The sequence below is a fragment of the Medicago truncatula genome, chromosome 4 (assembly GCF_003473485.1).
Source record: "Medicago truncatula cultivar Jemalong A17 chromosome 4, MtrunA17r5.0-ANR, whole genome shotgun sequence".
Classification (NCBI taxonomy): domain Eukaryota; kingdom Viridiplantae; phylum Streptophyta; class Magnoliopsida; order Fabales; family Fabaceae; genus Medicago; species Medicago truncatula.
In genome coordinates, this window is record NC_053045.1 from 52,852,392 (window position 1) to 52,915,699 (window position 63,308).

Genomic DNA, 63,308 nt, shown 5'->3' on the forward strand with positions numbered 1-63,308 from the left:
AAAGAGGTCTTAATTATCATGCTTGTTGAGTGGATAGTAGTGCTTTTTATTGCTTATTACATCGATCAAGTATTGTCGACAGGAAGTGGAAAAAGTCCTCTTTTCTTCTTGAAAAGATTTCAGAAAAAACCTCCATCATTCGAGAAGCTCAGTATTCAAAGGCAGGGGTCAAAAGTTTTGGTACAGTTGGAGAAAGAAGATGTCATCCAAGAGGTGAGCTTTATGTGTATTGAATAAATGTGTTACCTGAGTGAGGAGTGTTAGTTGTATGATTTACAAAGCATCAATAACTTGGGACAGCTAGGTATGGATTCTAATTGAGAACCAAATAACTTTCCTTTTTTGGAGAATCAGTTTTGTAATAAATTGTCACTAGTTCTTAACATATTCAGCATTGGAGATGAACAAATTGGTTTGTCATATGTGACTTACTTAGATGCATAATGTATTAAATGATTTCTTTTTCTTGTCTTAAGAGGGAGAAGGTGGAGCAGTTGCTTCTTGAACCAACCATTAATCATGCAATTGTTTGCAACGACCTAAAAAAGTTCTATCCAGGAAGGGATGGAAATCCAGGGAAATTTGCAGTGGGAGAGTTGTTCCTTGCTGTGCCTCGAGGGGAATGCTTTGGTATGCTTGGTCCTAATGGTGCTGGAAAGACTTCTTTCATTAGTATGGTCAGTTAAATGTTGATTTTAACCAATATATTCATATTTTTTTTGGAAAATTACATGTATTCTAAAAGATGCTTGGTCCATACACATAAGGATATATGGACCTCTGATACGCTCACTTTAGTGTTACGGAATTCTACGGGGATTCAATAAATCGTGTTTCATCCTTTGAATGGTTTTCCTCCTTAATTTATAAATCTAATCAGCTTATGTGTGTTCATAGATGATTGGTCTGACAAAGCCAACATCTGGTGCGGCATATGTTGAAGGCTTGGACATAAGAACTCATATGGATGGAATATATACTAGCATGGGAGTCTGCCCACAGCACGAGTAAGCTGAAATTTCCTCCAATGTTTATGTTTTTCCTGAAATCAAATTTGTATAATTCGAAAGAAGTTTCTAATTTTTTTTTCTCGTGATACTATATAGCTTGCTGTGGGAAAGCTTGACAGGTAGAGAGCACCTACTTTTTTATGGCAGACTGAAAAATCTTAAAGGTTCAATCTTGACTCAAGTAAGTTCATTCCACACAAGTTCTCACTGTTTGAAATATTAAGATTATTATCATTGTGTTGGGAGTCTGATTATGTTAGGAGTGCTAAGTTATACAAATTGTAACCCACTTGGGTTGGCCTGATGGTGTTGGCTTGAGTCCTTGATGTGTGCTCCTCCTCAAGGTCTTAGGTTCGATTCTCCCCTGTGCCAATTTCGGTGGACTAGTTTAGTTTTTTATATTTTTTAAAAAAGTTATACATATTGTACTTTTCAAAGTTTAATTATGTGTTTTAGGTTAGTTAGAGCAATGAAATTAGAAATTGGTATTTCATAACTCTTGTGTGATATTTTAACACAACAGTATGTATTTCATGCCAATTTTCTACTTACTAACTATTAAATTGTTCAGGTTTGTTCAAGGACCCTGTAATTTTATAATAAACCAATAAAGGAACGGGTTTTTTATGATTACCTATGAATCATCTCAGCGTGATTCAGAATAAAGTATTTAAAAAAATGTGGAGAAGACAAAACACATTTTAGGTCCTTTAGTAACATGTTTCTCCTGCAATTTTTATTGCTTATTATTCTGTGAAGAGTACGGATCTGTAAAAGATAATTGCAGTTAAGATGTATTTTGAACAACTTCCTCTTTAGCTGCCATTTGTTTGAAAGGTAAAATCGTAACTATTTAGCTTGCATTCTACTGTTACAGGCAGTAGAAGAATCTTTGAAGAATTTAAACCTTTTCCATGGAGGGGTTGCTGATAAAAAAGCTGGAAAATACAGTGGAGGGATGAAGAGGAGGCTTAGTGTTGCAATTTCATTGATTGGGGACCCCAAAGTTTGTTTTTGTTTCAACCCTATTTGATCTTTTTCATTTCTTTTAATAAAAAAAGGAGATTCATGTTTTCGTATTTTGTAAATGACAATTCAAATTTAGGTTGTTTATATGGATGAACCAAGTACTGGATTAGACCCTGCTTCAAGGAAATGCCTATGGAATGTTATCAAGCTTGCGAAACAGGATCGTGCAATCATTCTGACCAGTAATCTCACACACTCTTTCATGGATTTTGTCGCACTATATTTTGTTTCTAGTTTATACTTTAGATATTTTAGCTTGTTTTATTATTTGTTACATAACAACTTGAATGTGTTCTTTCTTTTTCTCTCTACATATGTATTAATAAATATGTGTTTTATGTTTTCAGCACATTCTATGGAAGAGGCAGAAGCCTTATGTGATCGATTAGGAATTTTTGTCGACGGTAGCTTGCAGTGCGTAGGAAATCCAAAGGAGGTACATTGTTAAACTGATATGCTTTCTCAAAATGTATTTCAAAATGAAACTGTTAAATGGGTTCACATACAAACTGTTAATTTACTGATTCGGATTCCCCGTAGTCAGGGATAACACACATTGATTAGCTCAACAATGTCAGATCTTGTTTGGATGGCTCAAATTTTGAGTTTAAAAATCAGGTTTAGAAATAATTTAAATACTCAATCAAAATTTGAGCCAATCAATCCAAATCAAACTGTGCCATGCTGACTGTGTGAGTGTAGGAATCATTAACTGCAGGGGGTCTGTAATATTAGTATGGATTTAAAAATATAGATTGCAAAAGACATTATCTGTTTAATGTATGCAATTTTGAATGCAACTAAAAAATCCAAGCTGATCAGATACACTTCCACTGTTTTTTCAATTTACTGTCAAATAGAAAGTGCAAATTTAAACCATGTATTTTTTTCTTAACATAAATTTAAAATTTGTATTGTTTGACTTTTTTTTTCTCTCTACTTCTGTTGTTTTGTCATAGCTGAAAGGAAGATATGGAGGAACTTATGTGTTCACAATGACAACATCTTCTGATCACGAGAAGGATGTCGAGAACATGATACGGCGTCTCACCCCAAATGCCAACAGGATATACCGTCTCTCTGGCACTCAGAAGTTCGAGCTGCCAAAAAAGGAAGTTAAAATAGCGAATGTATTCCAAGCTGTTGAAGTTGCAAAAAGAAACTTCACTGTTTTTGCATGGGGTTTAGCCGACACCACATTAGAAGATGTCTTTATTAAGGTAGCACACGAGGCTGAGGCATTTGATACCTTGTCATAATTTTACTCACTATGCTTGGTTAAGTAATATATCTGTATTTTATCGCGAAAAGAAAAATATTAAATGTGGATTTGCAAATCCGATTAACAAACATTGGGTTGATTTTCCTCCAGATAATTTGCTTTGATGATGACGTAAACAACAAGTATAACAACCATTCAAGTCTGCTTTTTCTATTAGCTATATTTCATTTAGTGTAACAAACTAGCTACTTTCACAAAGAAGAGTAGAACACCTTTCACTGTTTTCTGGTGAACATGAAGACCATGTGAAAGTCAGCTTTCTGATGCTTCCACTTGGAATTTTAAGTGTTTTGTGAATATTTTTGGGAACAATAAACTCCAAAGTTGACTATTTTCTGCTAAATGAAGAAATTCTCATTTAACTGCACGTCCTAAATAAGAATGTTAAATATTGTGTCAACTGAAGCGTTACACATACACCCCTAAACAAAATAATAAAAATAAAATAAAATTTACAGTAAAGTATAAAAAAAAAAAAGCCTTACTTTTAGTGGTCTTTCTCACATAAAATATTACTCTTTATCAGATTATAACTAAGAGGTGATTGGTTCACAATCCAAAATAACTTTGCATATTTTAAATTTAATTTTCAAATATTTTAAAAATAAAATATGATGTGGAATTTTTTTTACACGTGGCCTATTAAAAAAATAAAAAATTTGTCAAATCATCGTCACGTAAGCGAATTTGCTGTGTTGGATGGGGAGGGGGTATTATGGGGAAAAAAAATTACGAGGGTGCAAATCAAACCGAAAATTTTATAGGGGTGAAAACAAAAAATGACATATATTACAGGGGCGAAAAGCGCTATTAACCCATTTCAAAATATGTATCGTTTAAGGTTTTTACACACATATTAAGAAATATATTAATTAAAAAAAAAGAATTGTTATTTTACCAAATTGTCCTAATCAACTATTGATTTGTTTTCCATTAAAGATAAAATAATATTTTGGAAGTAATGTATATATTATTAATTGAATGGTACAATTGAAAAGAAAAAGTTATATTGAAAATTGAAAGTGACATTCATTTTAAAAACAATTTTATTTTAGTTAAAATGACGAGAAAAAGTATATTGTTATATTTTTCCGGACCGTTATGATTGAAGTCGTCAAAAAAGTTAATGAATACAAACATAAACTTGTCTGTTTTATTACTATTTTTGAGCTGTAATGCAACAACGCTGAACTCCTCCAAAATCTCCAATATACAATATTATAACGTAAGAGTGTTTACGACGTTGGCTGAGAAAAGCAAGACAAAAAGAATGGCATGCACGCGTCTCAGGAAGCTGGTAAATTCTTCCAGCTTCTGGACTCAAACCAACGGTCTTCTCAGGAAGAATTTAACCTTCCAGGTACAATCCATTATTCATCATTATTATCGTTTAATTATCATTTACAATTCAATTATTCACCTCACGGAATGTATTCCACGTTTTTTTGTTGTTGTACAGAAACGGAACAAGAAGGCCAACATTCGGTTGATTCTATTCCCCGTGATCCTTTGTGTTTTGCTTACTGTTGCACAATATTTGTTCGACGAAGTTCTTCCAAAAACGGACTTTATGTGTCCCGACAACAAAAAAACATGTAACCAAAAAAACAAGATTTGCGACATGGCACAATGTGCTGTTCGTAGGCCACAAGAATTGCCTCCTCTCTTGCAACTTCCTGCCGGGTTGTGCAAGAAAAATGGCGCATGTCCTTTTAACATAATCTTCACAGCTGACAATCAATCCTTTGCACAGAGTATGATGTTTTTTGTTATTATTGTTTTTCAAATTTCAATGGCTTCCTCTGTCTTTAATTTCAAATTGATTTCAAAAATATTAATTTGAATTCAATCTCAACTTCAAGCTAAAATTCATTATGGAGGAAAAAGTAATTTAGATGATACATGATTTTAAATTGCGGTTGTGGTTAGGTTGAGAAACTTTTAATTGCGGTAAAATATAGGAAAATGTGGCGTGCCGTCAAAATTGTGGCCGTGATATGCCTTTCCTGAGATCTCAAAACCCTTTATGTCTGCAAACTGCAATTTAAAACCATGTATGAACATATAAAATCAATTTCATTTAAAAATTATTTTAGTCCCAATGGTTTTATTGTTTTTCAAGTCTTTTTTGAAGTCATAAATGTGTGGTTCAATAAAATCTGACCACGTGGCCCAATAAGTTGACATCAGGGACTACGAGTAAAGGTTTTTGAATTTGTAGAGACCAAATCTAAACAAGAAAACTTATAGGGACTAACACCAAAAACCGCTATAATCGCATGGCTAAAATTATATTTGAACAAAACAAATTTATGCTTATAGAATTTCTTTTGCTTCAGGTTTACTTTTTTTTTTTTTGCGCAGCTGTGTCTGACAAAATGTTCCCAAGTGCCTTAATTATGAATGACTCTGAAATTGTGCTGGTGAGTTTCTTTTTGCAACAGATAAGAGTATTTATTTGTCTGTCTAGAATTTAAATGTTATTTGTTAGTCTAATTATTTATGTGGATTTTGTTGTTGGTGGTGGAACTTTGAAAATAATGTAGGGATTTCAACCACCACCTAAGGACAACAATGTTACTGATTCTCCTCTCAAAAAAAATAAAAAAATAAATTTTGATCCTGCTCTTTTGTCGATGCCGGGTCCCAGTCTTCCCAATTTTTATCTACAAACTCAGTGCCCTCAAAACAATTCTGGATTCTCATTTCCTAACCTGATAGGTACGGAACATTGTAATGTCTATGTATGATAACGGATATGAAATTGAATCAACAGGTGTTTCTGTACAAACTATTTTATAATGGAAACTGACAATCCGATGTGCCATTCTTTATGTTTCCATGAGCCGTGTAGACACAGGACTGGATGTGTTTATATGGAAGTATGTCCTTATGGCTGCAAAATGCTTGACAATTTCTGCTATCTGTGAGGAGGGGGGACATTTGATATTTTATTCTTGTGGTTGTTGACTTGAACCAAGTCTTCAGTTCTGTTTTGAACAGCTTGGAAATCAGAAAAAAAGAGCATATAAAATTAATGTTCAAAATTTGTAAGCGCACACACCTGTTCAGTGATAATAACTTATGGACAGTTGTGGCCAATAAAAGCTCACACCTAAAAGATTGCTTCTATATATTTACAAATGATGGAGAGTAAAATGCTATATAAAATTTGGAGTTTTGTAATCGTTAATGATTTTGAATTTATTTCCATTTGATATAGGAATCAGTTGTGGTCAGGTTATTAATCTTTGGCGTAACAGTTCTTCTGATATCAACAATGAGTTGTATAAAAGGCAGGTCAATGGGGTGGTTTCAGGTACTTTTATCATTATGTTTCAACATACATAAAAAAATTTTACAAAATGTTTCAATATGCATAATGTGCGGAAGTTAATACTCCTTTTTATATATTGTTATTTGACAGCTTTTGATTTTCTAAATTCAAATGAGGATGGTTTCAATATCGCTTTATGGTACAACTCAACCGTAATGGGTCGTGTTACAAAGTCGGAGATTAAACCCCGTTTTGTAAATCTGGTATAAATCTAAAACCTGTTTTAATTGTTGCATATTCCTTGCCATTGTTATCCTAAATACCTAAAAACGAAAAACTCAATTGCAGCTTAAAAAGAACATGCAACTTGGCAGCCTTTATCGGACCGGACCAAAAAGCCCGGTTGAAAAACGGGCTTGAAATATACTACCATACTACCCGAGCCCGGCCCTACACGGGCCGGCCCATAATAAAAATTATGTATTTTTTTTTTAAAAGTACTATAAAATACTCCTATAAATTTTTTTTATATATATATATATATATATAACATTTTTAATATGTTTAAATAATGCCTAGAACAAAAATAAATTGTAAACATTTTCGTAGAAACGTCGTAAACTAAAACGGCGAGGAAAGCAATTTTAAATAAATTAGATACGTTATGGTTATAGATATTTATATATTCGATTTTTAAAATTATAAATAACGAAAAGAGTAGATATAATTTTATATTACATGTATATTTATGTTAATTCATTGAATTTTCACTTTTATTTATTAGTTTGATAATCAAATAAGTAAAGAATTATTTGAAAAATATATATAATTTATAGGATTTTTTTTGTTATGCGGGCTAGCGGGCTACCCTCGGCCCGTTCGGGCTAGCCCTAACGGGTAGCAGGCTTTTTAGGGCCGGGCTAAAAAGCCCTATTAAAATTCGAGCTCAATATTTAAGACCCAAACCCTATAATTAATCGGGCTAAACGGGCCGATCCATTTTGACAGCTCTATTTGCTACAGATTTTTCAATTTTTTTATTTTCTATAAACACTTAAGTCAAAACATGTACTTGATTCATTAGCATAGGAATAGATTTTGACTGGCAAAAAAACTTGCTCACTTATTACAATACAACTTTCAAAATGCATAATTTGAATGGAAAAAGTTAGTGGAACTATGATCATGGTATGATGTACATACAACATTGACTTACTATATTACAAATTTTAATACTAATTGTTAAACTCAGAGAAACTTTGAGAAATGAGGGTCAAAACTATATCCCACTTCATTGTGGTTTCTCATATAAATACAATGTAATGTCAAGTTGACTTTCAACCCACGAAATTAGCTAAATTGTTGTATGTACATTTACAGCTAATTAAGAGAATGATTATTATTTGACTCTTACAAATAAATGTACAATCTCATACACCCCCCCCCCCCCCCCCCCAACAAGCATCAATTTGCCAAGTAGAAAATTGTACCGCGGACGTGTCAAACTTTTAGTAAAAATGTCAACTATTTGAACATATGTTGAGACATGTGGTAGATTGATGATTCCTCGATCATAGACTTCTCGAATAGAGTGACAATCAACCTCGATGTGTTTCGTGCGTTATGGTAAACTGGATTTGCTGCAATCTGAATGACACTGGTGTTGTCAGCATGCGGTGGAGTCGGTTGTTCTTGAGAGAATCCAAGCTCTATAAGAAGACCACACAACCATATTATTTCAAAACAAGCGGCAGACATTGCGCAATATTCTGCTTCAGTGTATGACTTTGAGACTGAATCTTGCTTCTTACATTTCCATGAAATAGAAGCATTTCCTAAGAACATACACCATCCAAATAGTATATTTTCTTGTGAATGTACAGCCAGCCCAATCGGCATCACTATATGCTTGGAGTTTGATTGATAAACCACACTTTAGGGTGCCAAGGAGGTATCTAATGATTCGTTGTACTGCTGAAAGATGGAAATGTCGTGGAGCTTGCATGAACTTACTAACTGTGTGTACAAGAAAAGAAATATATGGGTGAGTGATAGTTACATAAATGAGACTTCCCACCAGTTTGAGATATTGAGTGGGATCATCAAGAAGGTCACCTTCATCTCTTCTATATTTAACATTAACTTCAATGTGAGTGTCAATAGGGGTTGCATTTGTGAGTCCAGCTAGCTGGACCAAGTCTTAAATATACTTTTGTTGCTTTAGAAAAACACCTTCATGGTGATAATGCACCTCTAAGCCCAAGAAATAAGTGAGATGGTCTAACTCTTTCATATGAAAAGTTGAATGCAACAAGTTTTTTATCCTAGAAATATCATCTTGATCAGAACTAGTCACGACAATGTCATCCACATAAACAAGAATAACAAGAATAGTGTCCATGGTTGTCATCTTGGCAACCAGAGCAAACATCTCATCATGGTCTATTCCATATTATTGCTTATTTCCAAGCACAACTAAACAAGTCTTGTAACGATCTATGGATCCATCTGAACGCAGCTTTAAAGAGAACACAAACTTGATATCTAAAGGTTTAAAATATGAGGAATATGGAACTATATCCCATGTTTTATTTTCTTCTAAGGCAAGAAGTTCAGTTTCAATAGCTTTTTGCCAACAATCATTCTTCGTGGCCTGTTTATAAGAGGAATGAATAGGAATAGAAGATAATGATGCTATCACGCATTTGATATAACTTTATGGGGGATTACTTTCACGTGAGTTGCATCGTAGAGGAGCTGGTTATGGTTCTTCTACTATACTAGCAACCAAGGAATTATCTTGAGGTCCCCCATGAGTGGCAGTACTACGTCTTTTGTAGGTCAAGAGAGGTTTATATGATTGTTGACCTGAATGAGAGTTAGAAAACAATGGCAAAACAGAAACTGGAGAATAGACAAGGTCATGATGTGATGCAAATAAAAAATTATTTTCTTGAAATATGACATTTCTAGATACCTGAATCCTACGAAGGTTAGGATCATAACATAGAAAGCCCTTTTGATGAGGAGAATATCCGAGAAAAGCACATTCAACAGATTATGGAGGAAGATGAACATAACACACACAACAGAAGATACAAACAGTGCAGTAATTGGTGGGTGACCATATAACCAAGTGAAAGGGGATTCATCGCCTATTGATGAAGATGGAATTCTGTTTATAAGATGGATTGCGGTGGAAAGGGCTTCACACCAAAATCGTGAAGGCACATGAGACTTCAACAAAAGAGTGTGAACAACATCAAGCAAATGGCGGTTTTTTTCTTTCCGCTGCCCCATTTTGTTGTGGAGCTGAGGGGCATGATCTTTGAGATATAATACCATTGTATTGCAAAAATGCTTGAAATGAGTGTGACATGTATTCCCCCCATTGTCAGAGCGAAGTATTTTTATTTTTGATGAAAATTGGGTCTAGACATAAGCATGAAAAAATTTGAAAGTGGAAAAGACTTCGCCTTTTGATCGCAGAAAATAGACCCACATGAAACAACTATAATCGGAAATAAAATTTACAAAATATTTGTAATTAGCATGAGATAAAATTGGTGCCACACCCCAAACATCACTGTGAATGATATTGAAAGGTTGTGTTACATTAGACTGATGTGTTGGAAATGGCAGAGTTTTACTTTTACCAAGCTTACAAGGATTACAATCAAAATGAATAAAATTAAGAGATGAATTGTGTTTATTTTCAAGAAAATTAGATTTTAGCAAGTCATGAAGTACATTTGTGTTTGGATGTCCAAGGCGCTTATGCCACACTTGATAATCAACAATAGCATAATTACAGAAAATTAAAGGCAAATAAAGACTTAGAGGCAATGAGAACTCGATTGGGAAAAGACGTCCAACCTTAGGCCCCTTCGCGATTATCTTCCCTGGTTGTTGATCTTGCAAAAGACAACCAAATTGTGAGAATTGTACTTGACAATCATTCTCAACTAATTGACCAACTGAAATGAGATTACTAGTGAGACCAGGAGCGACAAAAAAGTTTGTTAGAGGTGAAGAAATATCATCAGTGGTTGTGATTGGCAGTTGATTTCCATCAGCAGTATGCATCTTGAGATTTCTAAAATATTTTTTTTATATTAGTAAGAAATTGGGCATTGCCGTTCATGTGGTTGGAAGCCCCTGAATCAAAGTACCAAGAGGAAGAAGATTTACTTGAGAATCCTAGAGCAGAGAATGCAAAAATGATCATTTGTTGAGCCATTATAGGAATCATTGTTGAAGTAGTAGTAGGAGCATTTTGTTGAACCGATGTTGGATTCGCTGAAATGCTAGGAATAGATGAACCAACCAAGGCTGTAAAAGTTGTGACATTTCTCTTTGGTGGCCTCATTGGGCATTCCTTAAGAATATATCCATTTTTTTTTTTTTTTTTTTTGCAGTAGTTGCAGACTTTATTTGGGCAGTTTGAAGCATAATGTCCCAATAACATAAACATTGAACAACACGTATGTCATGACTTCTTGACTTTCATCGTGCCACTGGAACAGTAGATGATTTTTTTATCTTCAATGATGGATTGTGTCAGCATACGTTGTTCTTCACATAATAGGTTATTGAAACATGCATCCAAAGATGGTACAAGGTTTCTATGCATGAGATTGGACCGAATACCTTCAAATTTAGATCTCAATTTCATAAGAAATTGATCTCGCTTAGTAGTTTCATGAACATATTGTACATAACTTAGACCTTCATAAGTCAAGTCTGCATAAACTATATCATTCAGCCCAAAGATTCATTAATTGAGAGTAAAATTCAAAGATGGAGGGACTATCCTGTTTAAATAAATCTATGTCGTGTTCAACCTAGAATCTTCTAGCGGCGTTGTTTTTGATTGTAGACTTTCTTCAAGTAATTCTACATTGTGGCTGCTGTTTTGTAAGGGTGAAGATTCAGGACAATGTTGGGAACAACATAACCAAGGACCCATGACATGACTTGACCATCTTTGACTACCCATTTGGCATGTGCAAACCTTATCTTGAAATGGAGTGTTGCCATTGACATGACCTCACAAATCTTATCCTGTAACAAATATGTTGAAATTGAATGCCCAAGTTGAATAATTTTTGCCATTAAGGCGAACCACCAAGATTTCAAGCTTTTCGGTAGACATGTGACTATTGAACAAGAATGAGAGATTAATCTGGACTGGGAAACAAATAATCGAGACACATGAGAGAAAGAAAAAAAAAACAAGAACGTGAGTAGAAGTGAAGAAGGAAAAAAAAAAAACATACTAGGTTCTTGGATTTTTTTTTTTTCTTTGGTCAAGTAGGTTCTTGGATTCTAACCTAGATTGATATCATTGTTAAACTCATAGAAACTTGAAGAAATGAGGGTCAAAATTGTGTCCCTCTTCATTCTAATTTCTCATACAAATACGGCTTAAATATGATAATTGTTCTTGTAATTTGGGTCAGTTTTGCTTTTCGTTCCTGTAAAAAAAACTTTGAAATACATCCCTGTAAAAAAAAAATTGTTTGAAAAAGGTCTCTGGCCCCACTTCATGTCTGACTTGACATGTTATTCGCCACGTGGCAGTTCACGTAATTAAAAAAATTTAAAAATTCTGAAAATACTTTTCGGAAAAAAAACTTTGAAAAATAGATTTGAAAAATTAAATATTTTGACATAAAAATTATTAAAATTAAAAAATTTGAAAAAAAAATGTGTAAATTAAATTTCCGAAAAATAGATTTTTTTAATTTGAAAATTATATATTAATCGAAAATAATGACAATTATATTTTCAAAAGTTATAATTTAAAAAAAAAAAAATCTAATTTCTTGTTCTTCTACGAAAATTTTAATTTTAAAAAAAAAAATATTTTTTTTAGAAATTTCTGAATATATATTATTTTGCAAAAAAAAAGATTTTATTTTGAAAATTATACAAAAAAATAAATTAGAAAATTATTTTAAAATTTATTTTCAGATTTTTTAAATTGTTTTTTAATTTTTTTAAATTTATTTTATTATTTTTTAATTTTTAAAACAATTTTCAGAATTAATTTTTTTTTAAAAAATTAATATTATGTGGCACGCCACGTGGCAAAAGTTGCACAGTCAGCAACTGCCACGTGGTCAAAACCATGTCAAATCAGCTGAATAGTGGAGCCAGATATCTTTTTCAAACAATTTTTTTTTTATATGTATGTATTTCACAAAAAAAAAATTCCAGAAACAAAAATTGGATCAAATTACAAGACGATTATCATATTTAAGCCTATAAATACTGTCTAATTACAAATCGTCAAGTAACATTCAACCCACTAAATTAGCGGTGCAGATCCTCGGCAGCAAACATCACTGCAGGCATGTCTGACGCAACACGTTAACCATTGGGATAGATAATATGTATTAGACGAGATGAGATATCAATATATAAAGCCACACAATCTACTTTTCTTAGGATCCAATATTTATGGACTTATGTGTATGCCTCTGCATACTTACTCTAGTTTTTCTTTTATATCGATTTTTTCGACAAATTGTTATTGATTCCGTAAAAATAAAAGCAACACTAATTAGTTTTGTCAAAAAAAAAAAAACAGTAATTACTTAAAAAGATGGTGGTTATTTTTTTGACGAGCAAAAGAAAATGATGGTGATGTAGTATTTTAAAATAATGGTATATTCATTTTTTTTTATGATGATGTGGTATTTATTTATATTATACAACAGATACTGTAGATATTTTAAAAAAATTAAGGGAAAAATTAATTTAATTGATTAAAAAGGAATACAATATTTGTGCCCGACACGTCTTAAATAAAATTATCTGAGAACCTTAAAATAAAGATAATAAATAAATAAATTTACTTCGAGTTTTTCTCTAATTATATTTAGTTCAAAAATATGATGGAGGGATTAAAAATAAATATGATGGAGGACTAAAACTGTTACATTTTTAAATAGGGGTCCAAATCTATAAAATGGTAAAAATAGGAGAGCAAAATTGCAATTAAATCAAGTTTTAACTTTTTTTTTACGGATCAAGTTTTAACTAATGTACTATAAAATATATAATATTTCTTTTATCTTAGTTCTTCTCTGACACACTCCTTATGCTTGAGAAACTAAGATTTGGTTATTATATTTCATTTTAGCTTCTTCTTAAAAAAAAAATATATATATATTTATACATAACATGGACAAAAATCTTATACTATACGTCTAATCCGAATGGAAATTACATTTGTTTAATTTTAAAAAACAAAATACTAATAATGTTAGAATTCCGTCAGAAAAATAATAAATTCTTTTTAAGGAAAAGAATTAATAATGTTACAGTGGTGTATTTTTTTGTTTTTAATCATTCGTGGCTTTTTACTTATGTTAGTCTCACCCCATACAATTTTAGTTACATTCAAATTTATTTAAAAATTTACAATAATACTAAAATTGTCCTCTTCATGTAAATTTCTAGAAACTCATCTTTTATGATCGTTCTGAACCTTCACCCCCTTTCATCCATAAATCACCATAGATGTGCAACTAAGATCTGAATCAACATCTTTGTCATTGATTTGTACTATATTCATAAATGTTAGTGAATTTTATGAATTTCATTTTCGATGAGTTTCTATTTGTTTATTGTTTGTTTTTGTATGAGATATGCATCTGTTAACCGTAATTTCATTTTAAGTAGTGAGACGTTAGTGTAAATTCAGTTTACTTATGTACATGAGATGTTAGTGTAAATTAAGCTTAAGTATGTATATGAGAGGTTAGTGTAGGTTAATGTAAATTCAGTTTAAATATGTTCAATTTAGGTTAATGTAAATTCAGTTTACGTATGTATATAAAAGATTAGTGTAAGTTTAGTTTACGTATGTATATGGTGTAGGTTAATGTAAATTTAGTTTACGTATGTTCAATTTAAGTTAATGTAAATTAAGTTTACGTATGTATATAAGAGGTTAGCGTGAATTCAGTTTACATATGTTCAATTTAGGTTAATGTAAATTCAATTTACTTATGCTCAATTTAAGTTAATGTAAATTAAGTTTACGTATGTATATAAGAGGTTATTGTGAATTCAGTTTACGTACGTTCATCAAAGTTAATGTAAATTAAGTTTACGTATGTTCAATTTAGGTTAGTGTAAATTAAGTTTACGGATTTACAACTTATGTGATTTCAAAGAGACTTTGTGCACGCAAGTTTGAGAAAGAGCGGTACGTGAATTAGGTTTGGAAGTTTCAAAAACACGGTGTGAGTGTTTGGAAAGAGGAATATGTGAATTAGGTTTACGTTTTTAGGTTTTAGTGATTAAGCGATGGATTAAAGGATTTTAAATTAATTTAAAATTTTTATTTTAGTTAAAGGGTATATTAGTCATTATGGAATGTAACTTGTGTTTTTTGGGGTGTGAGTAGTATCTGTCAAATTTTAATTACCTAGTCCCTCTTTTGTAACCAAAAAAAATAATTAATTACCTAACCTAACCTAACGTAATGATAATAATTCCCCTTAGTATATATTTTCCAATTTTTTATTATAAAAATATATTGGTCTTTCTTTATCTTAAGCTCGGAAGATAATAGTGACTGATATCTAGCATCATTCTGCATACAGATATCAAATGCCTACCTGCAGTTTCTGCGTGGACCCGGTACCAAAATCTTATTTGAGTTTGTAAAGGAACTGCCAAAACATGATACCGTATTTACGGTTGGAGGGTATGACTTAGCTTCTATCATGGGTGTTCTGTTCTTTACATGGGTCGTCCTGCAACTTTTTCCTGTAAGTGCAGAAAGAAATATCTGAACAGATATATGATCAAGAAATAAGTAGCTAATGGTCAATTTTGATTTTTCAAATAGCTGTGATATTTTTTATGTCCCTAAATGATGAAAGTAAACTTTTTATTTGGATTTTCTGCTCATGGAACAATATATGACACGTATTCAAAGTCAATAATTGTATCTGACATCCAATAATGCAAACACAACAGAATATATGTTCAAGTGTATTTATCTGTTCAACATAATTAAGCTCTATGTGCATTTTATGTAGGTTATTCTGACATCACTGGTTTATGAGAAGCAACAAAAATTAAGAATCATGATGAAAATGCATGGTCTTGGTGACGGGCCATATTGGTTGATTACATATGGTTATTTTCTTGCATTATCAGCGATCTATATGTTGTGTTTTGTGATGTTCGGCTCATCCTTAGGTAAGAATTTAACCATTTCACTCTCTGTTCTTTGCATTTTCTCACCCTGTCTGATGCTGCTCACTTCATTTTCAGGATTAAAATTCTTCAGCTCGAATGACTACACCATCCAATTCCTATTTTATTTCATCTATTTAAACTTACAAATTTCAATGGCATTTCTGTTGTCTTCCTTTTTGTCAGATGTTAAGACCGCTGCAGGTTTGTTTCTACTTCCAGTTGTTCATAATAATTGGTGCATTAGTATTTTCTTTTCTCAGATCTCCTCATTACTGAATTGTGTTTTTTATATTTGCAGTAATCGCATATTTAGGCGTCTTTGCAACTGGGCTATTAGGCAGCTATCTTTTCGAAAAATTTCTTGAATCATCAGTTTCAAGTAAGTTATAATACTGAATGCACCTTTCATATACTGTTAATTAAGCCAAGCACTAGCAATTTTTAATTAGTTCAAATCCATGATCCCAACTAATAAACCATTATATTACCTAATACTTTCCATTGAGCTTAATCTTGTTACATGTAAGCCTTTAAATTTAAAACAAAGAACACCAGCCTGTCAAAACATAGAACTTCGACAACTAGTACTCCCCCTTGGTTTTCTTGGTACGATCCCAAAACATGGTATGGAGTCCTCAATAAATTAAATGGGGTTCCTTTTCTAGTGTCCTAACTCTTCAATTCACAAAAATTAATAGAAAAGAAGCAAGTCTAGATAGGACAATGATCTTTACATAAACCATATAAAATCACTTCCAAAATTTCAAACACAACCTTGTAGATAGACTGTCAACTGGAACATCATTTCCAGTTTGCCATTGCCAAATGTTACAAAACACTACGAACTCTAATGGTTGTTTGAGGTCCATGTTATTCCACCCACGTCCATCCGCGTTTTAGGTATGCAGTCCACATCAATTAGAGATATGATATAGATATTATTTTTAAGGTTTAAGTAGTCATCGCCTTACAAGCTGGTTTAATGGGGTTAAGTTAGATCTTAATCCCAAATTCGAAGAATGACGATCCCATATCAGCAAGTAAATAGAAACAACGGATGCGAAGAACCTGTAAATCCAGAAACACCAAAAGATTTTGAATCTTATGTGCTTTTGAATTTTTGAGGCAAAGAATAAAGAAAACAAAGGCAATGAGCTAAGAAAGTTTCAGAAATGCGTTAAAATACCATTAAAAAGATATAGGGTGCATTATATACATATGATTTTATTTTTTTTATAGAGTTTTTGAGGAAAGTTGAAGTTAATTTCCATTTGTTTACTACGATAATTTTTTTTTTTTTAAGATTAGAAACTCTTACACTTTAGTTCTTTGTTTTTCGAAAAGAAAAAAAAAAAGATTTTGGAAAAGCTACTATGAATAAAATAAAATAAAATAAAAGGATGTTTTAAAAATTTGTAACAAACACTATTAAAAAAAAAGGTGATTTTTTGGTTTAAAAAATAGATTTTGTTTTCAAAAAAATCCAAAACAAACGGGACCTTATTTTATCAGTGTTTGTCCATCCACCTGTGTCCTAGTATAGCATATTCTACTACTAGACAAGAAGGTTCTTTCTGAATTTATTTGTGATTCTTTGAGCCTCTGTACATTTAAACCAGGAAACAGTAGTATAATATAAGCATCCTAATGAACGAAAAGAGTTAGACATTTTTTTACTAGCAATGCTATGTTTCTCTGGATTGATACAAAGTTGGAATTAAGGTTGTGTAGTGTATTTCTGAATAATTCAGAAATAATTTGATTATCTATGAATTAAAAGAAAAAAAAATGTGGAATGCTCTGATTACAATGATTAGGAGTTTTATTTACACAGATCTCATATCAGTCATTTTTAGATGTATCGCATGCCCTCTATTTCCAACTTCTAACCTTCTAGTGTGTTTATTTCCTATGCTATTTCTGCAGGAGGATGGATCATTTGTATGGAGTTGTATCCTGGGTTTGCTTTATATCGTGGGTTGTATGAGTTTGGACAGTCTTCCAGCTTTGGCGGTAGTATGCAGTGGCAGAATTTGAGCGATAGCGACAGTGGCATGAAAGAGGTCTTAATTATCATGTCTGTTGAGTGGGTCATATTGATTTTTGTTGCTTATTACATCGATCAAGTAAACTCGACAGGAAATGGAAAAAGTCCTTGTTTCTTCTTGAAAGGATTTAGAAAACAACCTGCATCACTAACCTAAGTATTCAAAGGCAAGGGTCAAAAGCTTCGGCGCAAATGGAGAAAGCGGACGTCATCCAAGAGGTGAGCTTTATGTGTATTGAATAAATGTGCCACCTCAGTGAGGAGTAGTGGTATCATTTATAAAACACCAATAACTTGGGATAGCTATGGGTTCTACTTGAGAACCAAGTAACTTTCCTTTTGGTAACAATCTTTTCCTTTTTCGGAACATCAGGCCAATAGGCCAATAGCAACCCTCCATGTGTGTCTGTGTTTATTTGACTGTGTTGCGCACTAGACCAATAGCAAAATAATTTTAAAAAAAAAATTGGTTTGCTAGGTGTGGCGTACTTTCATGCATAATGTATTAAATGCTTTCTTCTTTTTGTCTTAAGAGGGAGAAGGTGCAGCAGTTGCTTCTTGAACCAACCATTAATCATGCAATTGTTTGCGACGACCTAAAAAAATTCTATCCAGGACGGGATGGAAATCCAGGAAAATTTGCTGTGAAAGAAATGTTCCTTGCTGTGCCTTGAGGGGAGTGCTTTGGTATGCTTGGTCCTAATGGGGCTGGGAAGAGTTCTTTTATTAGTATGGTCAGTTAAAAGTTGATTTTATTCAATTTATTCATATTTTTGGAAATTTAAATATTTACAAAAAGATGATTGTATATCACGAAAGTCTACTATTTTCAATGAATCATGTTTCATCCTTTCAATTTTTTTTCTCCTTAATTTATAAATCTAATCAGCTTATGTGTGCTTATAGATGATTGGTCTCACAGAACCATCATCTGGTGCGGCATATGTTCAAGGTCAGGACATAAGAACTCATATGAAAGCAATATATACTAACATGGGAGTGTGCCCACAGCATGAGTAAGCTGAAATTTCCTACAATTTTTATGTTTATCTTGAAATCATATTTATATCAATTGAAAGAAGTTTTTAATTTTTTTTCTCATGATTCTATAGCTTGCTGTGGGAAAGCTTGACAGGCAGAGAGCACCTACTTTTCTATGGCAGACTTAAAAATCTTCAAGGTTCAGCCTTGACTAAAGTAAGTTCATTCCACACAAGTTCTCACTGTTTGAAATATTAAGATACTTGTTAGGAGTCTAACTATGTTAGGATTACAAAAATTGTACTTCCACAGCATAAATATGTGTTTTAGGTTATTAAGAGCAGTGAAATTAGAACTTTGGTTTTTCGTAATTGTTGTGCATTTGAAGACAACAATATCTAGAACATCACTCCATATCGTCATATTAGTTTTGTCTACAAACTATTACATTGTTAAATTTTAAGATTACCAAAGGAACAACTCAGTTTTATTCAGAAAAGTGTTTTTAAAAATGTGGAAAAAAAATCAAAGATAACCAACCTACTTGGAGAAAGACATTACATGAAAAATCACATGATATTGATGACCTAGATTATCCTTTTTCTTTTCAATTGATAAATAATCAAACCCTACTTTTTAATGAAAGTTTAGGTCCTTAATTAGTTATAACTAATCGCATTAAAGGTGGGATTGATAGTTAATTATTACATTAAATTTAGGTGCTTTAGTAACATTTTTTTGTTTGCTTGAAGGAATCAATTTTAAGGTGATTTAGTAACATCTTTCTCCTGCAATTGTTATTTATTTTTCTGTTTAGAGTATGGATTTATAAAACATTATTGCATATAAGATGCAATTTGAAAATTGTAAATGTTTAGCTTCTAATTTATTGTTGCAGGCAGTAGAAGAATCTTTGAAGGTTTTAAACCTTTTCTATGGAGGGGTTGCTGATAAACAAGCTGGAAAATACAGTGGAGGGATGAAGAGGAGGCTTAGTGTTGCCATTTCATTGATTGGGGACCCCAAAGTTTGTTTCTGTTTTCAACTCAATTTGATCATTTTCCTTTTTCATTCTTTTTTTAATAAATATGAAGATTCAAGTTTTTGTATTTTGTAAATGACAATTCAAATTTAGGTTGTTTATATGGATGAGCCAAGTACCGGATTAGACCCTGCTTCTAGGAATTGCCTATGGAATGCTATCAGGCTTGCGAAACAGGATCGTGCAATCATTCTGACCAGTAATCACACTCACTCTTTCATGGATTTTGTAGCACTAAATTTTGCTTCTAGTTTATACTTTAGATATTTCAGCTTGTTTTATAGATTGATAAGTCTGTGTTTTATGCTTTCAGCACATTCAATGGAAGAGGCAGAGGCCTTGTGTGATCGATTAGGAATTTTCGTAGACGGAAGATTGCAGTGTGTAGGAAATCCAAAGGAGGTACATTGCTCAAGTGATATGCTTTATCAAAATATATTTCAAAATGAAACTATTAAATAGGTGGAACTGGACTATTAAAAAGGCAAACATTAAATGAGGGATAAAAAGTCTTTTAAACAATAACTACACCTTAAAAAAGTTGTGACATTTTCTTATATATAGGACCAAAAACTTTTTTGAATTTTATTTTATATTAAGGACTGGAAGGAGTATTAGTATGGACTTAAAAATATAGATTGCAAAAGATATTTTTTTTGTCATTATATGTTTAATGTATGCAATTTTGAATGCAACTTAAAAAATCCAAGATGATTAGATACAGTTCCACAGTTTTTTCAATTTACTGCCAAATAGAAAGTGTAAATTTAAACCATGTATTCTTTTTTAACAAAAATTTAACTTGAATTGTTTTGCTACTTCTGTTGTTTTATCATAGCTGAAAGGCAGATATGGAGGAACTTATGTGTTCACAATGACAACATCTTCCGATCACGAGAAGGATGTCGAGAACATGGTACAACGTCTCACCCCAAATGCCAACAAGATATACCATCTCTCTGGTACTCAGAAATTTGAGCTGCCAAAAGAGGATGTTAAAATAGCGAACATATTCCAAGCTGTTGAAGTTGCAAAAAGAAACTTCACTGTTTTCGCATGGGGTTTATCTGACACCACATTGGAAGATGTCTTCATTAAGGTAGCACGCGAGGCTCGTGCATTTGATACCTTGTCATAATTTGTACTCACCATGCAAGTTATTTGCCTCCAGAGAATTTGACCAGTTAATATGAAGTAATATATGGTTAAATGGTTCTGAGTTCTGAGTTCTAACTGTTTTATTCACTATATATGCTAAAAACAAGACAAATGATATTCAATAACTTATTCATGCTCATTTGGTTTCACACAATTTTGTGCATATGCATCATGTTACATCAGTACCGGAGGGAAACCGGAGGAATGATATGGGGCAACAACAAAAATTAGTGCAGGAATACTCTTACTACAATTCATATTTTCAAACTTTAACATGGAATTTGTTAGAACTTAGGAAGGGAAGGCTTTGAGAGTAAAAGGAGGCGCAAAGGGAAGGGAAGGTAGGAAATAGAAATAGAGAATAATTCTCAAAATAAGTGTTTTTGGAAGAGAGAAGAGGAAAAAATTTAGCTAATACTTTCTTTTTGTTTAAGAGTATTACAGAAGGAGGAAAATAGTTTGGAAATTTTCAAAGGCCTCTTAAATCCTTCAAAGCCTTTTGAGTTATTTCATATTCGAGAGTTATATACAATCATAGATCAGTTGACAGAGACAATACATTGTTATATATAGAGGTTGAGTTTGGACTTTAAATACCTCATTTATTCACGTTAAAAAATGAATTCAAATATTTTCTTTCTTGTCTCACTCAGAAACAAATTAGAAAATCTTCGAGTAATTTACATTACAATCAATAAAATCACACGGTCAGATAATTTAATCCAAAAATTTAGTAAATGATAGAATATTAGTAACTTAAAATTGAAGGTCAAAGTATATTGTGCGACTTGGTCTTAGTTTTCGTACTAAAAAGCATCTCTTTTAGGGGTGTCTCACCTTCAAGAAAAGAAAGGTGTAAAATTTGCAATAATGATTATTTTTGCACTTATCTGAATCTGAGTGGTTTGTATTCTTAAATCTTTAGTAGATGAGCTTATTGTGAAAAAACAAAGGCTTGTGATTCGCGTTTGTTACGGCTTAAAATAAAAGTAATTTTAACATAAAATAATTTAGAAATTATATGAAAAATCAGAATTTATTTTGCGTTTGTTTACCGTGATAAAAATTACTTTTTTAAACAAATAATTTAGTTTTTTTGGATACAACTATATAAAAGGGATTTTTTTGTTACAAAATTAGTTCAATCTTTTAAATCATATTTTCTCTCTCCTCTACAAAAATTCTATTTTTTGAGAAGCTGCTTTTAACAGCTTCTCATTTGAAGTTGTTTTTAGATTTTTTTTAGATTCTGATTTTTTTAAAAGCTGTAACAAACGGATGCAACATTTTCAAAAATGATTTTTTTTTTCTTAAAAAAGTTATAACAAACGAGCTCCTAAGCGTGGAAAAAATTTCGATCTGTGAAATCCAAGCGGAGAAAAATCATATACTTAAAATCAATCGCACGCATTAAAAAGTACTGATATTTATTGTAGATTATTCTTTCTCACTAATCTTGATGATTTCTTGATGGAGAAGCACTATTTGTCCTATGTATTTGGGGTATATTGGTAGTGTTATGCTATTAATTTGAGAGAAAATGGAACATTTTCGTAAAAAATATTTTTTTAAGAGGATTAAATATATTTTTTGTCCCTTTAAATATTTAAAATTTTATTTTTAGTTCCAATAAAATAAAATTACATATTCTGGTCCCCATAATTTTTTTATCAGTATTTATAGTTCTTATAAAAAATTTCATCAGCATTTTAAATACCTGTTAAAAATTTCATCACCATTTTCAATTCCTGGAAATACTAAAGGAAAATGTTCATGGAGTAAAAGGTGTGATTAATTTCATTTGTAAGGATTAAACAAAATTTTAAAAATTTACAGGGACCAAAAATATATTTAGAGGCTACTCGGTAATGCGATAGCAATTACTCAAGTTTGTTGAACACCTGTAAAAAAAATAATTGCAATCAACTAGATAAATATTTGCATTTATGGATCTGGATTCCGACAATTGCCCGTAAATTTAAATTGATACGGATGCAGGGATGGATATTGTAGATCCCAAAATTATTTGGAATTTTAAATAGATCTATGAACTAAAAACATTTATAATCAAATCTCTAAACTATTATATTTTTCGTTATTAGGTCCTTTTATTTCATGATGATTAACGACTTTGATTACAAATATTTTTAGTTTAGGGATCTATTTTAAAATATCCAAACAGTTTAGGAAAGGAGCATTTTATTTATTTATATTTAAATGGAGTATTATATTTAAAATAAACTTTCATAAACTATTTTTTTTTTTAAGGAGAAGACTTTCATAAACTATTGTTTTCTGTATAAATAAATATACATAATATTAGAGACTATATGGAAGCATTTTATATAGTTCAAACTTTAAAGACTATCTTTTTTTATAGACGAAGATTAATAATGTTAATCGTCAATTTGTTAATATTCGTAGAAGATTAGGATTAGGCATGGCAATGGGGCGGGGTGGGGATGGATTTTACCTTCCCTGTCCTCATACCCGATTCTCATATACTTACCTGTTACCCTATCCATATCCAATGGGGATGAGAAATTGAATCTCATCCCCGTCCCCGACGGGTTCGTCAAATTGGGTTTGGTTCGGGCGGATAACCGTGGGTATGAGTTTTGTTGTCATGCTTAATTAGGATTGAGCTAGAGACCTCCTTATCACTCCACTCATTAAACACTCGCATTTAAGCACAAAGTCAACTGTATCACTTAATTACTACTATGTAACATTTACTTAGGTTTGTTTGGTAAAAAAGTAGATGATCGATAAGTTAGCTTATAACAGATAGTTTATGATTAGTGTTTGATAGTTGATGATTGATAACTAGATTGTTTGGTAAAAACAGTAGATGACCGATAAGTTAGCTTATAACTAATAGTTGATGATTAATAACTAGAAATTGAAAGTTGATGACTGATAGTAGATAAGCTAATTAAAATGGTTGATAAAATTAGTCGTTCAACTAACTGATAAATGTTGTTGAGGCAAAATCCCTAATTAATTTTAAAGATAATAAACTTTAATGATTAAGGATTAAATGGACTTTGATTAATTCCTTGGTATTTAACTTGTGCTCTTGAGTGTTTTACTAAGACAGGAACAAGGTTTGAATAATACCAAGATACATGAAATCAAAGGACATTGAATCCATGAACTAATTCTGAAGTTCAGAAAGTTGATAAGTGAAGTTGATCAGAACGTTTTGATGATAATTCAGAAGGTTGTTCATAAGAAAACCCAGAATCATCAAGAACATGAAGAACATGCAAACTACAACGTGACATAAATATATGTCCAGGAAAGTACAATTGCATGGATGTATCAGCAATAAAGGCTTGGACAAGCAAAAGTGTCAAAAAGGTCTTCAAGGTTCATTCAAGACTATAAACACTTGAAGTTCTAGGAATATTCCATAAAGGATATTATCCTAGAGGTTACTTTACTGCACTTCAGTTATGTCTCTACTATTAGGATTGATTACATCAAAAGTCGTCTTACAAATCATCATAAAGTAAGAGCAAATGAAACATTCTGATGGTCAGAATGTTCACTTCTGCACATGCTTCCAGCTATGAACAGTGTAGTTGGTAGAAAGAAGAAAAAGGTAGCAAAAGGAGATCTTGCATCAGAGATAACGTGTACTTTGAACAAAATCAAGCAAATCTCCTAGAAGCATGAGCCTGAAGATTGCAGATCCACTATCTCTCTCCTGCACCAAGTCCAAGACAAATTTGGTAACTTTATCCATCAACTTTTGATGCATATGGAGAAGTTACTTTTTGATGGATAAAGTCCAACAAATCTCATGTCACGTATTGGATAAACCCAGAAACTCATCAGACATTCATCATTGATGAACCCAGATGAAGAACATCATGAATATCAACATTCTGATGAAGAACACAGCAACATTCTGATGTTCATCATGGGAACACAACAACATTCTGATGGTCAGAATGTTCACCCAGATTTTCAAGTAAAAGCTTGTGGGACTCAGGACACGTGGCATAACATCATTGGGAACCTTACAACAACTATATGAGTCCAAAGACTCTATAAATATAGATCAAGGCCTTAGCAAAACTTACACCATTGCAAAGCATACAAGAAAACAACAAAGATTGTTTGAAGCTCTTGCAAATTGAAATTGATCAATCTCTAAGGCTCTTGTTTCCTTAGTGCACATCAATACTATTTGTTATCTCTTTTAAAGATAACTTCTTCTTCCTCCTCTGTTTGTTTATCAAACATTCAAACTCCACACAAATTGCAAAGAATACGAGAAAACAACAAGATTGTTTGAAGCTCTTGCAATTGAAATTGATCAATCTCTAAGGCTCTTGTTTCCTTAGTGCACATCAATACTCCTTGTTATCTCTCTCTCTCTCTTGAAGATAACTCCTTTCTTCTTCTTCCTCTTCTGTTTGATTCACAAACAGTCAACCTCCATACAAATTGTAACAAAGTCTCATCTAACTTTAGGGGTACTAAAGTGTTAGTTTGAGCAAAGGTTGTAAAAGTCTAAGTGGGTAACTTAGCAAGAAGAAAAACAAATCTCATTTAGCTTTAGGGGTACTAAAGTGTTAGTTTGAGCTGAGTTTGTAAAAGTCTAAGTGGTTAACTTAGCAACAAGGTGCAAGCCTGCTGAGGCTTAGAGAATACAGAGTTGTAAGTGTTCAGTTGAACACATATTGTAAGGTGCAGGATTTGAGAGGTTATCTCAAGCATCATAGTGGAAACTCTCACAAGATTGTGAGGAGTGGACTAACACCCATTGGGGGAACTACTATAAATTCTCTGTGTGTTGATTCTCTCTTCCCTATACTCTTTACTTAGTGCATACACAACACACACAAACACATTTATTTTATTAAACTGTTTTTGCACTTAGACATCAGAACGTTCTGAAGTCTGCTTTTAACTTAACCATTCCAAGTTTCAACTTGAGAATCAATTTTAAGTTACATGTTTAATTTTTAAAGGGTCACAATTTAAACCCCCATTCTTTATGACTATTTTATCTACTTCAAATATAAAATGACATAAAAGAATATTTTTCATTCATAATAAAATTTAAATTAATTAATATTTAAGATACTTAGTAATTTTTTGTTTAACTTAATTGACAAAAATATTGAAATTGTTAGACCGAACATTATCACTAAACTTCGAACTCCGACTCTTCCATTTATATGTGTGGGTTTCTAATGGTTTCGTCACTACCGTTGAGGGATACAACTTGAAGATGGGATCTAACTGATATGACAAAGTTGTGAAGCTTAAAAAAATTGTGTTCCTAATTAGCTTAAAAAATATGTGTTTTGACTATATAGTTTGTGCTAGTTAAATATTCAGTTTATTTGACATGCAGATCTGATTAAAAAAGATATAAAAAGTATTACTGAGTTTTAATTAAAATGCTTAATTACAATTTTGGTCCTTGTGTTTTGACCTATTCACGAAAATGGTCATGCCCTTTTAAAACAGAACAAAAATATCCTTTAATTATATTTTTTGTTGCATTTTTCATCATACCCCCCATTTTATCCTCAAAAAACGCTGATATGGCAAAGAAATACCTATGTGGCAGTGCCAACCGGGAAAATGACATTAACATGTCATTAAAACATCAGTTTTTAATTTAAAAAAACCAACTTAAACATTTCAAAAATAAAAATAAAAAAATTGAAAAAAAAAAGGAAATAAAATTGAAAGAAAGATAAAATTCAAGTGCTTCTTCAAGGTTTTCCATCTTCTTCTATTACATGGTGCTTCTTCATCTTCTACATACTCCTCCATGTTTTTCTTCTTCCATTCAAACCCAAACTCATGAATCTTCATCATCTTCAACTCAAACTCATAAAAACCCCAAAAAACTAGAAAAACAAATTCAACAATACATATTCTCAAATCTTCATCTCTTTATTCTAAATCAAACAAATCTCAACCCACAATTAATTCCTCTATATCTATAAAAAAAACTATATATAAACTTCAAAACAAAACCATAACCAATAATCTGATGTTGTTTCAACCATTTTTCTCTCCCTTATTTTCATCGATGTTGTTTCAAACTTTCTCATTCCCACACAAATCTTCATATCCAAAACAAAACCCATAACCCAAAATAACTAATTTTAAACAAAAAATGGAAAAGAGTGAGTTCAAGGATTATAGGTTTTTCAGATCTGAAATTGGGAGAGAAAAAAATCGAATTCCAACAAGTATTCATTTTCAAATCTGCAGTTAACCTGAAACAGAAATGAAATTGAATTGATTTCGAATTTGAATGGAAGAAAATTTTTTTTAAGAAGATTAGAAGAAGAAGAAGAAGAAGAAGAAGAAGATGAAGCTAGAGACGAGTATAAGCCAAAGAAGAGGAAGATGATAATGTTGGTGGAGGAAAGCAGGAGAGAAGAGACAAGGAGTTTTGAATTGTGATTGTTGAATGGGGGAGATATGAGTTTGAAGTGGAGAAGACATGGACACTGATGAAGAAATGATAAACATTAGTTTTTTTTTTTCTTTCTCTCAAACCCAGATCAATGTAAAACAAATTCTGGAAATTATTGCAATTTTTAATTTGTTGTTATTTTTGAAAATGTTAAAATGTTTTTCATAATTGAGAAATGCTAGGGACACACTCCCTAACACACTCTTTTAACACACTCCAATTAAAATTTGCCACATCACCCACTCTTTATATTTCTTTAACCTGGAACCGGTTGTCCAGGTGAACTCACTGTGTTATTTTGTTTTAATTTTTTTCACCGTCTTTCTCACAATGAAATTGGAGATCGCAACATTGCCAACAAAAAGATGAGCCAAATCAAACACAGAAAACAAATCAGAGAAGAAAAGAAAGGAAACAGATCTGTCAATATTTGTGTTCAATAAAAAATTATGTCATGCTTGATCTTCATCCCCATATCTTCTTGGTAGATTCATCATACGAGTGGGCTTCGAGATACTCTTGTACCTTGAGTGTTTTCAGTATGCAAGAAACATGAATTGGCTCCTTCAAGAAAACCTAAATCCCCAAATTCATTTTTATTAAGTCTTTTTTATTAAAACAATTCTTTTAAAATGAAAGAGAATTATAAGACCAGTAAGAATTGAAAGAGAATAAATTGGTGCAGAACTGTACAAAAGAGAATGATGGTGAAGAACTGTGAGACACAATTAGAAAGACCGTGAAAAAAATAATAGTGATAGTTTTGTTTGAATGTTTAGTAACTTGAACAACCTGTTACAGGTTAAATGAATACAAATAATGGGTGATGTGGCAAATTTTAATTGGAGTGTGTTAAAAGAGTGTGTTAGGGAGTGTGTCCCTAGCATTTATCTTCATAATAATATAATTAATTTGGTGATTTTATAAATGATATTATCCACGTATGCATTGTCACATATGTGTTTTATTTGCCACATCAGTTAAAATTCTGCCATATCAGCGTTTTTGGAGGATAAAATGGAGGGTAGGACGAAAAATGCAACAAAAAATATAATTGAAAGACAGTTTTGTTCTGTTTTAAAATGGCAGAACCATTTTCGTGAGTAGGTCAAAACACGAGGACCAAAAATATAATTAAGCTTAATTAAAATGATGAGGGTAAAAATGAGATAAAAATTAAAAATTAAAATAAAATTTAAAAAATAAGTTACAAACTAATAAAATTGATATGGAGTATAATATAAACTCGTGATGAAACGTCAGATATCAAACATGTCTTTTTTACTTTTATGAGCATGTAATACTCACTTTTTTATTTTTTTATTAGTTTAAATTAGTTTGAGATCTACATATTGAAAATGGAATTCATAAGTGTTCTTAACATTCTCCTAAGAAAGAAGCTAGTTTTTTTTTTTTTTTTTTATCTTACTAAACAAATCCTTAAGATATTTATTAGGAAAATGCTAGATATCAAGAATGATTTTATAAGAAAAATTTAAGAATGACATGGCACAATAATCACCTTTAGATTTCAGTCTCATTTATTAATCTTTCATAAAAAAAAGATACATAACACCCACCATCCCATGATTTTCGGCCAGGCTGAGATTTTATTGGTTAACATTAATTTCAGGACTATTTCTTGATAAAATCTAAGGGTGATTATTCTGCCATGTCATTCTTGAAATTTTTTTGAAAAAATCTTTCTTAATATATAGCATTGCTCTATTTATTAACAAGTGTTTTTTTTTTTTGACAAATTTATCAACAAGTATTTTAGAAAGAAAAAAAGAACATTTTGTATTGAATTTTTTATTTTAGACTTTTTAAAACGTTGACTAAATATCTTAGAATAGCGATAATTAATAAAGAGCAATGCTATATATCAAGAAAGATTTTTTCAAAAAAATTTCAAGAATGACATGGCAGAATAATCACCCTTAGATTTTATCAAGAAATAGTCCTGAAATTAATGTTAACCAATAAAATCTCAGCCTGGCCGAAAATCATGGGATGGTGGGTGTTATGTATCTTTTTTTTATGAAAGATTAATAAATGAGACTGAAATCTAAAGGTGATTATTGTGCCATGTCATTCTTAAATTTTTCTTATAAAATCATTCTTGATATCTAGCATTTTCCATAAATTAATTGATAATTTATTAGTTGTACTTGTATGTGAAAAAAATAAAGTGTTTGAGATGGCTGAAAAAGGAAAGTTACAGTGACTGACAGACACACAGATTAGAAGCGGGTTCTGTCATGCGTGTCCAACTCCAACTCCAACAATCATGGCAAATCCTGTTCCTGCTACCTTCTCTACTCGTGCAAACGCTCTTCTCAGGAAGAATTTAACCTTCCAGGTACGGTTATACCTTTTTCTGTTCTTTTACTTAACATTTATAATTCAATTACTATTGTTTATAATTCAATTACTACTTAACATTTAGAAAAGGAACAAGAAGACCAACATTAGGCTGACTCTATTCCCATTAATCATTTGCATCATACTGGTTCTCCTTCAAAATTTAGTTGACAATCTATTGGATAAACCAAAATTCAAATGCGGCTGCGTTTGTACAACTAACCAAACTACATGTAGCGACTCCGAGAAGGTTTGTGGTGTCAAGTATTCCGATCAGACTCAAGTTTTAGCCTGTGCTATTCCTAATCCACCTGAATGGCCTCCTCTCTTGCAACTTCCGGGCAGCGAGCCATGGTATCCTCCCGTTTATACCATGCTCTTCACAGCCGACGATCACTACTTTGGACAGAGTATAACTTTTTTAATTATTATTATATGTTTCAATTTTCAATTCCTATACATGTCTTTAGTTTCGAGTTCAGTAAGTACCTCAGATTGTAAAAAGCTACAGAGACATTTGATATGCAGGGACTTAGGTTTTAAGTTGCTTTTGAGAAGTAAAAATTAGCTAAATGTTAGATGATTTATATTTTGAAATATTCACATTGAAATTGATTTTAATTATAAATTCCAGGCTAAATGTTAAGTTTAAAGGCTATAGATCTAAATCTAAACTTCAAGTTAGAAACTAGTATGGAGGCAAAATTAATTCTACTAGTTACACAAAAATATTTAAAAATCCATTTTATGCGCATAGAATTGCTTTGGCCTCATGTATAAGTGAAACCAAACACGAACTTCCTCATGTTTACTTGCCTTTTCTTTGCACAGTTGTGTCTGACAATATATTCCCAAGTAACGTCACTATGGATTATACTGATATCATGGCTAGTTTGGCATCAAATGTGCTGGTCAGTTATGTTTTTCTTAGTTTGCAACTCGAAAGCATTTTTTTCTTTGTCAAGATTTTAAATTTTACTTATTTGATTATTCATTTTTGTGGATTCTGTTATTGGTTGTAAAACTGTGAAAATAATATAGGGATCTGAATCAACGCCTGACACCAACAATTTTCTTGAACCTGCTTTCACTTCGGATCTTCCCATTTATTATCTACAAACTCGTTGCCCTCTGGACAACATTGCTTTCCCAGAAATCTACCAAGAAGGCACTCCGCAGCAGGATATGGAATCATTTACTTACGAGATAGCAGGCTTTACTGTGGATCAAGGTATGGAACATCCTTGTAATGCCAATGTATGATAACATACATGAAATTGAACCAATAGACATAGTTGTTGCCGTGCATGCATACTGCTATTTTATAATGGAAATTGACAATTCAATGTGTTGTTCTATATGTTGTCACGAGCTGCGTAGACACAAGACATCCTGGATGTATTTATATGGCAAAAAATATATGTGTTTGGGTTAACATCGAGATAGGCCCAATGCAATCAATCTCGTGTGTTGCTTTTGTGTTCACAAAGCATCGAAATACATGCTGACAGAAAACTAAATATGCAGCTAGTTTGTTAATGAGAAAATTTAGCTGTAGGCTCGTCACCCCCTTTTCAAAACCTTGTCTACTGCTTGTGAGAAAGGGGGTGTTACAGCTAAATTTAGCTTATATCCCCAGATTGACAACCCTAATGCCCTTTTCAATAACATTCTGCAATCTCAGTTTTGGAGTCTGCGGCTCTGCTATCTGGGATTGACAACATAGGTTGACTTGAACCTAAATCTTCATTTGTGTTTTGAACAGCTTGGGATATAAAAATTAATGTTAAAACTTTGGAAGTGCTCAAACTTGCAAAATGATAATGATCTTACTGTCAGTTGTTGCCAATAAGTACTCACTGTAGCAGATTGTTTCAATGCATTTTCAAATTATGGGGAGTAGAATGATGTTTTTATACAAAACGTGGGGTTTTGTTAATGGTTGAATATATTTCCCCTTGATGTAGAAATCAGATGTGCTGACGGTATAAATTTGTGGCGTGACAGTTCTTCTGTGATCAACAATGAGTTATATGAAGGTCATGAAGACAATCCAATAGTTTCAGGTACTTTTATCATTATGTTTCTACATACATAATATTTGGAAGATAATCCTCATATTTATATATTGTTTTCACATTTGACAGCTTTTGATTTTCTAAATTCGAATGAGAATGGATTCAACGTCACTGTATGGTACAAGTCAACCAACAAGGGTGTCACTAATTTTGGTCCAACTGCATTGTTGCGAATTCCTCGTTCTATAAATTTGGTATATATCTAACACTTGTTTTAATGGTTGCATCCTCCTTGCTGCTGCTATCCTAAATCCCTAATAATTGATGTATATATCTCTCTCTCTGTGTGTACACATACGACTACGAAACAGTAAACTCAATCTTAGCTTAAAAAGAACATGCAACTTGGTAGCCTGTGCTTTGAATCTATCGGTTTTTTTATTTCATTTTAACTTTAAATCAATAAATGTAATCGATTCATTAGCGATAGAAATTGATTTGGACTAGCAAAATACTTCTCACTCATTAGAACTTACAAAATGCATAATTTGAATGGAAAAATTTAGTGAAACTATGATCTTGATGGACATGCAGCATTGAGCCATTGACTTACTATATTGCAAAATTCAACACTAATTGCATCAGTAAATTTTAATTACATAACTTAACGATAATAATTCCCATTTGTATAAATATTCTAACTTTTTATTTAAAAAATGTATGGGTCTTTATCTGTATATTGGAAGATAATAGGGACTGATACCTAGCATCATTATGCATGCAGATATCAAATGCCTACCTGCAGTTTCTGCGTGGACTTGGTACCAAAATGTTATTTGAGTTTGTAAAGGAAATGCCAAAATCTGAGACCCCACTTAGGATTGAGATAGCTTCTCTCCTGGGCGTTCTGTTCTTTACATGGGTCGTTCTGCAACTTTTTCCGGTAAGTGCGTAAATATCTGGACAAATATATCAGCAAGAAATAAGTTGTATGTAATAAGAGAAGTTGACAGAACTGACATCTTATTGCAGAATAGGTAGCTATTGGCCGATTTTGATTTTTGAAATAGCTTTGATATTCTTACCTGTCCCTAAATCAGCTTTATATGTTTGTAAACATGATGTAAGCAAACATTCTTTTTCAATTTTCTTCTCATGGAATAATACATGATCGGATTCAAAGTCAACAATTGTAATTTGTATCTAACACCCAATGCAAACACTGCATAATAGATGTTTTAGTGTATTTTTCTTTTTAATATGAGTAAGCTCTATACACATTTAATGTAGGTTGTGCTGACATCACTGATTTATGAGAAGCAACAAAAATTGAGAATCATGATGAAAATGCATGGTCTTGGTGATGGACCATATTGGATGATTACATATGGTTATTTCCTTGCCTTATCAGTGATCTACATGTTGTGCTTTGTGATATTTGGCTCAGTCCTAGGTAAGAATATAACCATTAACTAGTTGTTCTTGGCATTTTCTTGTTCTGTCTAATGCTGCTGACTTCATTTTCAGGATTGAAATTCTTCACCTTGAATGACTATAGCATCCAATTTGTGTTTTATTTTATCTATATAAACTTACAAATTTCAGTGGCAATTCTGTTGGCTTCCTTTTTTTCAAATGTTAAGACTGCTACAGGTTTGTTGATAGCTATTTCAAGTTGTTTACAATAGCGCATTATTATTGTTGATAGCTACTTCAAGTTCTCAGATATCATTACCGACTTGTATTTTTAATATTTGCAGTAACCGCGTATATAGGTGTCTTTGGGACCGGGCTATTAGCTGGATTTCTTCTCCAATTTTTTATTCAAGATTCATCATTTCCAAGTAAGTTATATGATTGAAGAACAAGACCATTCCAAGTTGTTCATATGGTTTCCACAATGATTAGAAGTTTCATCTACATAAATTTTACACCAGTCTTCTTTATGTAAACTCTGTAAATTCTGTGTCTATAATGAGATCACACACCTTGTATTTATAATGGTTTTACAATAAGTGCATTGAATGCTTAATGAGTAAGAACTAGCCTAGGAAGGAGTATACTCTTGGAGTAATAACAATCAATCTGGGAAGTTGTACAATTAAAGGAATATGTAAAGATTCTTAATTTCAACAATATGTATCTTATTTCCTATGCCATTTATGCAGGAGGATGGATCATTTGTATGGAGTTGTATCCCGGATTTGCTTTATATCGTGGGTTGTATGAGTTTGGACAGTCTGCCACCAGCGGCAGTAATATGGGGACTGTTGGTATGCGGTGGCAGGATCTGAGTGATAGCGCCAATGGCATGAAAGAGGTCTTAATTATCATGTTTGCTGAGTGGATCATAGTGCTTTTTGTTGCTTATTACATCGATCAAGTATCGTCAACAGGAAGTGGAAAAAGTACTATTTTCTTCTTGAAAGGATTTCTGAAAAAACCTCTTTCATCATGCAAGAAGCTCAGTATTCAAAGGCAGGAGTCAAATGTTTTAGCTCAGATGGAGAAACCAGATATCGTCCAAGAGGTTATCTTTATACTTATTGAATAAATGTACTCTTGTTATATGTTCAGCTTATTAGGGATTATGAAACTAAGATAGCTAATGTCTATCAAGGGGGAACGTTTGCCTACTGGTTTTAGAAAGTAATACCATGATGCCACTTCAGTGACGAGTAATGATGTAGTTTACAAAACATCAATATCTTAGGAAAGCTCGGCCGAACTTTAATTAGGTATGGATTCTACTAGAAAGTCAAATAACTTTCCTTTCAGTCACAATCTCTTAGAACTTGGGTGTGACCTAACTCATCCTACAAAACCGGCTCGTAAGGTGATGACTCTCCAAGCTTTACTAATTAGGTCATATATCTAGGAAATGTGGGACTAACCCCACCCAACACAATGAAGGTGTTGGAGGCTGCAATGAAGGCAGCCCAAATGTGTCAATCATATGGCTAGGGGAAGATCACAATAATGGCGGAATTTCCAACACAAACTTTTCCTTTTTTGAACAGCAGCTTTTTATTATAAAATAAGTTAACACTAATGTATGGGTCTTACTTCAATCAAGCATCTCCAGGTTCTTTTTAAAGTAGATTTTTAGCTTTAAGAACTAGTAGGAATGAATTGGTTTGGCAGCATAATGTATTAAATGCTTTCCTTTTGTCTTTAGAAGGAGAAGGTGGAGCAGCTGCTACTTGAACCAACTATTGATCATGCAATTGTTTGTGACGGCCTAAAAAAGTTCTATCGAGGACGGGATGGAAATCCAGGAAAATTGGCAGTGAGAGAATTGTTCCTAGCTGTGCCTCGAGGGGAATGTTTCGGTATGCTTGGTCCTAATGGGGCCGGGAAGACTTCTTTTATCAGTATGGTCAGTTAACATTGGATTTTGTTCAATATATTCATATTTTAGGAATATTACATGCACCCCCCACCCACCCACACACACACACACACACACGAAAAAAGAAGATTTATAGGAATAAGTTTTGTAACACATTATGAAGCAAATTTTCCTCTAAATGAACAAAAAAATAAAAGATGCATGGTCCATGCATATAAGGAAGTATAGACCTCTGATACATATGCTTGCACCAGTATGTTACGAAATTCTACTATAATTCAACAAATCATGTTTCGTCCTTTGAATTATTTTCTCCTTAATTTATAAATCTAATCAGCTTATGTGTGCTTATAGATGATTGGTCTCACAAAGCCAACATCGGGTGCGGCATATGTTCAAGGCCTGGACATAAGAACTCACATGGATGGAATATATACCAGCATGGGAGTATGCCCACAGCACAAGTGAGCTGAAGTTCCCTCCAATGTTTATGTTTTTCTTGAAATCCAATTTGTTTCGATTGGAAAAGTTTCTAAATTTATTTCTCATGATATTGTAGCTTGCTGTGGGAAAGTTTGACAGGTAGAGAACACCTACTTTTTTATGGTAGACTTAAAAACCTTAAAGGTTCAGTCTTGACTCAAGTAAGTTCATTCTGCAAAAATTCGTGTGCGATAAATAGGTGTTTTTAGGTTAGTTCGAGCAATGAAATTATAAAAAATGGTATTTCATAATTCTTGTGCGATATTTTTTGACAACAGTGTGTAGAACATTAGTTTTGTCTGAAAACTACTCCCTCCGGTCCTATTTATAAGAGATATTCTGGTCAACAAAAGTTGATATATCTGGTCCAATTGTTTAACCAGATACGTCAACTTTTGTTGACCCAGACGACTCTCGTAAATAGGACCGGAGGGAGCATTACATTACATTTTATAATAAACCGATTAAGGAACTAACTTTTATGATTACCAATAAAACATCTCAGTCTTATTCAGAAAGAAAATAAGCATTTAGAAAACGTAGTAAAGACAAAACACATTTTAGGTGCTTTCATAACATATTTCCCCAATTTTTATTGCATATTTTTCTGTTGAGAAGAGTCTGGATCTATAAAAGATGATTGCAGTTTAGATGCAATTTAAACAACTTCCTCTTTTGATGGCATTTGCTTGAAAGGGAAAATTGTAACTATTTAGCTTCCATTTTATTGTTGCAGGCAGTAGAAGAATCTTTGAAGAATTTAAACCTTTTCCATGGAGGTGTTGCTGATAAGCAAGCAGGAAAATACAGTGGAGGGATGAAGAGGAGGCTTAGTGTTGCAATTTCATTGATTGGGGACCCCAAAGTTAGTTTTTTTATTTCAACCAAATTTGATTTTTTTTTCTTTTTCATTTTTTTAATAAAAAATAAGATTCAAGTTTTCTTATTCTGTACATGCCAATTCAAATTTAGGTTGTTTATATGGATGAGCCAAGCACGGGATTAGACCCTGCTTCAAGGAAATGCCTATGGAATGTTATCAGGCTTGCGAAACAGGATCGTGCAATCATTCTAACCAGTATTCTCTCATTCTTTCATGGATTTTATAGCACTATATTCTGTTTCTTGTTTATGCTTTAGACACATGAGCCTGTTTTATATTTGATTCCATAATAACACGGAGGTGTTCTTTCTTTTTCTATACATATAGATTCATAAATCTTGGTTTTATGTTTTCAGCACATTCTATGGAAGAGGCAGAGGCTTTATGTGATCGATTAGGAATTTTTGTAAATGGTAGCTTGCAGTGTGTAGGAAATCCAAAGGAGGTACATTGCTAAAGTGTTATTCTTTATCAAAATGTATTCCAACATGAAATTGTTAAATGGGTCTGTGAATAATCTGTTGTTAATTTACTGATCCAAATTCCCTATAGTCAGGGATCACATGCATTCATACAGTCAGCAGATCATCACTTCAGATCTTGATTGGACGGCTCAAATTTTGATCTGGGTAAATCAGTTTTAAGAACATTTGTAATGCTCACTCGAAATTTGAGCCAATTAATCAAGAACGAACCCTGCCGTGCTGAATGCGTGAATGCTGGAATCCATAACTGCAGGGAATTAGTATGGGCTTAAAAATAAGTTGCAAAGACACTGTCATTATATATGGTTAACTTATGCAAGTTCGAATGCAACTTTAAAAATGCAAGCTGATTTTTTTTGTATAGAGAAATGCGAGTAAAGTTAGTAGTTTTGTTAGATTCTGGGATCGAAGCTGGGACTTCCTCCTTAAAACTCCTTCACGTCCCTTACCTCACCATTCGAACTGCCTACATGGTTCAAAATCCTAGTTGATTGCATACACTTCCAGTGTTTTTTTAAGTTTATTGCCAAATAGAAAGTGCAAACTTAAACAATGTTTGACTTATTTACTACTTTTGTTGTTTTGTCATAGCTGAAAGCCAGGTATGGAGGGATTTATGTGTTCACAATGACAACATCTTCCGATCACGAGAAGGATGTGGAGAACATTGTGCAACAGCTCACCCCAAATGCCAACAAGATATACCATCTCTCTGGTACTCAGAAATTTGAGCTTCCAAAAGAGGATGTTAAAATAGCAAATGTATTTCAAGCTGTTGAAGTTGCAAAAAGAAACTTTACTGTTTTCGCATGGGGTTTAGCTGACACCACATTAGAAGATGTCTTTATTAAGGTAGCACGCGAGGCTCATGCGTTTGATACCTTGTCATAATTTGTAAAGGTTAAGTATTGTATATGTGTATTGTACAAATCCAAGCATTGGAGTGATTTGCCTCCACTGCAATGTTATCAGCTAATATAAAGGGAGAGGATTACAAAATTTATGACTTATATTTTCTTGTTTGAGAGTTGCTGAAGGAGGAAAAAGAGTTTGGACTTTATTCTCATATTTTAAAAGAAGTATACTTGGTACTTTATTCTCACCTCCACGTAATAATTTTTTTATTAAAATATATTTTAATTTTTTTTGACAAACCTAAAAAATTAAATACTCCCTCCATTTTAAAATAATTATTGATCTACCAAAAAACAATTGTTCCAAAGAAATAAAAAAAAAAGGTCACATCCCCAACCAAAGTCCAACTAGAAGTTAATAAAAAAAATATCTTGTTATCTTGTGTCATAACGACAAATGTTAATTAATATAAAAATATCGACTTTATACCCTCTTTTCATCCCAAATTATAAGTCGTTTTGGGATAAAAAATTGTATCAAATTATAAATTGTATAAAAAGTTGTAATAATAAAGCATTAATGTTACTTTTCCTATAATATACTTAATTATTTAGTACTATCTTTTTTAATTCTTTAATTTATCTTTCTCATACCATCTATTAAAGACAATTTTGTAAAACAAAATTAATTACATTTTTTAATATACGTTTAAAAACATCTTATTTTTATTTTGAAAAAGTATTGACTATTGAGAGACATTCTATTTCACCCATACACACAGAAACAAAGTCAACGACCCTTATAACTCATCAAGTAACAAAACCACACATCCACCTCAAAGATTTCAAAAGCAAACAATGGATTCTCAACAATCCAATAACCAACTTCATGTAGTTTTTCTTCCATATCCAACTCCTGGCCATATGATTCCCATGGTAGACACAGCAAGACTATTTGCAAAGCATGGTGTTAATGTTACCATCATCACTACACATGCCAACGCTTCAACTTTCCAAGAATCCATAGACAGTGACTTCAATTCAGGATACTCTATCAAAACTCAGCTTATTCAGTTCCCTTCATCCCAAGTTGGTCTTCCTGATGGAATTGAAAATGTCAAAGATGTTAAAGATGGAACATCCCCAGAAATGCTTGGTAAAATCAGTCATGGAATGTTAATGCTCAGAGATCCTATTGAGGTAATGTTTCAAGATCTTCAACCAGATTGTATAGTAACTGATATGATGATTCCTTGGACTGTGGAATCAGCTGCAAAACTAAGCATTCCTAGGCTTTATTATTACAGCTCAAGCTACTTCTCCAATTGTGCATGTTATTTTGTTAGAAAGTATAGACCTCATGATCATTTAGTTTCTGATACACAGAAGTTTACTATTCCTTGTTTGCCTCATACCATTGAGATGAGCCGTCTGCAGCTTCGCGATTGGGTGAGGACTACAAATGCTGCCACAGCCTATTTTGAACCAATTTTTGAATCGGAGGCAAGAAGTTATGGGACAATATGCAATAGTTTTCATGAACTTGAAAGTGATTATGAGAAAGTTAGTAAAACTACAATGGGGATTAAGTCTTGGAGTGTAGGACCAGTTTCAACTTGGGCTAACAAGGGTGATGAACGGAAGGGCAATAGGGGACACGTGGAGAAGAACGTTGAAAAAGAGAGAGAATTGCTAAATTGGCTTAACTCAAAGCAAAATGAGTCTGTGTTGTATGTAAGTTTTGGAAGCCTTACTAAGCTTTTTCATGCTCAGCTTGTAGAAATTGCACATGGGCTTGAAAAGTCAGGTCATAATTTTATCTGGGTTGTAAGGAAAAATGATAGAGACGAGAACGAGGAAGGTTTCCTGCAAGATTTTGAGGAAAGGGTGAAAGAAAGCAACAAGGGCTATATCATATGGAATTGGGCACCGCAGCTTCTCATATTGGATCACCCTGCAACAGGAGGAATTGTGACTCACTGTGGTTGGAACTCAACTCTTGAAAGCATTAGTGTTGGTTTGCCAATGATCACATGGCCAATGTTTGCTGAACAATTTTACAATGAGAGGTTGCTTGTTGATGTTTTGAAGATAGGGGTCCCAGTTGGAGCAAAAGAAAACAAGTTATGGAATAGCTTTACTGTAGAGGCAATGGTTAGAAGGGAAGAGATTGCAAAGGCTGCGGAGATTTTGTTGGGAAATGGTCAAGACAGCAAAGAAATGAGGACGAGAGCAAAAAAGTTTGGCGATGCTGCCAAGAGGACTATAGAGGAAGGTGGACACTCTTACAACAACTTGGTTCAGTTGATAGATGAGCTGAAATCATTGAAGAAATCCAAAGCACTTGGTGAGAAAGCAGATTAGATAACTGAAATGAAGATGTAATCTTGTTGCATTAAGAGGTGTAGCTGGTGAAGGCTTTAGATATGATAAAACAATATCCAACTTTTTCTCTCCGGTTATTTTTTTCTGTGATTTGGAGTTCAATAAGATGAAACAATCCAATCATTCATCTGCACTGCAATGATGATAAAGGAAGTTAGTTTTTACTAAGCAATTTTCATACCAAGCTAAGAAAAAGATCTGTTGATGAATTAAATTCCGTTGTCTACTTTGGTATGCTTTACAATATTTATCATTGGTCATATGAATTCATTACTACATATATTTTATATGCCATCACAGCATGGACTATAAAAAGATTCTCTGAATAAACATGGAACAAAGCGCTGTACTATATAGAAGCTGCAATCAATTTAAAGAAACATTCCAACATATGAAAGTAACTCATATTATCATATGCGAAGGCTTTCATATGCTTTGTTAGAAATTCCGCCTTAATCTCAATCTGCCCCTATTTGTGATGCCTTCATTGCGGTCTCTTGTACCTTCATCGTGTTTATAAAAAATGGCTCACCACTCAGCTTGCATCTGATGCAAAAGTGGCTGTGAAGTGTGAAGTGCTTAAATGGTAAATGTGACCTAGCAACCATTGGTCCAATACTTCTAGATTGTTTAAGTTAGAGTAAATGCTGATATCAAATGAAACTGATGTCCTCCATTGGGTCCAGAACAGAGTTCACACGCAATTGAGGGCTAACAGCATCAGCAAAACACTAACAAAACATAATGCCAATCTAATGATTTTGCAATGTTATCGAACGACAGGACTTTTAAAACCTTTTTTTCTCTCAACCTAAACGATATAGATGCAGCAAACTAAATATCTTAAGCCTTTTGATGGTGTTTCTTTGAGTGTTCAGCAATGGAACCATGTCGCCCGCTTTTTTCTTTCGTTTTGTCCTTGTCTTTGTCTTTGTGACCATGTTTGTGCTTCTTATGCTCATTGTCTCTGTCTCTGTGCTTTTTGTGCTTTGTTTTTTGTACTTTGAGTGTTCGGCACTGCATTGGTCATGAACATTCAACAGAAATTTACAATGATATCGACACTTATCAGCAGCAAGATTGATGTTGCATTCTCCACAAAAACAAATTATAAGAAAAAGCTCAAAATTAAAAGTATCAGCATAGTTACTTTTAAACAAAAGTGCTTATGAGGCTAACTAAATAGAGAGTATGATAAGATTTACTAAAATACAATGTAAAACTGAAAAGAGGTATCTTTTCAAATTTGATACACTGATACTTTATTGAAGTAAACACAGTCATCATCTTTCCACATTAATTTATTAGGACATATCCAACTAAATAAAAACAAAAAGAAATTTCAAAAAAGTTGTGTAGACAAAAAGAATCAACTAGCACAATGTTCAACCAAACTGCAGCAATGATTTGCATCTAGGTCCCCTATGCTGCTTTAACTTGGTGGTAGTCACTACTCCAGATGTTTGAGAGCAGTGACAAAGTTAATGACTACACAAATTAACAACAAAAATGATAGATAATTGCATATTATCATGTCTAATGGAATGGTGACCCGAGCCAACCAACTTAGATAAATGAGTTAATACTTTGAATCACCCATCTACAAGTTGGAGTTGACTCATTCAATAACAAAAATAAAAAATAAAAAAAATATGTGTAACAATCTCATTCACACAATGTCTTGACTCAAATAAAGGAAACATTATGAAGAAATTTTTTAAAAAAAAGTAAAAAAAATCCTAAAATGATCCATTATCCTTAAACGTAGATATCATGTGATGGCACTGACACATTTGCCAAATATAACAGACATTTCCTTATTGAAATCCTAAACTTATCCGATAAACTTAAATGTAGATTAGAAAATTAATCCGAATTTTGTGGGGCCAATTTCCTCCTTCAGTTCTATATATATATATCTCTATGATTTGTGTTCATTTCTTCATAAGAATTTGAGAAAGAGAAATAATTGTTCAACAATGGCTAAGGTATCCTTATTATTTTGTGTCCTCTTGGGGCTCCTGGTTCACACTCATGCACATTCACATAAAAGTGAGAAAAGCGAGAAGATTGGATTTTATGAATTAAAAAAAGGAAGTATGAGGGTTAATTTGACAAACTATGGTGCTTCAATTGTCGCTGTTTATGTACCTGATAAACATGGTTTGTCATGTTTTATTTTCTTTCATATCTATGATCCCTTATTCCACATTAATACTTATATAACTTTTTTTTTTATTTTTTTATTTACTTTTCTAGGGAAAGTGGCTGATGTTGTTCTTGGCTATGATTCTATTGAGCAATATGAGGTATGATTAATTCATTGTTCTTTTCTTTTATTTGACAAATTCAAAATGAAAATGTAAAATATAATTTAAAATAAATAAATATTATTAGAACTCCTCTGATACTATATATAAGAGAAAATTAGATCAACAATATTTGATGTATCTGGTTCAAATCGTGGGAGATTATTCGTTACGATGACATAAATACACAAAATGATGTTGAAATACGATGCAGACTGATGGAGTCTACTTCGGTGGTCTTATTGGGCGTGTGGCAAATAGGATCGGAGGAGCTCAATTCACTTTGGATGGTAAAACATACAAATTGCCAGCTAATGATCATGGGAACACACTCCATGGTACGTTAATATTTGTATATCTAAATTTCTGATAAATAATTTACATACACACATTATAAATTCATGCAATGATGCATTATGTACATTTTCTTATTAATCATTGATGAAATTGCAGGTGGCCAGAAAGGGTTCGGTGATAATGTATGGAAAGTAAAAATTCACAAGGATGATAGTCATGTAACATTTACCTACGAGAGTTTTGATGGGGAACAAGGTTTGTACTTTCATTTAATTACTGCCTTCCACATATATAATTTGATTATTCAGTAGAGTCTTAAAAAAAGTTCTTGAATGCAATTTGCAAATTGCAATGTGACACCAAGATTTTGTCAACGTGATTGCTACGCGACATCAAGATTTTGATGTTGCTGCGATTGCGTTTAAGGATCTCAACGCGACTGTTACCACAATTGAAAACCTTGGTTGTTTGTTCCATTGTGCTAACATGCAGAAAGATTCTATGTGATGGTAATACCCTGAATTCACACCGTTAGTACATCAATGACCGTTTGGTCAAGATCAAACTGTCTAGATTTTAAGCTCAATATTTAAATTGTGAAGGGGAAAAAAATCTGCATATTTTCAAAATCCAGTTTCTAGCAATGCACTATGTTAATGTAGAATATCCTAACTGCAGGAATCAATTTCATGCATCTTAGTGATGCTCATAATTTAATGCAGCCCCATGTTTCTAGCAATAAAGCTAACATTTTGCATTATTTCGTTTGCAAAATAAAATTTGACAGGTTTCCCCGGAAAGCTTGACGTAAGTGTGACATACATGTTGCTTGAAAAGAACATATTGGGTGTGAAAATGACTGCCAAGCCAGTAAACAAACCCACACCAGTAAATCTAGCACAACATGCATACTGGAACCTAGGAGGACACAACAGTGGTGACATTCTTAATCACAGTGTTCAAATCTTTGGTTCATCCATCACACCGGTAGACGATAAACTCATCCCAACAGGAAAACTTGAATCCGTGAAGAACACGCCATATGATTTCCTTAAACCAAAACAAGTTGGAAGTCAAATTAACGACCTTCCTGGTTTATACGACATTAACTATGCGATTGATGTGAATGGTCAAAATCATTTAACCAAGGTTTGTATAGTGAAAGAACCTGTCTCAGGAAGGAAAATGGAGTTGTGGTCAAACCAAGTTGGATTGCAATACTATACTAGTGGAATGTTGACTGATACTAAAGGAAAGGATGGAGCTACATATCACAAGTATGGTGGCATTGCTTTGGAGACACAGGGTTTCCCAGATTCTGTGAATAAGCCTAACTTTCCATCTCAGATTGTTAAGCCTGGAGAGACATACAAGCATATCATGGTTTATCGATTCATGGCTAGCTAGATTTATTTTTTGAATCTAGCTCTCACATTTGGCACGATGATATTCAATCTTTCTTTTCTTGTTCATCATTTAGCTTTGTTTCTTGTGTTACATTTGTGTTGCTATGAATGATAACATTGTGTATACTGGTGCCAAACACGAGATAATTTTATTCTTTTTTAATAAATATATGAAAAAAGTTGAAATCATTTTCAATTTGCACATCGTTTTAATTTCTATCGTATTTATGTTAAATAACAAAGGAATTAAGTTTGGCCCAGTCTTATTTGAGCTTCTCTTCTCCTTTAACGAAGAAGCGGGGCCAAACACATTTTCCATCCAATCCCATAAGGCACGTCTTTATCTTTAATTATTTTTTATTTGTTAAAATTGCATTTTACAATTTAATCTTTTTACACGTTCAATTGTTAAAAAAACATTACACATTCCAGTTATTGTTTATTTTTTAAAAATGTAGGGGATATCATATATCAATTTTTATCTAATTGAAGACTTGTCATGCCTGATGACATCTCAAAAGATAAATGTTTTCATTTAAAAATATATTTGTAGCAAAATATTTGTTTGTAAATAATAAATAAATTCTATAATATGAAATAAAAACTCATTTGGATTGTTCTATTGGTGTTGACTTGAGACCTTAAATTGTGTTTCTCTCAAGGTCTCAGCTTCCATTCTCCGATGCCAATTTTGGTGGTTGGTCCATGAACCACATACCAATTTTTTTTTTTAAATATTGATTTTTTTTTTATATTCTCTGATATAAATATATAAAAAAATATATAAATAAATCACAAATATAAATGTTTATACAACAAAAATTAATTTGTAGGACAAATTTTGTAATAAGTCATTAAATACATCTTCTCAGGAAGAAAAAAAAAGGGTACAAAATTTACCAAACAAATTTTAGTTCAAAATCTACTTTCAAATAAAAAATTGGAATTACCAAACGACTTTTACTTTATTTAAAGTAGCTTTTAATCTTAAAAGCTGGACCAAACAAGTGTGTACAAATATCAACTTAAATAAACTGTTCTTCTAATATTTTGGCATGGGTGGATCTAAGTCATCAGATCTGGAAACTCATAGTTTTTTTTGAAGAAATCTGGAAACTCATAGTTTTGTTACGGTCAAAATTGACATCAACTAATGGATACCACAAATTATCTCAAATTAGTAAAACAACAGTTACATATCCATTGAAACATGGATCCAAATTATAATTAGATGTACTAATCGTACAAGGTCTAAAAGAGGTTTTTAATTGTTCACATCAATACATCGATTTCAAGGTGTATATAAATCAAAGTGTATACTATTATTTTGTTTCAGCATATATTTTGGACTTTTATCAAATTAGAATTATTTTTAAATTGTGCCCTTATTTATTGTTTATGCATTAATAAACAATAAAATGATGGTCCGTGTAAGCTTAACTCAGTTGGTAAAGACAATGCATAGTATATGCAAAGTTCAGGGTTCAAACCTCAGCCACCACAAAAAAAAAAAAAAAAACAAGATTATTAATAATTTAAATTAAAAATTAGAGATTACAAAAATTTAACTATTCTGAATTGTAACTTAATTGACTTATGATAAAGAACTTAAAATTTAAGAAAGACATACATAAAACATTCTCAATTTTTATTTTTATTTTTGAATCGGAGAAGAAGTCGTATACTTTACGCATGACTTGCTTTGTCATTCACTGTAGTCCTACCTAATCCGAAGAATTATTCTTTTTAGTTGCGCATAAAAGATATTTGTTTCACACTAAAAAAGCACAACATGTTTGATACTTCAACAGACAAACCAAGCCTTATAAGCAGCTATAAACCCATAAATTGATGTTTGATAAGAAATAAATAGGCCTTGAAACCATTTTCCTTATCCAATGGCAACATTTGATTCAATACAGTATGTAGGGAATACACCATAGCCTTCTTCAAATGTTCAATGAAATGCAACCATAGGGGACAGGGAATGTGAACTAGTATACGAAAAGTATTTGCATGAATGATGCAACTAAACTGAAATTCTTGTCATTAAACTTCTTTCACCAACTAAGAATATTATCCACGAGGTGTGAGCTCGGTGGTAAGACTTTGACTGTGCAACTTTGAGAGTTCAAAACACCACGAGGACTTTTGTAAAATGGTCATTGGCGCCACTTTATTTATTGACAATTTTTCTCTTCCTAATTTTTTTTTTAAAAAAAAAACGTTATTATGGCAGAATCTAAACAATTCCCTCTGAATGAGAATGTCTAAGATAATGCATTTTAATGCTTGCCAATAACTTTTGATGACCAATGTTCTGTATGTATATAGGAAAATCAAGAATTCACAAAACTCTGTCATGAGGGCTAATACTATCACCTAACAAGACCAGAAAAGGGAAGGGGGGTCCACAGAGGTCTACATAAAGAGAAAATAAACCTGTATTACATTATCCTCTTTTACACCTATGCAATATGTACGGATATTTTGCTAGTTTTTCTCAGAATTAGGCTTCAGATTCTTTCTCTTATTGGACCTGGGAACGGTTTCTCCTCGAATCTAGAAGGACTAGCTGAATGTCTGATGACTGGCAAGTTTTCCAAAGTCGTCAAAACCTCAGACATTTGTGGTCTAAATTTGGCCTCACTAATACATTGTAACGCAAGAATTGCAGCTGTATAAGCCGCCCTTTGTGGATACTGCCCTTGTAATCTTGTGTCCATAATCCGAAACAACTTTCTTCTATCACCCAAGTATGGTCTTGCCCAATCTACCAGATTATGTTCCGCTCCTGATTTTGTTTTATCAACAGCATTGCGCCCTGATAGTAGTTCCAATAGCACAACTCCGAAGCTATAGACATCGCACCTTGTTGTCAACCGACCTGACCAAAGTTTTTTTGGTCATCATATTTTGCAAGACAAAACACCGCTTTGCTAAGATATCTCAAAAGGATAACAATAAACCGTATTTGCATATGAACCAAAGGGTGTGTGATGTATAAAAACTAGCAAATTGTATATAAAAAAGTTAGATGCAATTTTTTTTGTAAATATCTGGGAATAAAATGTATAAGTGGGTGAAAAAAGTCATTGATATTTAGGTCAGACACCAAGTTAATACTTAAAAAGTCATCGATATTTAACGGCATAAGATTTGTGGTTGCTAAATGGTTTATATGATTCGGCAAGATCTACACACCTCTACATTTTCTAGATGAGCATAAACAAAAAGCATATGTATACATGGAAAATGTAGATGCTAGATTTCACTTTAAGTTGGTTGACCTGTGAAATTTCATTCAGCACCTAGTTGATTCACAATGTTGAGTGATGTTCATGAGGTCAAGTTTGATTTGAAATATTTATTAATAATCCAAACAAAAGATTCTAAAAGCATTGAAAATATAAGTTTAAGAGAAAAAAATCCAACCAGTGGCAATATATTCAGGAGCAGCATAGCCTTGAGTGCCTAGGACTTGAGTAGAAACATGAGAGCGATCGCCAGTGGGCCCTGCTTTGGCCAATCCAAAGTCTGACAGTTTTGCGTTAAATTCCTGCATTAATATATTTAAACACATTATTAGGATGCCAGAATGCTAGAAAATAATAAAATTAAACTGAACTTTCTATCAGAAAATTCAAAGCCCGGTGATCCATTAAATTAAGGTATGCATTTTATTGAAAAATGAAGAAGGGGTGAGAATAAAATAGATAAAAGATAAAGAAGATACAGCCAAAAGAAGTTTCTAACAACACATTTTGTAACCTGGCAATGCTGATATTTAATCAACATACCGAGTCTAATAAAATATTAGACGCCTTGAAATCACGGTAGATAATTTGTTGATTAGAGTCATGAAGGAAGGTGAGACCTCGAGCAGCCCCAATAGCAACTTTGATTCTTGTTGCCCAAGGAAGTAGTTGTGTGCCCTCTGCAATTAACAGTTCCATAGTTATTATTACACAGTGCATGGTAGGGTTTGCTTGATTTGCAAAATGTTAAATTTAGTGTACTCAAGAGTATATCTGAAACTTCTATTAGTTACTAAAGGCATCAACATACTGCAAAATAGATTATTTTTCAAGGTTCCTTTGTGCATGTACTCATAAACTAGAAGTGAAATTCTGTTAAAGTAGATTGGAGTACCCATTGTACTCCATCTATGAAGCACTAATACCTCTCTAAAGTACCATGTCGGCATGTCAGACTCATTTCACACACCGAAACTTTTCGGACCACGTCTCGGACACATGTCAGACGCCTCTTAACAGTGTCTAATTAAGACTAATAACTCTTCAATTAAAAATAATAGTTGACTCGAGTGCATATCAGAAACTTATATAATCTACTAATGGCATCAACATACTTCTACTAAATAGATGTTTTTCCAAGCTTCCATTCGGCAAGTACTCGTAGACTAGAAGCCTGTTATCCCCATCCAAGCAGTATCCAGTAAGTTTGACAAGATTTGGATGATGAAGTTGGCCAAGATAATTGAGTTCAGACTACAAATAAAGAAAACTATGAGTACAGTTCAATTTATCAGAAAATGAGACATGCACTATCAATGTACTAAAACTGTTCTACACTAACAACCAACCACAACTTGTCAACCCAACAAAGAATTACATAACTGCTTTTATTTAAAAACTGGCAAACAAGATGTGACAAATGAAAAAACCGTGATTGGATGTCAGTGTAAAATCTTTACACTAACGGTTCATATTCATTAAACTCTTGATTCATTCCAAAATAAGATATACGGAAAAAAGAAGAAAAAAAACCGCAGAATTGAATGCCAAACCTACCAGCCACTCCTTATGGCCTTGAAAACCTTCAGGCTTGAGCTTCTTGACAGCTATAACAGTTCCACATCCAGGCCTTGCAGCCTTAAGTGATTGAGCATCAATCCACCCTTTATAAACATAACCAAACCCTCCTTGTCCAATTAAACTATCATTACTGAAATTTTTAGTGGCATTCCTAAGATCCTTAAATGTGAAGGCTTTTAAATGTGGAGAAGAAAGTATATCCCCTTCAGATCTTGGAGTTGGAAGAATCTCAGGTTTACCTCCATCATTGTGTCCATGTACTATTGCACTTGAGTGTACCAACAATTGAGTGCTTCTAAAAGGAACTTTTGTAACCTCTACAAAATGTTTTTCAATTAGTTCAAGAAATTAAGCAACTAATCTTAAGAACATAGAAGAAAACATTTTTAATTTCACTTTTGATTATAAAATTACCATATTGTTTTCACTTTGCCAAGTGCAATGCATAACAAATTAGGACCAACAGATTAAAGACTATTACCAATAAGTCGCTAAAAGTGATTCTAGACACATAAATTTTATTTTGACATGTTTGGAGTGATAATAATTGGAATTGATTTTTTTTTCTCTAGAATTGATACTAACTTGAAGCTATATATGATTTGTATTTCTTGATTCTGGATATGATATTTACAATTAAGTTTATTGTTCAACTCATTTATGCAAAATGCAAATATATCCAAACATAAACTATTTCACACTCAAATCAAGTTTACCAAATCAATTCATTCACAATAAATTTTCACACACCACAATCATTTTCTTCATAAACCCATAAGCGGGTAACATCAAGACCTTATACACAAAATTAACAGAAAATCAAACGCTGCTCAACCTAAGCAGTGAAACAATAAAAAATAACCCCTAAAAAAAATCCACAATCTCCAAATATTTGTTGCAACCATTGTACATCTTATATATTGCATTGCATATACATTCTCAAGAATTGAAAAACATACACATGCATGAAATAATATAATAAGAATATGAATAATGATATGTAATATGGTAACATAAAAAAATGTACCAGAATTGGATTGGGAGAAAGGTTCATGAACCTTGTAACGACTTCCAAAGCAATTTCCCATCAAAGGAACCAAAGTTCCTTTAGAAAACCTAATAAGAAAAAAACTATAGGTTTAATCCTCGACATGCATCATGCAACGTGACCTAGAAATGTTTTGTTTCTTATGGTTCCCTTGCAACAATGTCCTTCTCCCGTGTTACCAGAGAAGAACATCTTTCGTTCTATTATTTTTACGAATTAATACATCATAAACATTTCTCACCAAAAAAAGAACATAAACATTTGGAATGCAAAATACAAACAAGGGTGCACTTTTTAATCATGTACTAGGATTTATTTTTATTTTCAAAGAATGTACTAGGATTTATAAATTTTGATATTATATAAGCATTTCATTATTTAGAAAATAATGTTTAACTTTTAAAATAAAATATTTAAAAATGTAACTATTTTTTTTTTAAGGAAAAAAATGTAACTATTTAAAAAGATTTTGTCATATCTAATTCTGTCCTCTAAAAACAATTGTCCTCTAAAAAAAAGTTCCTTATATGCATGGTTCAAGAATAAGGCTATTAAAACTCTCACTTTAAAAGATTAAATAATAAGTATTTTTATGGGTGTCCAAATACATTTTATTATTCGTTATTGTGCTTATATAAGTCTTTCTCTTGTTTAAATATGACTTTAGATATTTTCAACAAATGCTTTTGTTTTTTGTTAACCATCATGTTATTAGAGGAATGAGGCCCTAATAATTAGGAGTTCAACCATAAGATAACTAAAATCCAGTCAAGAATGATTTTAGTCAATATTCAAATATTTTTAATAGTTATAATTTATGCATAATTTTATATATTCAGCCACAATAAAACATTTTTATTTACCAAAAAAACTATTGTATCTTAAAAAAAAAGGTTATATCAAGAACCACAAAAAGTTAGTTATATTTTTTAATTTATTCTTAAAGTTCTTTAAACAATTTTATGTGTACGAGTCTAACCATTAGATTGTTTGATAAAAAAACAAAACCACCAATTAAACATTGACAACTAAGTACACCAAGAATCAATAGAATCATCAGAGTGAAACCAGGCATGGAAGGCAAGTGCCCCTACGCACCAATGGAACATTGACGATAAATCACAGAAAGGATACCAAACATGGAAGCCAGGTGTACCTAGACACCATAGAACATTGACAAACAATAACCATCACCCCATAAATAATGATGTCATAAACTCAACTCCAAGCTTTGAAACTCTAGTTAAAAACAAAAGGTATTCATTCACTTGGATACATTTTCACATTTGACATTGCTTGCAAACTTCACTTAGTTTTAAAGGTTGTGACGCTTTTAATTGTCTATAGCTTTCTTGTTCAAAAAGATTTTTGCATATAGCTTTGATGAAACTTAACCAGATATCCATAATTTTTTAATTTTAATTCACTCTAAATAAAAATATTTTTGTATGATCACTATCTACATTCTACAATATGATTTAATATTTTTTTAATATTCAATTAGTTGCAATGGTCAACCTAATTATCATAGTCAAATAAATCTATTGATGAGGTAACATATAATTAATCATTTAACATATGAGGGTGTGGGTAATAAATTAAATTTAATATTTAGTGTTTGTCTTATTTGTAAGGTCAAATACGACTTTTGGTCCTTTAAGTTTCAAAAGTTTTAAAAAGGTCTTTTTAGTTGATAAATTATTTCACTGTTACCCCTGCTATCAATCTTCATTTAACTGATATGATGTGGTCTTTAAGTTGCTGACTTTGATCAAAACACTGAGTTTTAGAGGCTACATGGTGTCAAAACGCTGCTTTTAAAAGTCACAAATGATCATTTATAGGGCTAGAAATGCAGTTCTTGTTGTCAGTAGCTATAAATGATGTTTTATGACCATTAAATGCAGTGTTTTGACTACCTAGAGCCTTTGAAACGCATCATTTCGATCAAAGTCAACAACTTAACGGCCACATCAACATCAGTTAAACGGAGACTGGCAGTAGGGGTAACAGTGAAATAGTTTATCAACTAAAATAACCTATTTGAAACTTAAAGGACTAACTTGAAAATTTTGTCAAACTAAAAGGACTAAAAGATGTATTTGGCCTATTTGTAAACAATATGTTTTTATTTTAAAATTATTTTTTTGTGGTGCTCGGGGTTCAAACCTCGATTCTTGCATATATTATCTATTGTCTTTAGCAAATTAAGCTAAGCGCACAAGGACAAATAAATTATCATCTTATATAAGGAAAATAAACACTCAAAATGTAAATATATTATTCAATTAAACAAGTTTTCCAAAAAAATACAAAAATAATTCCTCAAATATAATATATAATATATGCATTTTTCAAAGGGTTTTTCTATCATGTGCAAATTTGCACATATTAAAAAATTTAAAATAGAAATTTTGTATTAGAACTTGCACATTTAATATTAAATATAAAACTTTTAAATATATAAAACTTTTTCAAAATACATTCATATTATTTATGGGCATTTATATCATTTCCCACTTGCGTCAAATTTTTTTAATATTTTATGGTCAAAATACATTCATAGCATTTATATATGGTCAAACTTTGCATTAAAATAAAAAGGATGCTAGGATTTTGTTAAATTTATATATATGTGATAATTAAATTAAAAAATAAATTTTATAATATAATAATTATAGACATGAAAAATCATAAATATAATTTAACTTCTAAGACATTAGTAATTTTTTCTCTAATTTTGAAATAATTAGGGTAGTATTTTTCGTACAAAAGTCAGGGAGATATATTGTTTTAAATAGTATTTTTCATTACCTTATTCTTTTTCTTTGTTGAATAAGGCCACATAATGTAACCAAAAAAATAAGGTCACACAATAAATGTACATTTAAAGGTCAAACTGAATTCCCCGTTATAAAAAAAAAGTCAAAGTGAATTCAATGGGATAAAGAAGAAAAAAAAATATATTATGCATTGTTCTTATCAATTGATCTAAGTTTACAGGGACAGAAGAAGAAAAAACTTACCATTGTTAAATAGGATTCCTCAATTATAAAAAATATATATATATTTTGATAAAGAAATATAGTATAGTCACTCATATTTATTAATTAATAATTGAAACAAGTTTAAAAAAAAAATTAATAAAAAATGTTTTAAAATAAAATATAGATTTTTTTACAACAAAATAAAATTTAGGGTTAAATATGTTTTTTGTCCCTATAAATATACCAACTTTTCATTTTAATCCCTCTAAAATTTTCCTTCCCCTTTTAGTTCCTATAAAATTTTCAATCACTACCATTGGTCCCTATTTTTAAGTTAATTTTTGTATTTTTTTTAATGAAATTGTACAGAAATGTGTAGAATATTGTAAAAGTCTCTCCAAAATAATTAGAATTTTTTAACAAAATATAAATTAAATATATTGTCAAAAAAACAAATTAAATATGAATTTTTAACCGCAAAAAGTATAAAAATAAATATTTAATTCTTGTTATGTTAAAAAAAATAATTATTTTTTTAGAGATTCTTATAATATTATAAATTTTTTTGCAAAATTTTATTCAAAAATATGAATTCTGCATATGAGTTTTTAAAGGATAAATCAAAAGTGAAGATGGAAAATTTTTGAAAACTAAAAGTTGAAGAAGAAATTTAGAGAGATTAAAATAAAAAATTGATATATTTATAAAGACTAAAAAGTAAAAACATATTTAACCCTAAAATTTGGATGTAGGGTTAGACGTATAGAAATGGTGTTAAATAAAATGAAAGTGGCAGTTATGGTGGAAAAGTAAAAAACAATCGATAAAAGAAAGAATGAAAAAACAAAATAAAAATTTAAAAAAGAGCAGAACTATTTACATGGTGTAACAGGTTCATAACACGTGCAGGTTATGTCACTTGTTTTTCTTTTTGTGGTGTCCGGGGTTTGAACTCACGATCTTTGCATATATTATATATTGTCTCTATCAACTGAGTTAAACTCACGAAGACAATGTCACTGGGTTTGAGCGTGTGCTTTTTTATTATTGATAAAATACATTTTTCACTCAATAAATAATTATTTTATTTTTTTAGCATTAATAGAATACGTAATTACTTGACCAAAAAAAATAGAATATTTAATAATTACTTTTGTGCTATATATAAATAATAATATTGACGCTTGCACCATAAGTTCTATCAACTCATGTCCATCGCCTAATTTTCACGACGGAAATCTTCACTCACTCAGAATGAAGAAATTTTAGGCAGAGAGTTGAAAGAGAACCGAAAGTACCCCAAATTGAAAAACACGCGATCTAACTTCTTTGTTTCGAATCCGTAAGATTTTCTTCCCCCTATCTCTCTTTGTATTTTTTTTTTCTTACTTTTCTTTTCTTCTTAGGATTTTTCCTAAAATTTCAAGCATATAAAATGTCATAGAAAAAGGGCATAGGAGATTCATAAAAATGCAAATTATAGGTGTTTTTCTTTTTTGATGTGATGTTTGAGTCTTTGAATTTGGGTATGCATGTCACGATAGTTTGATCGAATTTTGTTTGACCGGTTGATGCTTAACAAAAAAAAAAATATTGAACTCTTATTACGAGTCGTGTGTTAGTATTTAATTTTAAAAATATAAAGTTTTTTTTGGACGTAAACCACGTATCATTTGCGTGCAATTGACGGTAAACTCTCCCTGATAGTATTAATGTTACTGTATGTCCAATGCTGAACTCGATCTCAAAATCTTGGTTAAAACATCAAAAACACGAAAAATATAAAGTTTTTGGAAAGTGTATATTTTGTTTCTTATTATTGTTTTGATCTTGGTTATTGTTCATAATGAGCTAATATTGTTTGTTGGATTCTTATCAATTTCTATGATCTATGTGTGAATGTTATATCTCGTAAGAATGTGTGCGCACGCGCGCGCGTGAGAATTTTCATCCCTATATTTGTTAAATATATTTAATTAACGGGATTTTTTTAACTATCTTTGTTGATTGTGGTTTTCCAAAACAATATGATCTCAATGGAGCAGAAGAGTAGAAGGATATGTCGAGAAAGTCAAGTGAAATTCTAGACGATCCCAAAGAAAGGGAAAAACAGAAGAATCTTGAAAATCATGCAGATGACTCGAGTTTGCTTATTTCTCAGCTCGACCGTGATGCATCAATCCATTGTCTCCTTCGGGTGTCAAGGTCTGATTATGGCTCAATCGCTGCATTAAACCGAAGTTTTCGATCACTTATTACTACTGGAGAATTATATCAACTTAGGCGAAAAATGGGCATAGTGGAACATTGGGTTTACTTTTCTTGTGATGTCCTTAAATGGGAGGCCTATGATCCAAATCGTGATCGGTTGATGCAACTGCCGAAAATGAGTTCTAATATATGTTTTATGCTTTCAGACAAGGAGTCACTAGCTGTTGGTACGGAGCTTCTTGTTTTTGGAAGAGAAATAACTGGCCTTGCCATATATAAGTATAGCATTCTGACAAATTCATGGTTGAAGGGAATGAAAATGAATACTCCTAGATGCTTGTTTGGTTCTGCCAGCCTCGGAGAAATTGCAATATTAGCCGGTGGTTGTGATCAACATGGCAACATATTGAGCTCTTCTGAGCTTTATAACTCAGATACCGGCACATGGGAGGTTCTTCCAGACATGAACACGCCAAGGAGAATGTGTTCAGCCGTGTTTATGGATGAAAAATTTTATGTCCTTGGCGGAGTTGGAGTTGACAAAACAACACAACTAACTTGTGGTGAAGAGTTTGATCTCAAGACGCGGAAATGGCGCAAAATACCTAACATGTGTCCACCGCGTAACGGAGGAGATGGTGCGAATGAGACACCTGTCAGTGGCGAGGCACCTCCTTTAATTGCAGTTGTAAAAGATGTATTGTACGCTGCTGATTATTCGCAACAAGAAGTAAAAAGATATGTTAAAGAAGAAAATTCATGGGTCACCATTGGAAGCCTCCCTGAGAGAGTAACCTCGGTAAATGGATGGGGAATGGCCTTTAGATCATGTGGAGATAAGCTAGTTGTCATTGGAGGTCCTAGTCTTTATGGTGGAATGGTAACAGAAGTCAATGCTTGGGTAGCAAACGAAGGTGCACCACAATGGAATTTGCTTGCCATTATCCAATCAGGAAGCTTTGTGTACAATTGTGCTGTGATGGGTTGTTGAGGTGCATGTTTCTGATTTCTGGAAAAAATCAACAATCTTAATTTTAATGAGATGGATTAAAACATTTGGGGAAATTTCAGATTCTTTGAAAAACATCAATATAATCTTTAGAATTTCAACTTTCAAATTTTATTGATGTTGTCTTCTTTTTCTTTTGTTCATGGGTCTTTTGGTATATTAATATATTCATAGGTGAATAATTTGAGATCATGTTACATATTTGATTGTAATGCTCATTTCCATAAGTTTAATTGAAGCAATGCAGAATCTTAATTGATCTCAATTTAATTTATGTACTTTCTACTTGCTCTTTTAATATTGTCATTTTTTGGGGTTATTGTTACAAAGTTTTCACCACTAAATAGTTTTTATTGGAAATTTTCCGGATATATAAAATGGGTTCTCATCTCCAAACCTTGGGTACATTCATGCAATTTTATTTTCTTTTTTAAACAAAAAAAAACTTGGAAATGTACTAGATTTCTTAAGTTGTGAAAATTTGAGCCTTCCTTAAGAAATCACTCGACACAATGTTTTCTTCGTCCTTAATTCTCCATTATATTATCTTTGAATTCATTGTATGATTTCTATTAAAACGGATAGTGTGTTAGGAGAGAATCTATAGCTTACAAACTCTCACGATAGACGTGGTCCTTTAATTTTAACATTTTATTATTGGTCCTTTAAGTTTTATTTTTCCCAAGGTAGTCATTTTTGCCACGTTCATATGATCTTGTCATCCTTTAAGTCATATTTTGTGACTTTGCTAACCACAACTTTTGTTCTACGAATAAAGATGAATAATATTTATTTGTTCATTTACGCTTCACGTTAGAGATGACGATTAGTTGTTTAATGTTCGTAAATTTGAATTAATGCTCATTCACGCCTCACATTAGAGATGACGACTAATTGTTTAATGTTTTTAAATTTGAATCAATGCTCATGAATGAAGACATTGTTGAAAAAAAAAATAGATACTTTGATTTTAAGATTTTTGAATTTAGATTTAAAGAAAAAGAGAAGAAAGAAAGGAAATAGAAAAATCTCACATGTTTAAGTGAGTCTTATTAATATTAATGAAACTTGTGAAAAAGACTAACGGTGCAAATATGGTGTAACATAAATGACCAATTAAAAAAAGGTTTAATTGCACTTTTGGACCCTTATCTTTTTAAAAGTTGCGGTTATGGATCCCTAACTAATTTAAATACAAAACAACCCCCTATGTTTTGATTCTTTGACAGTTTTGGATCCCCAGTCTATTGTTGACTCAGTCAACGCTGACGTGACACCCTAAGTGAGGTGCCACGTGTCAATTTTTTTTTTTTTGCCTTAGGGGTCCAAAATTGCCAAAGAATCAAAATATAGGGGGCTGTTTTGTATTTAAATTAGTTAGGGATCCATAACCGCAACTTTTGAAAAGATAGGGGTCCAAAAGTGCAATTAAGCCTTAAAAAAAAATGAAAGGATTAACAAAAAGAAGAGTCAAACTATTTTTTGAAGAAATCAAAGTTCATCTAAATTGGCTTCGTGGATAATTGAACATCTAACCTTAAGAAACGCACACTTCAAAGTCTCAAATCAACATGTCAACTCAAGAGTCAAACTTAAAGGACGGCAAGCATACTAGAATGAAATTAGTTGCAGTATAAGACCTATTCCTTTGTTAATTAGCATCACCAATATGTGTCTAGTAGAGCTTCATTCTTACCTATTTCAACTTATACAGACAAAACATCAACAATAAGGATGAACAATAAATGTCAGTTTAGGTATTTACGTGAAAAAAGAGAGGTTTTTGAAGGTTGCAATAAAAAGCGGAAACAATCAAGGATTTTGCGAGAGGAAGACTTCAAGAAGTTTGTTTTTCTACGTAATATCAAATTTCTCTAATCTGGAGAACTTGAAAAATATAATGGAGGATAATCTTTTACAGTTTTTAGAGGAGTTACATAAATTCTTCAAGTCCATAGTATGGTGTTTTAGTACTCTAAAAAGTTTTTTATCATTAAAATCATATCAATCATAAACATAAACAGACATCTTACCTCTAATATTTCTTGTCATAGATGTGGTGAATCTGTTGAAAGTGATATGCATACTCTTCGTGATTGTCCTATGACAAAGAATATTTGGAGGCACCGTAATCCTACTTATCCTAACGACTTCTACATACAAAATTATCAGATTTTGGTCAAACATCATGTTGTTAGGGAGACATGTATTAGGTTCATAGTAGCCTGCTATAAAATTTGGAGGAATAGAAATGAAGAGATTTTTCAAAATGTTAGGAAAGCTACTTTGGAATCAATCAATAACATAATATCATATCATTCTTCCATGGTTCATGCTCTTGGCCCAACAAATAAATGTCATGTGACCCGTTAATTGCGATGGAATCCTCCACCAGAAGACTTTATTAAAATCAATGTGGACGGATCTGCTTTTGGTAATGCAGGTTTTGGAGGTGTTTTGAGAAACAATAGGGGGAATTGGATTCATGGTTTTTCTGGATCTTGTGACAGAGCTGCTAATTTGTTTGCTGAACTTTCAGCTATTTGGAAGGGTTTTCAGTTGACGTGGGATCTTGATTATAAGTCTATCATCATGGAATCTGACTCTTAGACAACTTCGGATCTTATTGATACTAAACAAAATGATTTTCATCCTCATGCAACTTTGCTTTCTCTCATTAGAAAGCTTTCTTCTCTTCCATGGGTGGTCTCATTTAGTCATACTTTGAGATAAGGGAACGGAATGTGCTAACTGGTTGGCTAAATTTGTTGCAACTAATATCGACTCTTTGAAGATGCGGACTTCTCCTCCTCCTCAATTGGATAGCATCCTGCTTACGAATACCTCTGGAATATTTAGGCAACGGATTGGCTAGTTTATTTTTGTTGTCTTTTAATTTCATCTTCATCAAAAAAAAATCTCATTCTCTGGAAAATCACTCTTTTTAAATAAAGTAATTTTCTCTATTTTATTCTTGGCCTCTACCGTCATAGCTCTCTCCTCCTCGCTGAACTCCCAAACAAAACATACAAATACAAATCATATAACTAAAAAACAAATCAAAGTTAGAGTTCTTTGATAACTGGAAGATTTTTATATAACTTAGAAGCGAGAGTGAAAATTTAATGACTAAATTGATTGTGTATTCTTAGAATTAGAAAGTCTAATCAAGAGGAGCTGAGATTCGAAGCCAGTACTTAGGGTGTTATCATGGGGTGACAACCAACCTTGAACCTTGACAGATTGGACGCACACAAAAGTGCAACAATTTCAAGGACGCATTCATCAGTTTGATGAACAAGGAGAGTAGCGTAACCACCTTGATCAAGGTATGCGTGCTACTTAGGTAAGGATCCAGAGGGTAATTCCCTTTCTTTGAACAAAGAAGGTGATTTTCTATGTTGCAACTACCAGCAAGAAAATCTCTAACAGACACCTGAGGGAGTTGTGGTAAACAAACAGATGGACTTGTGTTTTGTGGCACATGAACATGAGCATTTCCAGGATAAACAAACATACACCACAGATTTGATTGAACTAATATTTTTATATTAAGGAAGGAACTTGTGCCGGATTTGAGTTTCTACCAACAGTCCCAGGATACTAGAATAAACAACACACAAACAGTTGTTTTTATCAGGAGGATGAAAAGAAAACAATAACAGATAATTCAAAACCAACCTTAATTTGTGATTAAAATGTCAGGAGGAGTACAAATCACAGACTATATCATCCAACTAACTAGTATAAAGATCAAGCAGATCATTAATGCAAGTTTCACAGTTATAAGTTCTCAAAAGGCACAGGAAAGTCCTACACCATATGAAGCATAGTTGGATCAAAGTTTCGGTTGGATACACAGGTATACCATCAAAATAAGCAATATCAAACAGCTAAATAATATTCTCTTACACGCAGCATCAAGTAAAAGGTTCAATTATCACAAAGATCATCAAATGTATTGGAGCAAAACTTAATACTTAGAAAAGAAAGGATAAAAAACAACATGTCTCGAGCAAAGATTTCCTCACACAATAAACAGGGATGGAAAATGGTAAAAGTCATTTGCATGATAGAAAATCTAAAGTCTAGGACAGATATAAAAAGGCTAGAGCAAGGATCTAAGCAAAATGAAATCATAATTTAATCTTCATCCTCCTCATCACCGTCACCACCGGAAGCCTTCTTGGCTGCAGCCTTTAAGTTCTTTCACTTCACACGACCAGGAAGACCACCGCCGAAAGGACTTGTGAGTGAAAAGTCAATGTGCTTCTGTGAATCAACCCTCACCATGAAGGATGGGATGTTCACCACCTGCCTCCCAACCCTATGAAACCAAAAATGACATTATCATCCATTCCCAAACATATTTCATTAATACTAAATAGAAAGAAAAAAAATTAAACAAAACTCTAGGGACCCATAAGCATACAGCAAGTGAAAAATATAATTGAGGATCTATTCAAAGTTAAGTAAAGAAATAATCTCTACATTTCTCTTTTATTTCGTTCACACTAACAAGTATAGTTTTAGAGGAATGATATTTGTACAACTAATCCTAGACAACTTTTGTGACAATTACTTTTCCTCTCTTCTTATTGGATAAAAACAACAGAGAGAAAGAAGAAGAAAGGGAATAAAAACACATGTGAGAATGAAAAAGAGGGTCGTTCTAAAAGTTGTCAAAAAGTGGTTGTTCAAATATCATTTCTCATAATTTTAGGTGTAAATAGTTTAAAATTACACATTTCAGAAACCATGGTAAAGGAGACCTCCATTACTTAATGATATCTACTTCTTTTGATACATAGAATATATTGATGAAAATTAATGATACCCTAACAGCCACTACAAAAGATGCAAGTAAAGAAAGAGTTACAGACAGTTATGAGGTAGTATATGCAAAACATGTATTGAATTAAAGGAAACAAGCAAAGACTTCTAATCCTGTAACTCTAGGAGGATACAAACAATAGATCAATAGACATTTGCAAAAGGCTAAAATATGGTTTTGATCCCTGCAAATATGTCTCGTTTTGGTTTTAGTCTCAGTAAAAAAAATTGTTGTTTTTGGTCCCCGCAAAATATTTTGTTTTTGAAAATAGTCCCTCTAGAGACTATTTTCAAAAGTAAAATATTTTGCAGGGACCTTTTTAAAAATTAAAAGATTTTGCAAGGACTATTTTTTAATAAATGGGTTCAGTTGTGCCACGTGTGCAAATCATCACAAAAGTGGCGCCATAGACCAAAACCAAAATTAGGCATATTTGCAGGGACCAAAAACAACAAAAAAAAAATTTACAGGGACTAAAACCAAAACGAGGCATATTTGCGGAGACCAAAACCATATTTTAGCATTTGCAAAATAATACATTTATAAGCACAAGACACAGATAGCGTGGAAACTAAACAACAATGCAAACCCAACATTGTCACAGACAACCAATGATCTAATCACACAACAACATTTAGTAGAAAAATACTTCGCACGTGAGAATGTTTTTCAAAATGACACAGGGCCTGTTTGGATTTAATCATATCTATTCTTTTATCATTCACTAGAAAAACAATCTCTCAAAACAATTTCAATGATATTCGCTCTACAACGACGATAGAAAAGGCAGAAATTATATATTTTAGAAATTGCGTGCTCCATTTAATTTAAAATTTAAATAAATGGAGAGAATCCTTACTCGTTTTGATTGAACAATGAATTTATAGTGAATAGCTTCAGATTTTTTAATTAAAAAATGGGAAGCACTTAGACCAAGAACAGGAGACTGCAGCGATGACAGTCAGCATTATGTAGAGTGAAACTTGCTACTAAAATAGCTCGTTGTGCAGATGACATTCAGGCAGATGAAATCACAACAATTTTAAACATTATGCAGCACAAGTAATTTCATGAGCTACATATGTCGCAGGAAGTTCTATTGACGTTCCCAGAAAAACAGAACCAAACAAACAACAGTAAGAGCTAGGAACAATAAATTGACAACATGCATACATGTTCCGATTTAACCAACAAAAATCTTATAACTCATTTTCGTTTATGTTCAGAATGTCATCTTTAACATGGCATACAACAAATAGACTATCATTCAATTAACTGGATGCTCAAAGCAAAAGTATTTTATTCATGTTCATAGTTCTATGTTCCCATCACAAACGAGGCCTATGATACTTTCCATTATAATATCAAAAACATAACCAGGTCCAGGTGCATTCAGACTGCAATATTATCTCAGAAATGCCATTAAACCTATAGCCTTCAATTAAATCTAAGAGAACACAGAGGAAGCAAAACTTAATATTTGGAAAAGAAGTTGTAAAAACAAAATATATCAGCTAAAGTTTTAACTCACCCAAGAAACGGTAGCAAAATTGTAAAAATCATCCATGATAAATAATCTAAATAGTCTAGACATAAATAAGAAGGAAGGTGCAAGATTGAAAGCAGCAGAAATTATATATTTTATCTTCATCCTCCTTGTCTTCATCACCACCGGACGCCTTCTAAGTAGCAGCCTTAAGGTTCTTTAACTTCACGCGACCAGGATGACCAAAATCAAGAGAATTTGTAAGTTAATTATTTAATCTTCATCCTCCTCATCTCCATCACCACCGGAAGCCTTCTTGGCTGCAGCCTTAAGGTTCTTTCACTTCACGCGACCAGGAAGACCACCACCAAAGGGACTTGTGAGGGAAAAGTCAATGTGCTTCTGTGAATCAACCCTCACCATGAAGGATGGGATGTTAACAACCTGCCTCCCAACCCTGTGAAAGCAAAAGCGACATTATTATTAATTATTTCCACACTTTATAAATACACTCGCATTAGCATTGGATCATCAAAACTTAGACTGAAATT

The 63,308-nt window shown here is 32.3% G+C and overlaps 6 protein-coding genes and 1 pseudogene across 9 annotated transcripts in view; 6 read left to right on the forward strand and 1 right to left on the reverse strand.

The window, feature by feature from the left end:
* Nucleotides 1-3,654, forward strand: part of LOC11440206 (ABC transporter A family member 7) — a 9,734-nt gene extending 6,080 nt beyond the window's left edge. For 2 of the 4 annotated variants that reach the window (XM_039832925.1, XM_039832926.1), the window contains 8 exons: nt 1-213; nt 477-677; nt 898-1,007; nt 1,107-1,191; nt 1,888-2,016; nt 2,116-2,221; nt 2,387-2,475; nt 2,999-3,349. The exon at nt 1-213 is cut by the window's left edge and continues 149 nt beyond it. In XM_039832925.1, coding sequence (XP_039688859.1) covers nt 1-213; nt 477-677; nt 898-1,007; nt 1,107-1,191; nt 1,888-2,016; nt 2,116-2,221; nt 2,387-2,475; nt 2,999-3,298 — 1,233 coding nt within the window. In that variant the 3' untranslated portion in view covers nt 3,299-3,349. Of the gene's footprint in view, nt 214-476; nt 678-897; nt 1,008-1,106; nt 1,192-1,887; nt 2,017-2,115; nt 2,222-2,386; nt 2,476-2,998; nt 3,350-3,411 lie in introns of those variants that run through there. The other 2 variants (XM_024781886.2, XM_024781887.2) reach the window with 2 other exon arrangements.
* A 936-nt stretch (nt 3,655-4,590) lies between these two features.
* Nucleotides 4,591-21,168, forward strand: LOC11437676 (ABC transporter A family member 12-like; annotated as a pseudogene).
* Nucleotides 21,169-29,693: 8,525 nt separating this feature from the next.
* On the forward strand, nt 29,694-37,984 carry LOC11439153 (ABC transporter A family member 7). Its single transcript, XM_003608994.4, has 18 exons — nt 29,694-29,870; nt 29,958-30,282; nt 30,704-30,783; nt 30,914-31,103; nt 31,840-31,938; nt 32,020-32,144; nt 32,675-32,833; nt 33,181-33,343; nt 33,418-33,543; nt 33,651-33,734; nt 34,059-34,420; nt 35,069-35,269; nt 35,597-35,706; nt 35,802-35,886; nt 36,462-36,590; nt 36,698-36,803; nt 36,965-37,053; nt 37,685-37,984. Exons 1-18 carry the CDS (start codon nt 29,799-29,801, stop codon nt 37,982-37,984), a joined length of 2,805 nt encoding a protein of 934 aa, XP_003609042.2. The 5' UTR covers nt 29,694-29,798.
* A 717-nt stretch (nt 37,985-38,701) lies between these two features.
* LOC11439662 (soyasapogenol B glucuronide galactosyltransferase) lies at nt 38,702-40,612 on the forward strand. Its single transcript, XM_039833458.1, has 2 exons — nt 38,702-39,147; nt 39,385-40,612. The coding sequence occupies exons 1-2, from the start codon at nt 38,806-38,808 to the stop codon at nt 40,309-40,311; spliced, it is 1,269 nt and encodes a 422-aa protein (XP_039689392.1). The 5' UTR covers nt 38,702-38,805; the 3' UTR covers nt 40,312-40,612.
* A 1,446-nt stretch (nt 40,613-42,058) lies between these two features.
* LOC11440207 (galactose mutarotase) lies at nt 42,059-44,481 on the forward strand. Its single transcript, XM_039833459.1, has 5 exons — nt 42,059-42,495; nt 42,592-42,641; nt 42,856-42,979; nt 43,095-43,193; nt 43,726-44,481. The coding sequence occupies exons 1-5, from the start codon at nt 42,312-42,314 to the stop codon at nt 44,343-44,345; spliced, it is 1,077 nt and encodes a 358-aa protein (XP_039689393.1). The 5' UTR covers nt 42,059-42,311; the 3' UTR covers nt 44,346-44,481.
* Nucleotides 44,482-46,549: 2,068 nt separating this feature from the next.
* Nucleotides 46,550-50,477, reverse strand: LOC11438091 (probable serine/threonine-protein kinase PBL3). Its single transcript, XM_024780774.2, has 6 exons — nt 50,210-50,477; nt 49,159-49,499; nt 48,717-48,855; nt 48,145-48,281; nt 47,780-47,903; nt 46,550-47,231 (listed from the first exon to the last, which is right to left on the reverse strand). Exons 1-6 carry the CDS (start codon nt 50,268-50,270, stop codon nt 46,861-46,863), a joined length of 1,173 nt encoding a protein of 390 aa, XP_024636542.1. The 5' UTR covers nt 50,271-50,477; the 3' UTR covers nt 46,550-46,860.
* Nucleotides 50,478-54,409: 3,932 nt separating this feature from the next.
* LOC11440208 (F-box/kelch-repeat protein At1g74510) lies at nt 54,410-56,561 on the forward strand. Its single transcript, XM_003608998.2, has 2 exons — nt 54,410-54,559; nt 55,263-56,561. Exon 2 carries the CDS (start codon nt 55,277-55,279, stop codon nt 56,417-56,419), a length of 1,143 nt encoding a protein of 380 aa, XP_003609046.1. The 5' UTR covers nt 54,410-54,559; nt 55,263-55,276; the 3' UTR covers nt 56,420-56,561.
* The last annotated feature ends 6,747 nt before the right edge of the window (nt 56,562-63,308 follow it).

Excerpts from the sequence above, each read along its gene's own strand:
- LOC11439153 (XM_003608994.4), top strand. The coding sequence starts at position 29,799 with ATGGCAAATCCTGTTCCTGCTACCTTCTCTACTCGTGCAAACGCTCTT. Across the intron at positions 35,887-36,461 it reads AAGGTTCAGTCTTGACTCAA|GCAGTAGAAGAATCTTTGAA; the intron begins GTAAGTTCATTC and ends TTATTGTTGCAG. Across the intron at positions 36,804-36,964 it reads TCGTGCAATCATTCTAACCA|CACATTCTATGGAAGAGGCA; the intron begins GTATTCTCTCAT and ends TTATGTTTTCAG.
- LOC11439662 (XM_039833458.1), top strand. The coding sequence starts at position 38,806 with ATGGATTCTCAACAATCCAATAACCAACTTCATGTAGTTTTTCTTCCA. Across the intron at positions 39,148-39,384 it reads TGCTCAGAGATCCTATTGAG|CTTCGCGATTGGGTGAGGAC; the intron begins GTAATGTTTCAA and ends AGCCGTCTGCAG.
- LOC11440207 (XM_039833459.1), top strand. The coding sequence starts at position 42,312 with ATGGCTAAGGTATCCTTATTATTTTGTGTCCTCTTGGGGCTCCTGGTT. Across the intron at positions 42,980-43,094 it reads TCATGGGAACACACTCCATG|GTGGCCAGAAAGGGTTCGGT; the intron begins GTACGTTAATAT and ends ATGAAATTGCAG. Across the intron at positions 43,194-43,725 it reads GAGTTTTGATGGGGAACAAG|GTTTCCCCGGAAAGCTTGAC; the intron begins GTTTGTACTTTC and ends AAAATTTGACAG.
- LOC11438091 (XM_024780774.2), bottom strand. The coding sequence starts at position 50,270 with ATGGGAAATTGCTTTGGAAGTCGTTACAAGGTTCATGAACCTTTCTCC. Across the intron at positions 48,856-49,158 it reads AAGGCCATAAGGAGTGGCTG|TCTGAACTCAATTATCTTGG; the intron begins GTAGGTTTGGCA and ends CTTTATTTGTAG. Across the intron at positions 48,282-48,716 it reads AAAACATCTATTTAGTAGAA|AGGGCACACAACTACTTCCT; the intron begins GTATGTTGATGC and ends TGTTAATTGCAG.
- LOC11440208 (XM_003608998.2), top strand. The coding sequence starts at position 55,277 with ATGTCGAGAAAGTCAAGTGAAATTCTAGACGATCCCAAAGAAAGGGAA.